Source organism: Copidosoma floridanum, unplaced genomic scaffold, assembly GCF_036245765.1.
Source record: "Copidosoma floridanum isolate Cflo_tuat_1 unplaced genomic scaffold, Cflo_Japanese_pri ptg000007l, whole genome shotgun sequence".
Classification (NCBI taxonomy): domain Eukaryota; kingdom Metazoa; phylum Arthropoda; class Insecta; order Hymenoptera; family Encyrtidae; genus Copidosoma; species Copidosoma floridanum.
In genome coordinates, this window is record NW_028321884.1 from 6662739 (window position 1) to 6723686 (window position 60948).

Consider the following 60948-nt stretch of genomic DNA (forward strand, 5'->3'; position numbering starts at 1 on the left):
ATTAACGCAGGGAAATAATTAACCGTGGCTTCCGTACTTCTTATGTCTGACCATTTGTGGAATTTTCTACTTAAAATAGTATGAAATCTTTTTTTTTATTCCATGTCAAAACAAATTGATTTATACGTATGTATCAATGCTAAAAGAATATATACATATATTTATTAACCAGTCATATTTTCAATAGTACAATTCGTTCATTTGAAAGAGAAAAAAACACTTCAAGCATCACAGAATATAACCCATGGATCTGCAGCTCGAGACACTTGGATTAACGCAGGAAAATAATTAACCGTGGCTTCCGTACTTTCTATGTCTGACTATACGTGGACTTTTCTACTTAAAATAGTATAAAATCTTTTTTTTGTTATTCCATGTCAAAACAAACTTATTTATACGTATGTGTCAATGCTAAAAGACTATATATATACATTTATTAACCAGTAGTATTATCAATAGTACAATTCATTAATTTAAAAGAGAAAAAAAAATATTTTAAGCATTACGGAATAGAACCCATGGATTAACACAGGAAAATAAAATTAGATGCAGCTTCCATACTTCATTTCTGTATTATCCTGTTGGTGACACAACAGCTCGAACATGAGCTATTGGATAAGTGAAATGATAGTAAAATTACAGTCTCTGAGACCCTTAAACCTACATGGATGAAGCTTATTGCGATCTTACGACAAAATATGGTACTATCACTCGGACATGCGATATTACATTTCCATTTCCTCCCGTATGGCAAATGTCTCTCCAACCAAACATCAAAAATACTCAGCCTCCCATCAATCATTTCGTTAGAGCGGCAATATACTCACCTACAGTTGCACTGATCCAATAAAAGCTACGGGCGAGATTCGAAAAAAGCGAGCCGCAGGCATCAGAGGTGGCAGAACTGGATTAGAGCGAGAGATCGATGTGCAAGCCTGCAACGAACGCTAGGCAAGTCTAGGAAAATTTTATAAAATATGTATACGTGCAGAAGGTAGAACTTTTATTTATTTATTTATTTTTTTATTCTCTGGTTTTGTTGAACACAAAACTGTTATGTAATCGTTTTGTAAAATAATTCTTTTTAAACATATTTATTTTTCAAGCCTCAGATTTGAGTAAAGTGCATTTAAATACGAACATCTTACAAATAAATCAAACAATACAGAAAAACCATCAGTTGTGAGATGAACTTTAGAAGAAAAAAAAATTTATTACGGTGAAGATCAATTTTTTCGCAATTTGTTCGAACAACAGTAACACACAGCGAAACTTTCTCACTGAACTTTAGATAAGCTAATTTCATTGAAACTTTTGCTTTCCAAAAATAAGGAACTCGGGTGAAGCTTGGCCTAATATGCTTATTGAAAAAATCATCAACGTGCAAAGTGGGCGAAAAACGCTACGGCATGCACGAGAGCCAACAGCAGCGGTATCGTACTAGGGCGAAAGATCGATGCACGAACGTGCGGGAGGAGTTGGGATTCCTCTTTTTTCCCCTATCTCACGGGTAAATATTTAAGCTCGATCCTTTTCCCATGGCTAGGCTCCCAAAAAACAAAAACGAAGGCTAAAAAACGCCGAAGCATTACATGTACGTGTGTACACATGGACGAAGGATGGAGCGGAAACAATTGCAATGCGCCCGTGGAAACAGTCTAGTACATATACGGCTTTCTCTCACGTTCGCATTGGACTATTACGGCTAGATTTTTGGATTTTTCTTTCTATTTACTCTATTGACCTACGCCACGTATTTATATATATTATCCACTGCAGCGAACCGAACCTGTAATCGCGCTGTTTAAATATTAACCCTACATCGTGCACGTCGTTGGGCAAAAGGATAACTTGGAGCTCTTGCACATGCAATGTGCCGCAGATACGTAGATTTGGTATGGAATGGTAAATTTGTAGACTCCTGTGATTTTTTTTATAGTAACCATCAGGTCTGTTAAAAAAAAAAAAAAAAAAAAAAAACTAAATACCTCGACTCTTCTCACGGGTGATTGATACAACTTGCTCGTGCACCGAGGCTAAGAAGTGGCTTCCTCACTGATTGTCTACGTCAAGTGTGAAAAAAAAAATTTTAATGAGACAAACGGGTTTTTAAAGAAATTTTACAACAAGAGTACTTTAGATTTTTTTTTTTTCATGTTTGCGATGTATAAGTCATATCACAAAAAACTATTGTTTATTTGCTCAATTTTGATTTATAGAAAAATTTCAAGCTCATTCAATCTTGATTTTTCAAGTTTTGTTTTTCGTGAAGTGAATAATTTATTTTTTTACTTCGATAACCATTAAAAACTCAACGTTTTAAGATCAAATCATCATACGAATCACGTACTGCGCACGAATAAACGAATCACGAGTCTATACATCGTCAAATTTGAAAGTTTGAGCACACACGTTGATTTCAAACGGAAAAACCTGCCTTTAGATGGATTCTACATTGCTTGCATTCTACAAAATTTTTCAGCATGCAGGGCTTGTAGGGCCTGCATTATTTTCTGCCGATTTTTCAATTGAGAGCACAGGATTGATTTTTGCACGAAAAATAAGGAGGGATAGATCCTTTGATATGGATTGAATGCCATGCTTGTCTTAACTGGGAAATGTTTCTCTGGCCTGGATAAAAAAGGATATTTACAGAGATAAGCACCTATTTACGATTTCAATGATACTTGTATTTTTTTTTTTCTTTCTTTTTTTTGTTCAAGACTAATGTTGTTTTGGTACGAGTTTGACTTCACGTATATAGCCTTATAATGAGAAAACGCTTTCATCAATTATTGCTGTTTAATGGGAAATGAGCCTATAACTGCCCTCAATTTTTCTCTCACCAGTCTTCGCTTTAAATATTTAGTCTGGTACATGTATCACCGGCTCCAGTTTCGTCTTGCCTGTATAAAATATTGATTATCTTTTTTATCTTTAAACACGAGTAACGATTAATGATTTGTATTTAATAGTTAGAATAATTTATTAGATGGATTCATAAATTTTTCTAGAAAAAGTGCGAAAATAAAATGTGAAACATAATAATTGTGAAGCTGAAAATTCCAAGAGTTAAACCATTTTTTTCACTAAGTAGTATATTCCGTAGCTTCGTGATATAACATTGATTATTGAATCAAATACTGTTTCATAATTTTGACAGATACTTTTTTTCACTGGCTCATCAAGCTTTAACATTTCCAATGCCATGACATCATAACTAAAAACTAGTCCTAATATTATTCAAATACGTTTAAACTAATACCAATATAATCATAGACAATAGACATCGATGGGCTCTTTAATAAAATATTTATTTTCAATTGCCTTTCAGTATATTTTCAAATAAGCTCCCAAATTTCGATTATCATCATTATCATTATGATTATCACATTTGTTTGACTTGAGAAGATAAATAACATACTAGTCCAATTCAAACATCTCCTATATTTGCGAAATTATCCAATTCATCCAAAGGTTTTATCAAACACAGCAAGAGCATTTGCATCAAAAACGAGAGAGAAGAGAAAAAGCCACAGGAGCTACATGTTGTGGCCAGCCATACAGTGGCACACATGTGAAATTTGACATTTTGAGCCACGTCGTGCGTATGTATTATAGTACACATGTGCATGCAGAGTAAGCTTTGTGCATCGCACATACAAACTGGTACAACGTAACGAACCTGAGGTGGAGGCACGTGCATATGCTCACGCAATGAAAAAATCATTCGTCACCCCACGTGTTATCATAATATTCGTCCGTTTGACGGATGGCCGAGTTCACAGCTGGAAAATGTGTTCCACTGGACCAGCGAATATTATTTTGATTTTCAGTCTACAGCCCCACTACGAAGTGCTCAGGTGGTCTGGTAGTGCGTTTACGTCTGGTTTTGGTGATGACGTTCCACAGTCGGTGTGAAAAGTGATCATTTCTGCTCATCAAATGTTTCCTTTTATTATCGTGTATATTATATGTAATATTTACGTACGAAGTAAAACGATTTTTCATTCTTTCAGTAAAAGAGATAAAAGAACGAATTCGGCGTTTTCTCATTGATGTAATGATTGATACTGCTTGAGAAGAGAGCATGCACAATAAAAACCTACGTGTGCAGATAACGACAGGGTGAAAAAAGCGTACGGAGAAGAATAAAAAAGATGTGTACAGACATAACGAAATGGACAACTTGTAAGGAAGAAAAAGTAAGAAAGAAAAAACTTAAATAGCACTGCTGTGGTAAATTATAGGGCTTTATTGAGTGTAGAAAAAAAACTATGATTTGTAAGATATTAAAAATAAGATACTTTTGATTTTTGCTCACAAATCACTGCGTGTAACATTTGTCAATTACCCCCATGCTTGCAAATTTACAAACGTGCCAATGATTTTTTTGGCATGTCAAAGAGCGTGAAATATTCGAGCACGTAAATGAAATCAATTACGAACACAGTGGCCATCGTTTTCGAGTCTATATTAGATAGATAAAAACTACGCCCCTGTCGCACCCCAAGGGGTGTATTAAAATTCTTGAGATAAGGATTTGGACAAGCAGTAAATTTTCCCTTCTGCTTCCACCCAGCCGTAACACACAGCTTTCTCCTTGGTACGTATGTGCAGGTACACGCGACTCTCATGGAGAAGAAAAAAGTTTGCAGCGACTCTAAAGTGTGATCCAGCCGATAACGAAGAATTTAGAGGCTCTCGGGTGATCGTAAAATATTTACGCTTGTGAGCGCACCCGTGACTGCTGCCACATGCGGTACCTCGTGGATTTGCTCTCGTTTTTTCCCACCACCCTACTCCATGCTCCCTCGGTACACTTCCTCTTCCGTCTGCCAACTCTGGCACTCTCCCCTTGTTGTCTACTGGGAAAAGAATAAATAAGACTATTTCTAAGTCTCGGACCGGCAGCAAGTCACGGACTACCGACATCCTGCCTTTCCTTTTTGTTTTTCTTTTTTTCTTTTTTGTTGCCTTTTTCTTTTTTTCAGCCACTTATTTTCTTCTGTCCATCCCAGCGACTTGTTGAGATGGATGGAATTTTTTTTGTTTCGCAACAACAGATTTTTCCGATTAAAAAGTTCGGAAGAGCCCGGAGAGCTGCAAAATTATTAAATTGACGATCTTGGAGTGCTTCAAGCAGCTCCGAACTACTTAGTAAGAAGAGGGTAATGATTTGTCTCTACAGTTCATTTTGCGTTATTAATACTTTGACTGAATCTCTTCTTGACAAGAGAATATTGCCAGGTGCAAGGAAAAATTTGGTGGTTTGATGGAGCTCAATAGAGTACCCAATTCCATCAGACGATGAAAACTGCAGTAATGTATTTAAATAAAGTCATTTTTAAGAGCTTTCCCAAATCATGGCTTGTTTTCCTTTCAGAATTATTTGCTGAATCAGGACTATTGGTGCGCACAGCCACGGACTAATATAAGCACTACGTAGGTGAGTTTTTTTTCGTTACCGGCTAAAGTGGTAGTGTTGGGGATCGAAAATACATTTTTTGCTTACTTTTCTTCTCCAATACTATCCTTTCCGTTGACACAAGTAGATAAAGTGTATTGGTGTGGTGTAGTAACTATAAATAAAGACAATAAGGGGTTAAAGTGTGAAAATTAAATCAAGGATTTTTTGGTAAAGGCTTGAGAGAGAAAATTGTTAATCAAATTCTACCGATTCTACCCATCTTTATCAGATTTCTATCCCCAGTGACTGGATTCGGACACGTTATTTTTGTTCCATTCTCTACCTTTCCCATCTATTGAGGCTCATTTTTTTACCCCTTCTAGACTGTCACGCAAAAAAAGTTTCTCTCTGGGGTTATGATAGTTGCTACCAAGTTTACAATGCTACTGAGAAAAAAATTAATACGTGTGCTTGGATTTTTGTTTTTTTGTTTCGCTGTATTTTTTCCTACCATTGACTTATCCTAAATTCATACGGCACCTGTAGCTTATAAATTGGCATATTTCAGGTGCTCGGGATGAGTAACGATTAAGTAATAACGTATGTTGCGGGTTATTCGTCTGAGCAAATTTTTACTTATTAAAATAAAAAAAGCTCTTTTGCTCTTTTTGAAAATAGATGTTTTAATTTTTATCACGTAAAACTACTAAAACTTTACGATCCGTAGGTGCAACTATTTAGTACATGCAAAGGGCGAGGTAAGTTAAGTAAAATTGAATTAAAAGAAATAGAATATCACAGAAATTTTTTATTAATGCATTTTCTTCACAAGTTACGCTGTTATGGGGTATAAAATAAAAATTACTTACTCATTTATTCGAATAAGAAATAGCTCTGCAAACTGACCTTTTGCCGTGAGTACCTTCAATATGCAGGAAAATTATTAAATATTTTCAGCAGTACAAGACATGTAGGGGAATATTCTGATTCGTGTGTCCATAAATTTTCATGTTTGAGGTGTCACACAAGTATTAAGTACCTCTCGACTTGTAGTGCTTTGTCTCGTTACTTGATGCCTGTAACACGTTACCACCATCGCAGTCAGTGACTGAGTGATATTCTTGGCTCTCGTGTGTCATACATACGTATACGTATACGGGAGCTTGATACAGAGCCATCGAGTTTCCAGGCGTATGCCCCCACATCAACTCAAACGATCATCGACCCACCGATATTCTTGTGCACCTGTACCTACCGTGAGTGCACTTGTCGATCAAGGATTTTTCAATTGAGTTTATTACTTAAAACTTTGTGCTCCCACATTTTAAAGTATATACCTATTAAAGTTCAGGGACCCTTGGCTTCTACGATTAATGCATTAATTAATGCTACGGGATATAAAAACAATGCTCTATCGTAAATAAGTCTCTCAAGTCTTGCCTATTTGTTGTTCCTTTGCTGCACGAATTCATTAAGCAATTTAATTATTGATTTTTACGCTTTAATCGTTTCTGCGAAGATTTTCTACTTGTTTCTGATATGTTTACAAACATGTACATTAAAGTCAAGCAACTATATATGCTACTACTAATGCTGAGACAATTTTTTAATACTGTATAAAATAGACGAAGCTGCAGAGATGAAAGTTTCAACGAAGTGAGCCACGTGGTAATTTTTCATCTCACAGCACCAAATGAGCGTAAATACTTTCCAACAAATGTGGACTCAGACCAACTTATTTCATAAAAAAAGTAAATATTTGAAAAACATGAGAAACAATGATTAAATATTTTACTGATTGCAGCTGTTGTTACATAGATTTATAACACCAAAAAGAGAGTAATCATGCTGTAAAAAAAAAATTACTTACAAAAAATATTTCTTACAAAAAATATTTCTTACAAAAAAGAGAAAACGCCTGTATATATGCAAACGGTACATCAGTAGTCGCCAGTCAGCCAGCTAATTCCATGTTGAGACAACTGTTGGCCATGACTAATTGGTAAAACAATCATTACATTTATAGTACGTAAAATTTACAACCGCGCTCTTAGTTCAGCGATGCACGCGTCGATGCTGCATATTAAGTAAACGTGTATACGTGCGCAGTTAGAGTTGATTTTGCCATTTTTTCTTGCTAGAGCAAATCATCTCCAATTTTTTATATTAGCAGATTATTTATGTAATAAAGCGTTTAAATTATTTTTAGTACAGCAAACTAAGAAATCGAAAATCGAGAGCAATAAATACCTGCTGACCTCACTGATTTACGTTTCTTGGTTAGAAAATGTCTCGGAAAATTATTAAAATTATGGGCTTGCATGAGTTGTCACTATAAAATATCTTGATTTGCGGGAGTCGTCCACTCGAAATTTTCTTTTTTTTTTGCTTTGTTTCCTGGCTCAAATCCGCATGGTTGGTCCGAACGCTCATGTTAACCATTATCCAGTGCATGGACTAGCCAAAAGGGGCTGGCTGGTATGCTTTGGAATGTTAAGCAAATGAAAGAAAAAATTAAAATCGGTTAGCTGTTGTGTGCAACGGTGGCTCGTACAAGTTTTTATGCAAACACGTGTGTTGTAAGAGTTTTAGATGTTTCTTTGGCCAGTAAAAAAATATTTAATGCAATTTTAAGTAGAAAAACCCGGGTATCGTCAGACGAACGTCAGACGAACGTCAGTCCTCACCTGAAAAGATTCATGCAACACAATAATCTCTGTCAATATTAAGCCACGCAATTTTTCCAATAAATCGAATACCTTATAGTGAATCAAACCATCCTGTGAAAAGTTAAATACTTGAGAAATCTAAGATTTTTAAATTTATGTCGTTTGTGAATGAAATAGAAATACTTTAAGAAATATCAGAAAACAGCAGAAATTAAAAAAAAATTCATCCATTTTAGCAATTCTTTTACTGTAATGCAGAGTCAGTACCGAAACACACTCATACATAACAATAAATACAACATTGAAGGCTAGTACGTACTGGAAAACTTGCCGCTCGAGCTATCTCGAGTGCTATTATCATGATTGGATTATATACGCAGAGCAGCATCCCAGAATATCGGGTGTATGTGTTCAGTGCACGTATCCACACGTACAAATATGTGTTTGCGTAGCTGTTGTACTGTGGAACTGGAAATCGTTTTAGATTACGTGGTTCGTTGGCTGTAATCTTATTGAGTAAGTCAAACTCCCTGCACAGCTCTCCAGACTTAATCGATGACGAGCGCTCTCTGTTTCGGTCTAATCTATCCCGTGGATTATGTGAGCCCTGCTGGTACCAGCCTCATTTTTCTCCCTAAATTTAATATCGTAATCCATGGTATCCATGATTCCGTGTATTATCTCCGAGAAATGTGCGAATCGTCGAAGCTGAGTCGAATGTTGTATCGGCGATCTATGGGATCATTGGAATTACTACGTAGGATACCTTAGGTTTCTATGAGTTGAACGAATGAGATGTCTGAAATAAATTCAAGTGATAATGCCGCATCCTACTTCCATTGTTTGTATGATTAATATGTACAATAAACAAACAAACGTCTACAAAGTCTTGTAAGAAATTATTAAGCAAAAGAGTGTATACACTTGTTGGGTGACTGAATTATTTATGAATAAATACAGGTTTTTCGTACAAGTCTATGGAGTTGATCTATAATTTCACCCAAAATGGGACCTTGGCGAGCTTACAAGTAGGCACGATAAAAATATAAGTGGTACTTGTATGTATTTGTAGGCGGTGATGTTTTAATCTGTAGGTAGAGTTTTTTTTCAGTGGTACAACCATGAGGGCTAACTATGAATAAAACATTGCCACGCGTAGTAGCGTGACATCGTAAAGTCATTACCGGCTTGTTTGTGTACTCACATGAGTGTACACATAAGCCATCCTACATACGTACATACACGTATACTATATGTGCGGTTTTCGATTCTGAATAGAAACACATGCACATGGACATACACATAAACATGAGAACCGCAGCTTGGGCTTTAATTACCTCAACGTCTCTGTCCACGTCACGCATCGTGATGCGATAACGAATGCAACGTTCCTGTCAATGTTAGTGCTGCTTCAACACTCAAACATGGGGTGCCATACTCGATTGAGAGCTCCAAATTAAAAATGGTGTTTTGTTCCCTCAAAATGGTACGAAATTTGACTTTTTTATTGAAAATAATTTACGTAACCCTATAAGTTGAACAAAGAGACAATAACAGGTTACATAACGATCGCAGCTCTTTTATCATGGTTTCAAACTCACTATGAAATGTTTTATTGTACAAGACTTGATGTGAATGCTAAGTGCCAATGATGAATCAATAATTTTTTTTTCTTCTTCTCCCTTTTCGTTTCTTTGTTTCTTTTTTGACTTTGCTTTCACTAGCTGTCCTCAATTTCTTTTTTTTCTGTTTTGTTTTCCTCCAATATGTATTATATGAAAGAACGAAGAGGATACCCATTTTTATTTTATTATTATTGATTTTTTTTGTAAGTCGGTCACAGCTATAATATACGTCCATGGATATGCAAATTGACATTATTTTTATTTCATTTACAATTACACTCATCAGCGTTAAATCATATTTATTTAATATACATAATAAGTAATTTCAAATAATCACATGAAAATTATTATAAGTCGTTATTTATTTTATGTATGTGTCTGACTAAATATTGAGTGTTTCTACTAATCCATTTCTAATTTTTTTAATTTCTTATACATTACAACCTTAATTGTAACTATCTTAAGTAAATACGGTGGATAATAAAAGTACCTTTGGATTACGCACACAAAAAAATGAAGAGTTAAAGTGCTAACTTTTCTGTTAATAAATATTATTATTAAATCCACAATTGTACGGAAAATTCTATTCACTTTCTACTCGAACATCATTATGATAAAAAATATTCTAATTCATTCACAAAGAGTTACCAGAGAACTTGTTATTTTTTAAATTAATGATTCATTTCAATTTTGCAACGTCAATGGACAATTTGGAAGAAAAAAGTTTTACAGTTAAACGAAAAAAGTCCAATTTTTAATTTTGATCAAATTACATATCAGCAGAACTCTCTTGTACTTTAACATTTTTTAATTAAGTTTAAATTGATTTATTATTAATGATCGTTTTTGCAGCTTAGCAATGCCTTAGAATATTTAATTTACATGCCCCTTACTTGTTTTTCCATGATGAATTTCATTTTTATTGGAAAAGTTAAATTAACTTTACAAAAACTTTTACCAAAATACGATTTTCCATAAGAGCCTGTTTCAAGACAGAATAATTGATTTGAATTACTTTTTGACATCTAGATAACTTGTAATTCAATGACTTTTTAGTAGTTCTTAGTTTGTAGATGAATTTTATTAACGCGACCTTTTATGTCCTTATCAAAATAAAATTTTTGAAACGTTTTAACAAAGATTTCGTATCTCAAAACGTAAAGTTGTTTATCTCTTCCCAATTCACGCGTAATACATTTAAATACGCATTCCAGCGTAAATGCAAGTTTTTCGAGCTGCGATATTGTCAGGTGGCTGACACTCTATTCTAAAAGTTCACAATGAAAAGTACGAAGGTGGTTTGTGTAGTATAGTACAGCAGCACTTACGCTAATGCGGATCTTGGTCACTATTGTAAAGAAGAAGAAGAAAAAGAAAAAGTAGTGGAAGATTGAGATGGAAATAGGGGAACAGGCCTTATCAACGAGTCCAATCGGTCGCAAAAATAGAGTCTCTGGTTTTCTTCGGTTCCTGCCCTCTGTGTAGTACATTCGTATTTTTATAAACTGTCTTTGCTTCACAGTTGAAAATTGCTGTTACAATATGAAATAACATTTTTTCGGAGGAAAAAAGAAGATAGAAAAAAATAATAGGCATAGTGAATATATTTACTGCTGGAGAAGAGGTTGGTTCATATTTGATGAAAATACAAAAAAAAAATACGCAGTGCATTGTAATTTCAATACTAAATACAAATTGCTTTATGGTATTACAACAGGCAGAAACAGAAAATGAGAATTACTTCTTAGTACTGACTAAGAGTTTGTACTATTTACCAACCATCTTTTTACTCCCTTGCATTTATACACACTAGAGTAACAAGGATGTCAACGCTACTAACTTTCCCTCACTACTGTTCTTTTTCCAGTTGATCTGAATTATAGCTAAACTGGAAATACATTTCCAGTCTGTCCCTCACTTTGATACGATAGAAATAAATAGAAGAAGTAATTCTTTATCCAAGAAAGCGAAAAGGATTGGAGATTCTCTTTTTCATGCAGATAATGATTTTTCGTTTTTTCTGGAGGACACAAGCCTTAATTTACTTCCTTTCTTATTTGCTGACTTTATTTAGTTTCACTTTAATTGACATCTTATTTTTATCGTAAAAATGTACTCTTTCTTTAACATATACTTACTAACTCTTCTTCTTCTCTTTCTCTGCCATTCCCTTTTTCTCTTTTTTCACATTTTAATTCAAATAGTTCTGATTGCGACCAAGAAAAGAGTTATATTGTATGATAGGCTTCTTATATTTTTTAATTTTACCAACAAGTTGCAAAGAGAAATAAAAAAACTTTCTACAACATTTAACAATAAAGCTTTGTCTTTTACTTACCTCTTTTTTCTTTGAGATGTGCACAAAAACAAGCATTAATCTATAGTTGTTTACTTACAGTTGGTCTCTTCGTGTCTTCGTCGATGTGTTTTCCTAATAATAATGTAAAGGCTCGGGGTGGAGTTTAGAAAGCGAATTGTCTGCTGCTTTATCTCCCATTAGGACTCTATTATTTGGATCTCTCGAGATGATTGCGGTGCGGTAGATTTGGCTCGGAAGACCAGCTCTGCCGTGGCGGCATCAGCTCTTATCTAGAGGTTTTAATCTTCGAAGACCGAACTGCAGCTGCAACAATCGGACTTTCTTTATTTTTTCTTATTGCACCTGCAAAGCTGGATTTTTCTCTCACCCAGTGAAACCAAGCAGATTGAGAAATCCTTGTTTAGTTTCTAAGAAACACTTTTATTATGAAATTCATGCTTGTTTTAAAAAGTGGTCGAGAGTTACAACTGATTAATTTGATTTTTCTCTAAAACTGATTTGGGTATACTCTAAGAAAAACGTTGACATGGCACGAAAAAAATTTCATTTTGATTTTTATATTCTTATGTGTGAGCAACTTCTAAAACTATGCATAGAAGGACTAACTTTCCAGTATAATATACAATTTCCACTATTAAATTAGAGTTATCTCAAGTCTGCTAAGTCCAGCCCTCGATTCCTGCCCATACACGATCGATTTCAAACCCAAAATCGAGAGCAGTTTCGGCTCATGGATTACAAAGTGAGAGAGTCCCTATGGCAGCATCAAGCCTTTAGTCGATGAAATATATAATGGCTTCCCAAGACAGTTTACATGTTTGCCTCGTAACACACGTGCATGTATATGTTTGAAGTTTGTGTATCCAATAGCTTGTTACTACAGGATTATGTGGACAATAAATTTCACGTTTTTCGTAGTAAGACTAAAACAATCTGATGCGTGCTCGTTTCTCTAAAGCCTAGTGAGTTTTTGTCACTGCAACTATATGCTTTCAAAGCCACTGCATATGGAAAAACTAATTATTTTACGAGGAAAGCTTTGTTCTTAACTTACACGGAAGCTTCGAAAACTATACAGTACACTAGTCTGAGCCCGCGTATTCAAGTATTCATCAATGCCTGACGAGACATTGATTTTTCTACTGGAAAACACTAAATGTCATGTGTGACTGATCTAAATTGAATTGGTGACTAATGTAGATCATTCTTTGAATATCAATACACTCTGAAAAAGCTGGTGCTGATTGAGAAATTTCAAATATTCACAAGCAGTAAAGGATCCCTTGAACCTCGTCACTAAAACGTAATCGTTCAACGTAAAATAGATTTCCACGATACTCACTTATCTTATAATGTTTATATATTATTTATTCAAAAGTAGCCCATTACATCGTGAGAAAAAAAAACAAATAAGCTGATTACGACGTTATTAGCTCTGAATACTGTATGTACAGGTGTAACGTGTATAATTGTATCCCAAACTGGACTATTCAAAGTATCCAGCTCTTAAAACTCATTAGTCACTTGCACAGCCAAAAATTCATGGACCTGCAGCACACGAAGAATAAAAGCAGCAGTAGCAACAGCACGACGTTGCCATAGCAATAAATAGCATGCCAGTGGTAATACGAGCTTTCGAAATAATTACCGTCGCACAAATGTTTATGATAATTTGAAGTTACAGCAAACACCTTTTCAAGAGGCATAGCAGCTTAATATTTGTGCATGATCATTTGTTCTGCTGTTGTCCGCAACATTTCAACTGAGGATTGAAGCTGCTTGTATTTCATTACACATACCTACTCTCCATATCAAATTTACGTATAGGTACGTTTGTATTCGTATCTGCAACAACTGCATACAACTGCATAAGTACTCTTTCACTTTTCTGGTTTTATTAATCCATAGGGGGACAATATAATGTTAGTCATCAGTGGATGATAATTTTGTACGTGTGTACCGGCACAGGTCCGTAACGACGTATTGTTACAGAGTGAACCATCAGTACACTGCTTCGGGGAAATATCTAAGGGCGTCATATCTCGTTTATTTATACTGTTTTAGATGCCCGTAAATTTTCTTCAATGAAAATGGTACTTTTATTTTTTTCTAACTATGCAAACCATGTTCCTCAAGTATTTCAACGATATACCAGTCACGTAAAAATACGATTAATCATACGTAATATTTCCTGCGTCAAAAAGACAAATGGTACCACCCACAATTGAAAATCGCCTCAGGCCCTCGATACATGTGTATATTCGATGTGGGGGATGGGCTATCCACTTTTGATGCTAAGCAAATCATGATAGAGTCCCGAGTCAAAATTTGATACGATGATCGACTATGACTCTCGTAGATACATCGAATCCGATTCGGGGGCCACAGCATCACTGTAGTCATGTTAATTTGATCCTGGAGTTGTAGAGTCGGTATCATCACCCTTTGGGTGCAAGATGATTGATTAAACGGAGATAATGTGAAAGAAAAAGTATAGAATATCTAGAGATACTCGCCTCCAAATCGCAATCATTATCGCACCCCAAGTTTTTCATCCCACCCTTCTTCCTTTCATTCAGAGAGGGGAGTGAGGTAAGATAAATAATTTTTTCTACAGCATAGTTTTTTTTCTTTAACGACAAAAATTGGGTTATTTACATACAAAACGCCAAGCACACTCTTAGTTTGAGACCATCCGTTTCGATGTATTTTTCTGTGCATGCGCGTGTCACATTGTTCAACATTGAACTATGTGTCGATCCATCAAATTGATAGCTGACAACGTTGTTTGTGTACGCTGTGTCGGAAAAGGACAAGCTTGTTTTGGCTTCACCATGAAAGGATGGATGTATAGTACTCGTATGTACCTGTGGTGGCATTTTTTTCACTCACCGTGCGCTTTCAGTGTTGACTGTGTTTGGTGGCCTGAAGAATATTTCACCCCTGTAAATGAGACCAGACGACGGCCACTACTAAGTTTTTTTTGGAAATTCCTGTTGTTTTTTCTCGTTTCGATGAGAAACGTAGTAAAAAATTGCTATTCCTTTCAACTATTGGTCCATATGACATTGTTAGTGGTGGTTAGTACACATTTAGGTACACATAATATTTAATTAAAAATCAAAAGAGTTGTACACATTTTTTACAGGATGTAAATAGTACTTGTACAGTATTTACCATTATTTATATGTTTATTGATATTGTATTTCCACAATTTCACGTATGATTTTAAAGCTTTGCTTTCAAAGACGATTAATAATGGGCTACTATAATTAATTATTGACAATTACTGAAATACGCTTGTATTTCGTTTCTTACCTTTCCAACGTAATTGTCTGTTGGGATATCCAAACTAAGCTATTTTTACAGAGCAGACATTGAGAAAAGACAGAAGTAACGTCGTATATCTTCATTGTCTATAAATGTGTTGGATATGTTTTTTATTTTTTCATTTTTATCTTTATTCCTCAGAATGGCCAATCCAATGTGATTTTGAATGCTGGGAGGAATTAGGACATGTATTAACAAATAACATAGCTAAGCTGGAAGAACATTATAGCGCTCATGCAAATCTTTAAAGATTATTTGCAAATTGATTAGTGTTGAATGTAACGAGGTAAAGCATGAGAAAGGCAGAAAGAAAGGAGTCAGGAATTGGTGATGATGTAAGCGCATTTCCACGGATGGCCTGAGCGACGATCCACTTTCAAGAATATTTAATTTGCTGACTTTGAGTGCATCAAATGTCGTCCCCGAGTCAAAGCGAAGTCACCTGGGGATTAGAGAAATAGAGGGAGAAAAAAGGGTGGAGCAAAGGTCTCCGAAGGCAGTTCTTTAGGGACTTTACTTTTTAGCGAGGACTTCCAGTAATGTTCCAACAAATGCAATTTAGCGACTCGCCAAGCAAGTACAGCAGAGCCAGCAAGTTCTATCTCTTTTTTTGTCTTTCTTGTTTCGTTACTTTCTCATTTTATACATGATTTGCTGATCTGGTATTTTCCGTGAACTTTTCACGATAAGAAGCAGTGGGACTTCGTGCCATCACCAACGCCTCTACGCCCATCAAGTCATTTCTCGCATTTATGTAAGTAAATTTAAAACTTCTCAACTGAGATTTCGATATTAAATAAGAGAGAAAATCAATGGGTGGTATGCATCAATTCATGCTCATAATTTTTCAAGTCATATTGGCATAGTGAAACATTTTTAAACGAAAAAAATTATGCATTGACGATCTGCAATATAGTAAGACGAAAATATAAAATTGTATTTTTTCTACATACTTCTCTAATCCACAAAAAATCCAAAGAAGAATAAAACGTGGAAGTTTTGCATAAGCAAAAGAAAGTATAGACTAGACTATAAGGACTAAGGTCTATTTCTTTAATGAAATTACAACGAGTGAAAGGCTCCACGCTTTTAAAGCGAGAAAGAGAAAAGCGACGCTGCAGGGGACGGAAATAAAGGGAAGGGCGACCGCCCGAAAGATTCGCGGCACGTTTTACTCGGTGCCAGGATGTTTCGCCAACTTTTTGCACGACCTGCTCCCTCACTTTCCTTCATTTCCTTTTTTTCATCCTTTTGTTATTTTCCCTTTCTCGAGCTTTTCACGTTTACTGTTGGTACTTTTACTGTAGAGATATTTTCTATTTTCTAGCGACCCAAGCAACTTTTTTAATAATGATTTTTTAAACGTAAAAAATTGATTAACTCGTCCGATCTCCTGCATGCAAACGATGCACTTTTATGTTTGTAGGGTATTATGTACCTTCACACTTGGAATTAAATATCAAAGTGTAAATGTAACGAGTCGAGGAAGTTTGAGTCGATATCCTGATATTTTTATTAGTCGTAGAAACACTTGGATATATAGAAAAAGGTTCCTAGTGTAATTTTCAAAATTTCCCTAAAAAATTTTGTAGAAAATGATACCTATCTTTTGAATAGCTGAGAAATATCCTTTAAACATATAATGCAGTTACCAATTAGTGGACTTTTCAGATTTGAACTGACGATAACTTTTCAACGAGTCAAGGCGAACCTCAAAGAGCAGCTTACAAGATATTGTTGGCTTGTCTATTTTCATTCCTTCACTACCGTGCAGTTTTGCTAATGAGTTTGAAGATCGTGAGAGTCTCCCCCTTGTAATCATCCAGCCATTGACGGGAGGAAGAGCTGAGATTTTCTCTCCTACACTGTCACGCGCATCCTTTTTTCTCCTCAGCGCAGTGGGACGACAATTAGATTGGGATCGCCTATCACAGAGACGAGATGAAATTTTGTGGCCATATATGTCCGGTCGGTGGTATACTGTTATCGATTTGTCGTTGGTCACGATTTTTTTACTTTTTTCCCCATCGTTAACTTCGACAAGCATACAATTCATAAAGACACGCACGTTTAAAAAATAAAAGCGAGCTGCACTGCAGGTCATGGTGGAAACAAACGACAAATTTTTTATTGACCGAGAGGATCAATTTCCTGTCGGTTTCAGAAAAATTTTCATTGGATCATACAAGTGGACTTTTTCTTTTCTTTTTTAATAGTTCTAATAAATAATTTAATAATGTGTAATTAATTTCAACAGTGACAGGATAAAATCCTGGATGGGCCAGGCTTGAATAATCATCCAGTCCTCTCTATTGTTGTGCAATGCTGATAACTACTACTATTTCTCTATGTTGTGCTATTGTTTTTTATGTTAAAATATTTACCTACACGTCCAACATACTAACACACAGAAAGATGTATGCTAAAGCTCGTTACCTGCTGCAAATGTTGTGGTAGTCTAAAACCCCTGAGAGCTTGACGTCATAAATTTTCAACCGTGAAGTCTCCCAGACACGTACGCAAACACAGAGAGTTATACTGTACATTTACGGGGGATGCCGGTGCAGTTTACACGTGCATATCTATCTGCAAAACGCAAAGTCCAAGCATATTGTACACGACTGGTGCGAGAGGACGAGAGCTTTCGAGACTAAAGAGACGAGGGGGTGTGAACACATGATTTTCTCTACACTCGTGACCAGATCATAATTTGTGGGGTCTGCATTTGGCAATGACGAGGCGTCATTCTTTTAACTGCATACGTCCTCTTGAGCGGATTTTCATGTGCGCTGGAGATGAATGTTTAGGGAGATGTATCTAATGCCTCATAAATTGGACTTTTTTTATAGAGAAATCTATGGAGAAATTACGATGAGATAGTAATTGAACATGGAAGTTCATCCCAGAAATTGATATATTCACTAAGTCACTTTACTAAAAGAACAGCTACCACATTTAAGAGATGCTTACCTTTGGATGTAATGCACTTAATATTTAGATTTAAAAAAATGTCACTTTGTATATAAAATCAATTAGACTCAATGGAATCGCTAATACTGGTACTGTGTGATTTCGCTTTTCTCCACCTTCTACTTCCCTATTTAGGTACTTGACGCAAGTCATACACACCTGCAGATATTGGAGCAAAAGTGGCTATAGTTATATCAGGATGTGGTTGCATCTTAATCGGAATGAATTTCCTCGGGTACGTATATTATAGGTATACGCGTCACGAGATCTAACTGCTTGTTGTAGTACAACAACAACAACAACAACAACAACAACAACAGCATCCCTCGCCGAACCTCCTCTGCTCAGCTTCATATTCATCGAACTTGTGCATTTCTGCCATCCCCTCCTTCTCTCCCTTTCCGCAACTCTAGCCTCATACTCCCACGCACGAGAGTCCAGAAACAACCACGATAACTTTGGCTTGCTTCTATACTTGGACTGGATGCATCGCGTGTTGAGAGTAAGCCTGACGCTCCATTGTACCACGAGGGAGAAGAGAAAACATGGGGAAGGGGGTGAGGTGCTCGCGAGGAAGTGCACCTACCTATGGTATTATGGTGCAAATCGAGGGCACCGTTTCCATTTCAAAAGAGGGATTATTATTATTAATGAGTCGTTTTAAAGAGCTACGCACTTGTATCTTCCCAGCCTAGCTTACTTATCACCAAATTTGAAGAAAAAATATGTTAAAATTTACAGTTTTCCAGGGATGTTCAAGTCTTGATGGCCGGGGTTCAAATCCCACTCTGGACAAAAATTTCATCAATGAATGAGGTTTTTTTCTGGATGGGATTTGTACTTCAATAAACCTACCGATCTATCTACCGTTTCCCTCTACTGTTATTACACCCAACGTATGGCTAAATACACTTTATAGTGTAAAAATAGCCATGTCTGAGTCCTTAAGGGGCGATGATGAATTTAAAAAAAAAAAAAAAAAAAAAAAACAAAAAGTATTAACATGGATGCTACGCTAACCATGTTGGTCTTCACTCAAAACAAAATAAAAAAGAGCGTTATCAAATATTATTTTTCTTCAGCTTCTACTCAACACCTATTTTTAATTTTGTAATGCGCCCCTGGAAAGTATTTATACGTAGATGCAAACAGAATTGAATGAGTTGTTTAGGTGTGTGTAAAAGACAATTGTATGTCAGAGGATTAGAGTTGTACACGCAAGTTTTTAATTAAATGCGCAAAGTTTTCATATCGAAGTAAGGAGTAGAATTCACGGGGATTTGAGAGTTTGATTCAATTGCCATAATTTTCTATCCACCTACTAATTTCTTCTTCCCTCTAGTTCTCCATCTTTCTCTCGTAACAGGGATGGGAAAAGGGTTTACTCAGTGTAGGTGATTACAAGCCTTTTTGAAGCCTTTGAAATTTTTCATCTATTTCTGTCATTTTCGAAAAGAAGAATCCCACACAGTTTTAGCTGGTAAGACTACAAAGAGAGAGAGAGAAAGAGAGAAATAATATAGGGAAGCTGGTAAATAAAAATTTTTTTTTCACTCCTTTACATACTTACCTAAAATTCTCGAAAGAAATACTCACTACCATAACTGGCCCTTTATTTCTGGGACTGACTTTTCGTGACCCTCATTCTTTTATTTATAAATATAAATATACTTAACAAGCAAGCAGTTCTTAAAAAAACAAATGGTCCCATGAACTGTAAAATAGAAAAATACAAGTTTTTTTATGCTCTCCAGCTGATATAAAACTGTTGTAACGCACGAACGCATTCAGATAAGCCTAAGTGGGTTGTACCGATAGGGCTATCCATAGATTGGTGATATAGTAAATATATATGGCTGCAGTATCTCTTGAGTAAAATCAAACATCCGAATGCATATTTTACTAGCTGTCTCAGTACCCATGACCATACACAGGGTCAGGTAAGCCTCATTACCTGTATATAAAAAATACACTGGCGGTAAACAGCCAAGCCGGAGTGTCCATTGGTCTGACTCTCGGCAAAAATTGGCTCAGATTAATCGGGAGCCGCGGGAGGCTAAAGGGGGCACCGCATACATCCGACGGCTCAAGATGGATGGATGAGTTACAAGGCACGAGTCACGGGGGCTACGTATCTTGGCCAGCTCCAGTGGCAATGCACCACCAGCGCAGTATAGAAAAGCCCCAACCACTTCTGTCTCACTCCTACTCTTTGAGGCGAATGCACGTGGCCCCGTAAATTGCCTGGCATTTAATTATCGCGAGTGGGCTGCACTGAGCTGGTACCCCAAACGCACCTCAGCTACCCTTATATTCCCCGGGTCTTTGCTTCGTGCATGCAAATGCGGGCCCGCGAGGCACCGCTAAATTAGACACCTGTGCTTTCTCTCAGCAACGGATCGCGCTCGAGTGGCGCTTCTGTACGTGCTGGTTGTATCCCTTCGGCTCTCTTGGCCCCCACTTGCGCTGTGCTCGGTTACCTGCACCGCTTGCATGCGACGAGACTTTCCGTCCTCTTGGAGCGACGCTAACTGGCGTGACATACTCTGCACGGCACAGCGACGGGGATGACACGTATGGGCACGTACGCTTACGCGTAGCCGTGGGCCTCTAATTGAAAGTTCCTACCACTGTCCGGGCGGATTTGCCCACTGAGCAAACCTTCAAAAGTGCTGTACTGCCTCTTAGAGCTTTTTTTTCTTCAGCCAAGAGCTTTTCTTTGTCTGTCCCTTGTGCTTATTTTTTGGAAGCAGAGAGCTCCTTGGCGTATAGTCAAAGACCTTGTACTAGCGTGTCTTGTACTTTCTGGCCATTTTGAGGCTTGAGATTATTGTAGGAATCGGTAAGTGCAAAATATTTTTCGTAGTTTAGAACATCTGCATTTATGTAGACACTTGTAAGCTAATTACGCAATTTATTCAAATTAGACCATTTAGAACAATGAAAGGATTGATTACGAAAATAAAATTTCTCAAGAATCGTAAAAATTACCATATTTTACGTAATTGATAATAATTCTATACTTTCATAAATTAACAAAAACACTGTAGATCGAATAAAAGTTTTGGCTGCGTGCTATGCCAATATTCTTTTTCACTAAACGATTGTCTGACTATATTTGACTAATACTACTTGATTCAAAAAATACGTTTTTTTATTAATCGTGTTTTTTTTTTAAGATGTCGATAGTTAAGGCATACATATTATTTTACAAATACACATTTAGATGGTGCATAATCCTACTAGCTATGTCCTTGTCCTACACGAAGATTGAAAAAAAAATAATTCACGCTAATTTTTAAGTGTTGGTCTTTGTCAAACACTCGCCTGACCATAATCAAGATATACTACTGTACGCTAACAAATATGACTTAACATATTATATGTTTTAAAAAGTTGCCCACCCTTCGTTAACGTTTATATATTGACTTCTGGTAAATACGTGGCTGACCATATTCAATTTGTACTACTTGATTACAAGAGATGTGATTTTAAAAAATGTATTCCTGAAAAATATTAACGATTATGCTGCTGCGGATTACTACTTCGAAAGAGCAAGAAATGTAAGACTAAATGATGAGTGTGTGCATAAGACAATAGTACATAGACAATAGTAAAAGCTCTAATCCAATATACTTAGCCAATAAACATTTTCCAAATACAAATTAAATTTATGTATACTCTCGCTTACATTTTAAAAGTTTTATGCTCTGTTCCTTTTTCAGGTACTCTAAAAAAAAAAACGAGATTGAATGCATCGTTGATAAAAAACTCAATTTTAATTATAACACTCGTTCTCACGAACATAAAACAAACAAGAATATATTTTTTCACATTCATTTCCATTCTAACTTATTCCTAATTCCATTTCCACGTATTAAATACGTATGAAGAACGACTGCAAAAGGCTAAAGAGCTTTTTAACAAACGTTAAAAAAATTATTTGGTCAGCTGATACAACCCCACACCCCAGTAGCGCAAGAAGAGAGTAAAAAAAAGTGCGTCCATCAGAAATAAAAGCTTGGCAGAACCACGCATATGTACCCAACGACGTGAATATCTCTCATGCTCCGACTCCAGTCAATCATTTAATGCGATTTTTTCACTCACCCCTCACAATGGCTCTCTACCCACGCAACAGAGAAATCGTACACCATACAGTGTACAGCGTACATTATAATTGCCGTAAATCGTAAAAAGTATTTTGTTACCTTGTTGTTCAGCTAGTTGAAAAATTAAGGATTTCAGTATATTCCTTATCAACCTATCTGTGTATTTCTCTCTTATAAAAAATAAATAAATAAATAAATAAATAAATAATGAAAAGTTTAATCGAGCACACGTAAAAGCATCTTTTTATCCAACTACGCGAGCGCATGCATACGCGTACACTGCACAGGACATAGGGTATTTTCTTCGCGTAGTAACGATTCATAAAAGGTCATGATATTCAATTTTGGTAAGATAATAACCACTAAAGTTTTTGATACCTTTGTTTACGACTTACTTCAGGGTCCTGATCCACTTGAGCTTTTTGTTTTCGATGCCAGTTGTGTGATCGCATTTAAATTAGATAAACAGAGCTCTGGCAGCTGCAGCTGTTTGTAAAATGTGTTGCGTGTTTCTATAATATTTTATGCAAACGGTAACGTATTAGTTTGGAACAGTGACGGGTGATGGATCAGATTCTTTACTGGCCTTTTTTACGGGACAAAAATTGGCCCAGCTTTGTTATCATAATTATATTAGTTGCACTGACGTTGAATAAACAAATTAACGTACGCATTTGTTTGTAAATTTTAAATATAAAACTCATAAAAGTTTGAAACGCCAAGACCCTAGATGCTTCGGTTAAAATGTTTAAAGGTCCACAATTATATTTTCTCGTAATAAGCATATTTGGATTTCGAGAAAACGGATGACTGGCAGTTCAAAGTCATTCAAAAGAGAAAAAAGAGGTGAGTTTGTGATTTTGAATGTCGCTTGGAAATTACTTGAGCAGGAAGACCATCCTGCTTCGAAAAACTTTGGTCAAACTCTGATTATCTGACCAACAGGTATGTATATGCTTCAACTAAAAATTAAATCATCCCTCATCTATATACATTAAATTCTAAGCATGGTATATATAATACGTTCGTTCTAGCCGATGGATAAAAAAAAAATAGTGTCTTCATACATACACCTATCAACGTAAGCCATTACCTTGACTTACCCGTCTGGGATAAATAAAGTAAGAATATCACCTCTTCAGGAAGTAATATCGATAAATAGCTCGATCCAGAGGTTAGCCGTATATTTTTGCGATAAGGTGAGCGTATTACGCTAACGCGCACCTATACATGCACCCTCCCCGTTACGCCATAAAATATGCATCAATACATATTCAAGCGAGCGCCACAACGTCCTGGTCTGGGCTGGCTGCTCCCTGCCCCAATTAGCATTAATCGCCCTTCGAGTCCCCCAGCTCTGCCATCGATCGCGCCATCCTGGAATTCATATTGTATTGGGCTTTAACCACCACGCCGTATTTGCTAAGCCAATGCGACTTATCGGTGCTGGTTGCTCCCGTGCCTGGAAAAATTAACGACTGCTCGAGCTATCTTTAGTTCGACGATTACTTCTCGGCTCGAGCTCGAGCTTTCCTTTTGGTCGTTATAACGGCGTTATCGAGTGCTCTGAAAGAATTTTATTTTGCTTTGCTATTGAGAACGTGTGATACTTGATGTCGACACGGTTTGTTTGAAACCATATTTTTTGGGTGTATTTTAAATTTTTGCTGTGTTAAAACATCCAAGATAGTGAAGCATTTAGATGTAAATAGTTATTGGATCGTTTGGGGAAACGGTTACTGTGAAACATTGACAAGTGTACTGAAATATCATTTTATTTATCGGCTTTCGAATATGTACATTAGGTCTAACGCATAATTTTTAAACTGTAAGAAGAATTTGAGAAACTAAAATTAGAAGATACATCATAAACACCATGTGCAATAACCAGGTTTCAAGTTACATGAACAATTCTTGTGATTCGTGTTGCTTTTCATTCATTCAATTATAATTGTAACAAATTATCGTAAGTATATACTAAAATAAGGTTGGATTGTTTTCGAATTAAATCACGTGATCTTCCTTTCTATCTACATATGAATTATATCTCTCGGTTGTGCTTAAATTTACATACTATGTACATCACACACATACACACTTTGATGCAATCATATCGTCATTTGTCCATCATGTCATTGATTCTTGATTCCACGCAATAACATAAATAAATACATTTTGTATGTACTACGAAATTTTCGATGATTTTGATTACAAAAAGTAAATTCATTGCTCATATGAAAATTGGCAATTTATCTCTACCATATAATTAACCACCATAAGTTACCATCCCTGCATGTGTATATAAAAAGTATAAGACTAATCGTTTTGAATCCAAGCGTTACAGACACAAAAGCCCCTCTCTTGCACTGTCATCACAGCTGCACGCAATAATCGTCAGACTAAAAAATGACACAATTCCGCTTCCTTTCTTTCTCTCGCTGAGGAGGAGAACAAAAAGCCAGCAGCGCTTTCTGCGCCCCTTTCTTGTTCTTCGCCTCGTATTTCTCCTCTGTCTGTCAAAAGCCTCACATACTCACATACAAGTTGCAAAAAACTTTTCGTCTCAATGTGAAACCAACGCGCACTCGGCCTAATTACTCGCAAATAGCGGTCGGTACATGCATATGGCGAGTATTTTCTTCCGTACAATTTTGTATGCTTCGTCATGCGTACCTTCCACCCTTGGTAGCTACTTTCTTTTTCTTTGTCTTCTTTTACTTTCCTCTATTTCAGCGTCGTGTTCACTGCCACACCAAAAGGTACATCATTGTCTTTTGTGGGTTGTCTACCCTATCGCGGCTCATTAGAAAAATAGTTTACATTTTGATAATTATTTTTGTATAGCTTTGACAGAAAAATTGAATGGTGCCTACACGTACAGGGGATGATAACTTAGGTGTAGTAGATATCAAATTTCATTACTTTTCTCATTGTTGATGCATTAAGAGGTATAGAGCAAAACGAATCATGGTCTTCGAAATGCAATTTCGGGAAAAAATATAGACATAATCTATTGCACTCTGTTACGCCACAGATTGAGATACTTTCGAGAGAGCGGTACTATAGGAGTTTAATGTAATTAAAAGGAGATTTTGTGGTTCGGAGATGGTCGGGTGTTTACTAATCACATGTAGGTACCAATTAAAACTTATAATTACTACCGAAGCTTACGCAGCCTTAAACAACGTGGCCTCATAAATTATGCTTCTTCTCCCATGCCTACGTCTTTTGCCTATGCTTGATTTACGAGTTACAACAACAACGACAACGAAAGGGCGGGTGAGCAATTTATGAGGTGGCTTTTTTCAACTTGTAAACTTTCCTCCGTTACCTGTACCCGTGATTAATTTTAGTCAAACTTTAGGCTTTCCTTTCCTTTTTCTCGGCCACAAAAGTGACTTGCGATCGTTAACTCCCACTTCTCTTACAATTGCAGTAGTACATATTAACGTACAAGTCAATAAAAAAGAAGATACTTAAATCGAGTGAATATATAATAGACAATCAGTTTAAAATCAACTTTATCATTCTTAACGAGTTCATAAAAATTTTATTTCGTTTTATTTGGCATTAGTTTGCGTCTCAGATTTTTTGGAACAAATTCGCATTTAATCGTTACCAGAGGAATTTGACTCGTGTCTTACGACTCGTACGTTTAATCCCGTGGCTGGTTTTTATTATAAAAATAACTGAACCAGTAGTAATGTACAATATTTTCGATCGAATGTAAAAAACCAAAGTAATTTGACCTCCAGCCAAGTTGAACGATCTCGTAAACTTGAAAAAAAAAAGTTAAATCAAACACCCAAAGTTAAGATAGGCGACCTCGCTCAATCAATCCAATACCAACAAAACGCGTCAGTCCAACTCGTTACCCAATGCCCTTCCGCTTCGGCATTCTCGCATACCATTCGTTGAATTCCTATCGTGCAGTTACACGTGTCGACTTTTTACGTAATTTTTTTTTTTAATTCTCCCTCTCCATTATTTACCACTAGGGACGTGGTAACGTTAAACATTCAAGCAACAGTAATTTATACAGAACGTTTGGAATCGTATTTACACGGTGGGACGTGGGTGTCAATACACAACGCACGCTACGGGCGAGAGAAACTCTGACATTATTTGCATCACGTCAGTCACCTTCATTCTTTTATTTTTTTTATTTTTTTTTTTATTTTTATCTTTGCCATGCCTAAACCACTCTCTTTCTACTTTTTTACACCTACGGCGTTTGCTCACACGTACACGGTGTAGAGTATACATATTTATACTACGTCACGGACATGTGCCCGTATGTCAACTCTGTTTGCACAATAAATAATAATAGCAATAGGGGTCGGTCGTAGTACACATGTTTGAGAATGGCTCAGTAGCTGTTTTTTCCTTTTTTTTCACTACGCCTCATGTACAGGGACACATGCACACACAGGAAAGGGGATTTGCAAGTATACAACTATTTACACACACACACACATACACACACACACACACACACACACATATATATCTATTCTTTCTCTTTGATCCATTCTGTTTTTAACACTAGGGGAATACAAATTTTTTTTATTTGACTGGGAGTATTAAAAAAAAAATTGTTTAGAGCATATTTATTGATGGAAAGAGGCAAAATTGAATTAGTGCAAATCAATAAGTATTATTATTTTCACTGAATTCATTCGTAGGGTAGCAAACGATGTGTATTTATATCTGACGCCAGTTAAAAACAACACGTTCATAATAATTTATCAGCATACTATTTAGTATGAATTGATCTATACAAGTTTTGTATGAACGGTGCTGCGTTTTTGACATCTATTTACAGCATTTTCATGAATTTTTTTGTGACAGTTGATATGATAATTTACAATATTAACAATTACTTATTTTATTCCTAATTTATAATGCCGTTTGTATTGAGTGTCTATGGTTTACAATAAATAATAGGAAAAAAAAGAACAAAAATCCAATTAACTGTAAAAATAAAAATTAATTAAAGACAGAAAGGTTATCACTAGTAAACCCAATGAAAAAAATCATGCCATAGGGTTCAGAGAAACGACACTTATATGTACAGCCCAGAATAATAACAAAAAAAAAAAAATAAATAAATAAATAAAATAAAAAGTAATGGCAATAGTGGATGTACCCTACAATTCTTTTATCTCACTTTTTTTATTCTCGTTCTCTAATCCTTGCAGAGCAGCACCGAAAGCAGCATCAGCACGAACAGCACCGCCGAGGGCCTCGATAGACTACTTGCCTGGCCTTGAACTGCAACACAAAAACGTTTCGACTGAATAAGCGCTTTTTTGATGTCTTCAAACGTAGAAACGTGTAAATGTACGCAAATGTAACATATGGAGACAAGTTATCAAGTGTAGCTGTACAGGTATTTCTGTGTCATGGAAAGGACAGGTGGAAGGGAGACAGAGACAGAGGAAGCAAGTGGTCCCTGAGTAATGTCGGTATCAAGCAGTGCCACTTGGTCCGGGAAACAGATGAGGGTCTCCTTCTACCCTTTGAGAATCAAAGTAACAAGGGAACAGCGCACCCACCCTCTCTTTCGCTCATTTCCCCACCTACTCCTTTAATCATACTCTCCTACGTCTACTCACTGGAATCGTCATTCGTCAAGCTGCATTTGTCCACGTCTCCTTAGGGTCTGTGCCCAGTTTTTTATTGTTTCTGAACGGAAACAAAACAATCAAGCGAGAAATATTGTTTTGTAACACTTTTGTATTCCTATGGTCATTTTTTGTTATAATGATTACTCTCAGAATAAAAAATACAAAAAGCATACGAATTATAAGAGTTATGAAAATTATAAAAAGTTATGCTTAAGCATAGTAAACTTAATGATTAGCGCAGTATAAAATTAGTATTTTTCCTCCAAAATTATTATGTCTTGGAATCTATTAGAATATTTCATGGTAAAATACATTGTTCTTTATGTGTACTTGTTGTTTGATGTTTTTTCATAGTAATAATAATTTTTTGGCACAAAAAATAAATTTCTCTCCAAAACAAGAATCCATTCTGCTCCTAAGAGATTGGCGAGAGAAAGCGTTCCAAGGAGTGATCAGGCGAAGGAAAAATAACATTTGTATACCATGTTTTGGGGCAAAAAAAATGAAAGAACTCACATGTACAGTGACGTGAGCATTTTTATTTTTTTTTTCATGGCTAGATAATCGAGTGAGTACATTCCAAGTATATTTTTTTATCATCGTTAGTCGTTATGTCGAGAACTTATGCTTACGAGAACTTATTTTTTTCTCTCTTGGAAGGACACTATGTATAAATACTGAAACAAAAATAAAGTATATTAGCGAGAAAAATTATTAAGGAAACACAAGTGTACATTGTGTACTTGAAACACAAAGTAACGCGATACAATAAGTAAACATTAATAAATCACGTAAATCTCGTCCTCGTAATATCCTCACGATTCTGCATGTCAAGAAGATTGTTTTATTATTCTATGCGATAAAATAATAGAGAGGACTACTGTTGCAGCATGTTTTTTTTTTACATATTTAAGTAAACTAACATCAGAGAGGTATGTCCACTTTGCAGTACCTACATCTGTTGTGTATGCGTGGCTAGAAAGAAAGAAAAAAAACTGCTAAGGTATTCCGATAAAATTTACGAGATACGGCCACACGTTGACGAGAGATTATCTGACGATCATCGTGGCAAGTAAATAGCAAATAGGCTGTACGATAAAAGATACATGCAAAACAAGCAGACAAAAGGAGAAAAAGTGGGGAAAAAAGAAAGAGAGAGAGAAAGCGAAGGTGGTGAATCGAGGGAAAAAGTTACGAGCTGAAGAGTGGAATGGAGCAAAATAAAAGGAGAGGGGAGGGGGTGACTTAAGGGGGTTAGAGATGGTAAATGCAAGAGGCGTTCCGCGAACGATTTAGCTTAACGAGAAAATCGAAGGTCTTTAGGGGCAATTTCTTGGAATCGCTCGATGGCTTTTCCGGCTTCCACTAGTCTGACTTTCAACCCTCTCCCTCTCTCTTACTCCTGTTATACGTGCTTGCCTCTCGAAATATCAGCAAAAGCCAGTCCAACCCGAATCATTTCTACCTTCTGCAATGGGCATTGTTTCACTGTGTCTTTTATTCTTTTAATTTTTAGCTCGTACTCGTACGTATACTAAGCTTGTTTGTAATAAATATATCTAGTGCAAATTTAATGCTGAAAGTTACGATTTCCAATTGATAGCGAATAAAAGGAAAGTACCGTGAAAGTTTCAAGGATAATTTTGTCAGTCATCAAAGGTTTTGTATTGAATCCACCTCCGTTAGACTGCTATAAGTGTCCGGACCATTTTCTGACTCGCACTTGAACCGGCTTTTTCCCTCTCCTTTATCCCTCTACTCTTTCATTTTTCCAGAACCGATTAGGATTTATTTTTCCTTATAATACAATCAATAAGTATACTCATATGCAACGACATAGTGATACCCCAATTAATTTGTAAAGATGATAAAGTTCTTCTAAGTAGGTAAAGTATATCGACGCCTCGGACGAAAACAAGTCCAGTTCAGATTTTTCAATGTTATTTTAAATTAGAAAATCTGAAATGGGCTTGTTGTCGTCCGAAGCGTCGATATGAAAGTAACATTTTTTAATTACAATTCAATCCATCGATTTAAGCTTAACTCGTGAATTAAGTGGTAATTAATTAATAACAAGGCAAATAAAGTACAAACAACCCTCCAACATGATGTGAATAATAAAGACAGTCTTGACATGTAACGTGTGTGATACAGTGATACATCGTTAAAGCTAGTATCACTTTTAACCACTAGGTGGCAGAGGCTAAAACAAGAACAATCCACAAGTGAAAAAATCAAGCTCAGTCTATAACAAGCATGATTAATATATGAAGAATTTAGTTATCTTGCTCTACTAGAATCTCTGGCGCGCAAGCGTATCAAGTTCTAGTGGGCAAACGGGATCACTGCTGGTCCCGGACTCCACCCTATGACGTCTTGACTCAGGGGGCAATCCTCCTCGAGATCGGCTGGATGAAAGATCCCGCTGGTCTAAACGAGGGGGGCCAACACCTGAGCTTGCTCATTCGGTGAAGTCGCAAATCAAATCAAAAATAATTCATAGGTTACCCTTCCTCTGCAAATACCCTTGCATTACAAGCTGAGGATACACAAATTTTATAGAGAACGTCATCAATAACGATTGTGACCTGTAGAGAGGGTTGTAGAACTCAGATATCGTTCTCAGCACGTTGAGCTATAGTCGCTAGAATACTACGCGATAAAACTTCCTGGCTAAGCATAAGGTACATCAATTTTAAAACAGTACTGTACGGCCAAAGAGGCATATTAACTTACCACGATGATGACCGTTGCACTATTGTTATGGGCTAGAAAATACCCTCGATGTTCGAACCATACGTGCACTAATAAAGTTGCCTCTTATGCTATAAAAGCTTTGGGATACGACATTCGACAACCAATAGATCAAAGCTTACGGGGGTGAAGGTTGATTATTCCAGGTAACTGTAAACCCACTACACGTATTAGTATGTCGAAAACCAGAAATCATCCGAGCGTAGAGGAGGACACAAGGAGCGTTAGGAGTAGGCCTAGCGTCTCAACAATGGATTGACCGAATGGCTCCGTAGTGGCGTTTCCCACTGGACATTCGGTGCCGCATCGCTGCCACACTATTCCCATACTGTACCTCTGGACCGTTAGTAATCAACCAATTACAGTACAGCTGTACCCTATCTGAGCTTCGTCAATACATGGCAAATGACTCGTGCGAAATGATTCAGGTGCATGTCCTTGCACGCGATGCGCTCTTGTTTTGAATGAGCCCCGTTTGTTGCGTTTGTCCCCATGTACCCCTCCATGGGAATCTCTTTGTGGGGTAAAGCAAATCGATAATACGCAAACAGGTGCATGCACATTTGGCCTTTTTGATGAAGCCATTGGTACGCATACAGCATAGTTATGTATTTTGGTATGATGGCTCTATATTCATCCCACAAATGCCATTGGTTGTCGTAGAGGCTCATTTTGCGCATTTGTCGTTGCACAAACAGTCGATCGTTAGTTCGTAATTTTAAATTTGCGTAATCGTTGCCCGTTACTTTGTTCATCTGCTCATTTGACAGGGACTACAAGCGCTTGATTCTGTTGATGTGAGTTCTTGAACAACATGTAAATGATGAGTAGTAGCGTGCCATGGTATTCTTATGTGAAAAAAAAAGATTTATACAAGTCACTTAGTACCAGTTTCGAAAATACAATAGATATAGTGTTTTGTGTTCGTATTGTAAATAATCACTTAGAAAAAATGAAAAAATGATGATTATTTAAACAGAAACTGTTTACTGTTACTATAATAATATCTTTTATGGTTGTCCCCTTTTAGCTGATTTATTTACTTTACCGTTTATTAGAATTTTTTATTTAATTCCATTCCTTACCATAATTGCATAATTATAATTTTATAAGCTAAAAAATGGCTGCAGAGAAATATTTGAACTTTTGTTTAGCCAATCAGAAATAATGTCTTGTTCATCCTCCGAGGATTAACAGGTAGTACAAGTTACGTGTACAAGATAGTACTATTAGAGGAAACGCTATCACACTAACAAAGTACATTTGAAGACATTGTAAATCCATTTAGTCTTTGGAGTTTTTTTAATTGTCGAACGTCCTACCAAACAATATTTTACTTCTGGGATGATAACTTATATAAACGTGGCAACATAGTTGAACGTATGGTACTCTCACGAATATCGATCTACTTAGTCAACGTGGGGTATGTATGTATGTATGTATGTGTGTGTGTGTGTGTGCTCGTTATTTTACTCGTTAAACCGCTGGACGGAAGTTTACGACGTACGAGCGCAAACTTGTCGTTAATCGACGGCAACTGGCTGGTACTGAACTTTATATAGCTATACCACCTACTGTGGTTGTGTTCTGTACATAGAGGAGAAAAAAAAGAGAGAGAGCACCAGTGGAATCAGCTTGGACCTCTTGTTGATTTCGAGTCCCTAGTCTCATTACACTCACCACGTGCGTTTCTCCCCGAGTACCTGCCTTTGACACTTTATGTATTTTGAAAGTGATTTTCAAAGTCTGTTTTTAATTTTTTATTTTTTTATTTATATCATTCTCGTTCTCTCCTCTTTCTCTTGTCAATCAGGACTTTAGCAAGCAAATAAATAAACGAATAAATAAATGATTATTGCTCATAACTACCAAAAATCTGGGTTTCTCTGACATCCACAAAAGGTATGGTAGCTTGTGGTGACGTACGCACCATCTGCACGCATCTGAACAGAAAATTGAAAAAAATTGCATGCAATTCAATCAAAATAAGATTGAAATGTACGTGATTTTTTTTACTACTGATACCACTCTTACGTGATTTTTATCCTGTCGTGAGTCAAATGCCTTGGTTTGAGCTCCAACCGGAGACTCGAACGCGTACTGTGAAGGCCATGATACGTCGAATGCAACACTTCCGAGGCTGGAGGGACCTGCGAAAGAAAAAGCGGAAATCGCTTTGGAACAACAGCCAACAAAAAGGTTTCAAAGAAAAAAAAGTAATTGTAGAAAGTTCGGTTGAGAGGGAAAACAGTATTACTCTTTTCAATGCATTAAAAAAAAGTCCTTAAATCTAGCAGTAGTCGATAAATCCGAAAAATTTCATGATAATCTCAATAATTCAAGGTAACAAAGAGCAAATTGTATTTTTATCAAGGAAGCTTTTCTTAAGTGATTTCTATTTGTAAGCTTCAATTTTAGCGAATTTATTTAACTGACGAGTATATTCCAATTCGAGCACGAATATATAAACCATAATGTCTGACCATAATATATGAACAACTGTTTCACGAGTGGTGATTAATTTTTCGTGAAATGATCAAAATTAGAAATTTATTTCAGGAATCAATGCTGATGCAAAACTATTTATTCATGAATGAAACGCCAGCCGAGCACATTTTACTTTAGCAAAAATCTTTCACATGATACAAGTATTGGTGAAATGTATTCTCGGAATAATGTAAAATAATAACGTTAAAAAATTCGTAGGGTTAAAAAAGTAAGCATAAAAATCCTGCAAGAGAGAGACAGAAGAGACACGCTAAAATTTACCTCGATTTCGTTGATGAACCACTGCAACCGAGCCGTTGGATACGAGAAGGCGCTGGTGCAGTTCAGCGCCATAATATTACCACTGGCGTATATTTCGTCTTCACCGGTAATCTTTGGACCCTCCCGAGGCGGATCTGCGAACAAAAAAATTTTCACCTCAAGATGTTTCAATGCGCAAAATCACCGCCAGGAAAAGACGTCGGCAATCAGACCACTAGGCTAGTATATCTCTGATGACGACTATTCATGTTCACCATCAACTTGTGCCTTAGCTTCTTTTTTTTCTTTCGGTAGTTTCACTGGAATTTTTTACTTTTATTCTTTGCAAGTATGATAACAGAGCATAAGTTAAATGTAGAATTTCGCTAATCGTGCTGCGCAATGTGGGGTTCATTTAACAGATTTTTCAACGTTTAATAGTTGTTTTTGTTGTCACTCAAATTATTCAGGGTCAATAAAGTGATCTTTTTTTACGGTATTTTTCAAAATAAAATAAGAACGAATACGAGAAAGGGTAACACTTTAAATTCTCGTTACTCGTGATATTTTAGCTTGTGCATGTGCATTTTTAGGAATAAATGGTCTTGTATTTCTACCTTCAAAAAAGTCACGGTTGATTTCTATAAGCAAGTTTCACAAAAGTGACTACGTAATGGCAAAAAAAAATCTACCCAGGAAAATCTTGAATTTTTTTTCTCGTCTTAATTACACCACATGTACGGCACACAAACACGCGAGCTTGCAACGTGAAAGAAACACTTTGGTCTTTACGCGAGTCAGTTGGCTTTTTTTCTGTATTTAATGCCTTGAAAAGACGATTTAATTAGAAAGCATGTACTGAAGAAAAAAAGGTCGTAATTTTCACATAAACGCAAGCTGCTCAAATGCTAAGGAGACGCATTACTTCTTTCAATGTGGTAATTGGAGTGAGTAGTTAAATAACGGCGATACGCATTTTAATTACTTTCCACCGTGCGAGAATTGTGATGGTTCATACCACGTGCACCGAAGCAGGAGCGTGAGTTTTTTTTCTTTATTTTTCTCTGCCATGCCAAATAAAAATTGCTACCTTGTAATAACACTTTAAAAATTGCTCTGCTATCCTACAACTAACTTTTTTCATTTTTAATTAGAGTCGCTATAACTATCGTCTAAAGAACATGTACAACGGAGAGAAAAAAAGTATGGACCAAAGGTCTTAACTTACATTATTTATAAGTACCTGCGCACAAGAAGAAAAATCGAGGATTTATTTTTTGAGCGCTTCTTTTTACTTTTTTTCATAAGTATTTAGTAATTTGAAGATGTTCACTGTGAATAGAGACATATTCAATACTTTTGAGAACGTAGGAAGATCCAGAAAAAAAATTCATCACGATTCGAGATAGAAAAAAAAATTCATCCTCGTTTCAAAGGAATATTGCAGTTTTTATGAGAAAAATCCAAAAGAGCAGGGTAAACACCAAGTGATAGAAATTCACGTCTGCTCAGACGCGCAAAAGCTTAGCATAAGCACGCTTTGATTGGTCCATGGAAGGTGATGCAGACCTCAAAGAGCGTCAAATACTGCTTTTGTTGGTATTTTCATACTTTTCAAAGCCAAGAAGTTTATTAGATGGTAGAGAGTTTTTGCTCTTTCTTTTACTTTTTTTGAGCTGTAACGTTAAAGTTTTTGACGAAAATACATGGTGTTCTGCATCTATCTAGATTAAAGCACATTTTTAAGTTTAAATTTTAGTGGACCTAGTAATAATATGGTCCGAATGGGTTAACGAAGAAGTAAAAAAGATTAATTTTTTCTTATTTCTGTGATACTCTAGACAATTTATCGAACTCAGCGAAAAGTAATAATAAAATAAGAATGTTACTTGTATAGACACCAATTATTACCGACGTACTTAATGATGATGCATAAAATTAATAGATTACATGTTTTTGTAGAATTATGTTTAACTCAAATTCATTTATGGCACAGCTATGGTATTATAGAAATCTTCGTAGGACTTTCCTTTGATAATTGTTACCCAGTATGTCCCCAACATTAAGCTAATCAGATTTATTGAAAATTATTCACGTGCCGTTAATTAGTAGAGCCTACCTATGACCTCCATGTAAGCCATGGCCTTCACGACCTTAAACACAGGACTGTCGGTGTTCACTTCGCACATGTAGTAGCCGGTCGCGTCGATGATCACGCTCTGAAGCTGCAACAACTGGTCGCTTGATTTGTGCGGCTGCAACAGAGAATTAACGGTCGAGTGTTGTTTACTATTGCTGGTCTATAATTTGTTGGTACAAAATACTCGATTAACTGACTGGCTTATGTTTATCCGCTCCTCTGTAGATAAATTATTGATCAAAAGATAACGAATTGTTGATGTGATAGAAATATTTGTTATTTTAATCGCATAATTGCCAACAGTACATTTCCATACATTGTATTGGTTTACAAGCACGAGATCATATTAAGTAGAATCGTGAGAATACTATAAAACGTGATTATATAATATATTGCTTATTAAATTTCTTAAGTACAATGTATTTGTACTCATTAAAAATGTTTTAGAACAAAACTAAATATTTTAGTATTACGAATCCTTGGAGCTGACATTTACGTTACTGTACTCTGCTGGCTTGTTAATGTTATTTAGTATAATAATTAACTGGCTGTACTGTAAGCATAAAATTAAAAAATACTTAAAAATCTAAATTGATCCATCAACGTTCATTAAATTGGCTTTCATAGGTATGTCTGACCAAGCGTTGATAATACTACTTGTAAACATGAAATCATAGTTTTAGCGAATTTGTATTACTATATTACTGATACTAGTGAGACTCTTGGGTAATTTTTATCACGATTCTCGTACGTTTATATATCTCTTTGTTCGAATTATAAATTGTTTTTAATTTCAATAAACCCTGATTGTTTCTTACTAGAAAAAACTTTTAACTTCATTGAAAGTGAGTCAAGATCAAAGCGAAGGTCTCCCAAATTTATAAAATTACACATTAAAACAGTTTATCTTTCAGTGATAAACTAGAAATAGGTGGTGAAAAATCACGTGTAAAAGCTGTTATCTTAGTTATAAATCTACATAAAACTTGAACTATTCCTCCCCAATGCACGGCCACTATTTCCCATACATTAACTCATACGCATATGCGTCGCGGTGTCGTGGGAGCTATACTTTCATTTTTTCACCCCAACTATAAATGCGGAGAAGCAGCTGCGAGCCATTACTTAACATTAACATCACGCAATAAACAACAATACGAAGAGTCTAGGCCCGCCCACTTGGTTGACAGACGGAACGTAGCTGGGCTCTATCGTCAATCTTTTAGCTTGCCGAGACTTAATTCTGTGTGCATGCACGTATACGTGTAAAACACATATACACCTCGCATACTTATACGCTATAGGACACAGTTCTACGTACACATCCACGTATCTTCTCTGTATTCCTATACGTAGGTATCCTCACGAGTGCGGCACCGATGTACGACTTCGTGGGAGGATTCCTTGAAACAGGCCAAGTCGAAACTTGGGTGAATGTTGCATGCCAACGTCTGGGGGGAGTTGGAAGCTGAATTTCCCTGACGTGCATGTATGTGCATTTTCAAATGATACTACTGTGCTCTCAGGTCTCTGTTGTTGTTGTTGTTTTGCAGGGAATGTGAGAAGGGGAGGAATGCGAAAATAGAGTTCGTGCACAAGTTAGAAGTAATCTCGATTCTCTAAGCCTAGACAAGATGTTATTGGCTTTATTGCATCGAAATATCGGTGTCCCATTGATCTGACAATTGTGTTGTTTAATTGCTAGTTTGTTTAATGGCACATACTCGGACTATGAAACGAGAAGATAAGAGAAAAGTATCTAGCGTTTGAATAAAAATTTTTATCACTCGTTTATATTCTCCTTCTTTCCTCGTATTCGAGGTATTCGCATGAAAAGTCAAAGAGGGGACGACTGTATTTGAGAGAAACGGCGGTGGCATCGGAAACATCAAACATGTACTACAGACAGTGTGTGGGGACTCTCAGCATATTGGTGTGTTCACAACGCATTAAAGGACGAATATGTCGAGTGCAACTATGCTTCAAGGGAAAAAGAGGATGCAGCGAGAAATATGAAAAATACCAGCATTCGAATGGATGGAGTCGTGATGCTGGTAATCTATATTTTTTGTCGTGAGATTTTCCCCTCTGGATACTTTGCGTGGTTATTCCTCACTTTTTTTTGCTGCTCATAAATATGCATTTGCAAAATAGCTCTTTGAATTTTCTCTTTTTTTTTCGTAAATGCTGCTGAATTTTATTTACAGGCTCATTTTCACCCGTTTTATAAGTGATATGCTAATACACATGAGATTGGAGATTCGTATACAAAAATTTCTCTTTTCACTAAGTTTTTTTTCTTTCGGTACTTTCGTAAAAGACCTGAGATCTAAAAATAAATTTACCTCTGCGAAATGAAAAAAAATTTCAAAGAACTTTTCAAAAAGGCGCTTGGATTTTAACTGTGCCACATATCACGTACACGAATAGATATGAACTTTCGAAAAATATTTTATGATAAGAATCGTGAACGTTTGTTTCACTGGGCCATACATCTACTATAAATCCATGATTGCAAAAGTTGTTTTTCATTTTTTCGATGCAAAAGTGTTTACATTAAAAACATTAAAAAAAAAATAAATTAAAAAAAATTATAGACAAGGTGTTTCCTTATTCCCATCACGCAACTACCCTTTCAGGTCCTGTCTTTCTTGCAGTATACTGAGGAGCAGGAGAAAAAAAAATTCGCCGTCGTTAATATCGTCGAAAGTAACGACGTTTACGTGCCACGAATCTATGGCTCTAGTGGTGGCTCAATTCCTTTCTCTCTCCCTCTTTCCTTTACCGCAACATCTCATTCCTCTCCTAATATCTTTTTCTTCAAAACGTATTGCTTTTGTCGCCAAATTCGTTGCGATATTGTTCCAAAACAAAGCAATTCTCTTTGCCCTTGGAAAATTTTCTCTATATGTACATCAAGTATGGCTTCTTTTGAGAATCATTTCATTCCATTCTGTAAAATCAAGTGAAGTTTTTTGCAACTCTTATGATACAACTCGTACTTGTACACCATCGTCAAAGAACTAGATAAGTAATCGAAGAACTATCCATCAGTTATTAACTCCCTTCCCGTGGGGAAGTCTCAGTGTCATTGCCTCGTATGATTTTTGCGTGTCCATACCCTGTCTGTATAAAATACGTGCACTCACAGCACTTCACGTCTCATTACACATATTATCCGTATTTAAGGAGATAATAATTGTATAAAGCCATGTCTGCTTCTCTGTGAATAAACCTGAGGGAAAAAAAAAAGATTCATACAATGCAGCTTAGAGAAAGCAGCAGTATAGTGGACTGCTCGAAGCTCTTTTGAAACAAATTTTTCACCCAACTAAAATCATGCAAACGAGCTCTATTTTTCTCATCCTGCAGATTTCATTGTCCGAGAGGACGTTTATTTCCCGTGCGAATATACCATCCATGCGATCATCCTCTCCAAAATGCAACGACTTCCGCTATTTGAGAAATAGTTTTGGGGGATGGACTAGAGGATAATAGAGCTGCCTCAGCCGGGTTATTATGTTCAGCGCTTTATGACGGTGCAGGTGGGCCCTGTGAGATGCTAATGCTATTTTCACGTGAAGAAGTCCATACAGAGGTGTTTGCTTTTCAAAATAGGCATTGAAAGAGCGGAGCACCACTATGAGATCTGAGCGTTTGTTAAAGCTTGAAAATCCTCTCAATGAATACTTTAATTATTCCTAAATGTGGAGATGATAATTAGGAAAGAAAAAGAGGAGATCAGAGGAGATAAGCTAGTGTCACAGCTGGTCTGACTTGACGCTCCCAAGATCCGATGAAGAAGTATACAAGCTGGCTCTTCTTCTGCTACAGTACTACTTTGTTAACAAGTTGCTCATCACCCTTACTTTTTCTATTTCCTCTTGCAAATTGAACGGTTCAACTGATTTGGATCAAAGTCTTCTAATACTAACATTGTTAGCCAAACCAAGAACAAAATAATTTTTATTTTCATTTTGATTTACATTAGTGTGCTTAAAAATTAGAATCTGACTTTAGCACTTATTTGACTTTAGGAGAATTAGCACTTGGTTCATCCGAATCTCGAGGAAAGATGTAAGGAGGAAATTGTGAGAAGAAAAAGAAGGAAAGAAAAACGAGGACTGGAGCTGAAACCTGCACAAATAAATTGAAATATTTTGTACAGAGCTCTCTATTTTTACTTTTGGTCCATCACACTCGTGTTTTTGATCTAATAAAATTTTTTTGTAAAATAAAGGAAAAGGTATGCAAGGAAAAAATAACATAAAAAGCTTGTGGACCATCTTTTTTAAAGGGGTTTTTTCTCTAATATTAATTTTTTTTTCTCTAACGACTTACAGTAAATATTTCTATTATATAGTTGTTACTAGTCATAGCCTTAATTTTTAGTTGTTAGGAAGTAAATAAAATATTTATGTGTCTAAAATTGAATATTGTGATCCGAACTGTACAAAAAAGCCTTATTTATTTCATACGTCTATTTATTAGTTAAAGTAAAATATGAATTACTGTATATTTTTTTAAAAGAGTTGAATTAGAGAACAATAGATCTTTCATGTACATTGGTTATAGTATAAATTATTTTTGAGTAGAAACTGTTAAGTATGCTAGAAATACTTCTAATTTCTTATACACATTCATATGAATGAGTTCGTACAGATTTAGTATTGAGAGAAAGCTACACATTTTCCTTATTCAGATGAAATGTTTAATGGATCCTAGTTATTTGAATGATAAATTGACAGTTGAAATCACTGGAGAACAACCATATTTTCGAAAAAGCACTGTAAGAAAAATTGTATTTTTGGGGCCTGAAAATTGTTGGAAATAAAAATTATTTCGCCCAAGGAAAGCAGCTGTGTAAAAGGACTAGTAAAAAAAGTTTTAAAAAATGTCAAGGGGCAGCATTGTAAGATGCCATTGTGGATAGAAAGAGATGAAAAAAAGGCCAGAAAAATAGGTGCGAGCAAGAAAAGTTCCATCCAATTTTTATCGTGGCGAAAACTATTTCTCCTATCTCTCCAACCACCAAGTTTTATCCAGCGTGTTAAACCACTATTCTTACTACTTTTTTCTGCTTTTTTTTAAATCTTTTTTTCTTTTTATCTAAAAAAAAAAAAGGGAAAGAGAAAAAAGGAATAGGTAGAAAGTAAATCGCACTCCTACTTTCACCGATTCATTGTAAGTTCGTTCATCTTCCGTTTCCTGGCTTTTTTTTACAGCCACAAAAACCAATCTCACGAAGATTTCGCTTAAAAGTTGAGGATACGTTTTTAAAGTGTCACATCCTTGAATAATAAAGTTGGCAAAGTACTCTGCTGATATTGTGAGGACGTAAAAGTTATTTGCAGTGATTATCTGTCGTAGGCGAGTAAACTTGTGACTGAACATTGTCGGAGGAATCATACGATAGTCACTTTGAAAGTTAACAACCTGTTTAGAATTTTAGAAAATTCTGACGTTTAAGTTAAAGGTTATATTTTCTATATTTCTTAGAGTTTGTAAAATCACAAAATATCTCAAAGTATTCAAAAAAATTTCCAACCCTGCGGTAAACTCAGGCCATGCACAGTTTTTCAAGACTAGATGGGATTTCGGCTTCTATTTCTTTTGACACTTTTTATCACAAAAAATTCCGTTTCATTGCTTCTTAATAGAAATCCTACCTTTGACTTGGGTGGCGAAACACATATAGTCTGGGACATGTGTTACTCATTAATTTTACTTTTTAATCTACCATTGTAAAGATATTTGAAAAAAAATTTTTAAGATAACATGGTTTGTGCAAGAAGATTATGTGCGCAATTTTATTTCCAGCAGTACTTTAATCAATAAATACTGTTTTTTTGACAAGTTGATAACAAACGTAAACCAAAAAAATATCAAAACATGCATTACATTGCAACTCAGGCACGGGAGGATAATGCTGGGAATTTTTAGAAAGATAAAATCGAATGGCGACGATGCTCCCCTGAGGCACTCATGGCTCTACAGAACAGAAAATCCTCTAAAAGAGCTTTTCCCGTATCGAGAGAATTTTATTGGTCGCAAGGCTATCTATAGCCAATGATCTGTTCAAACAGATGGCATCGACGTACGCAAGTAGTAAAAGCCCGTGTACGGTCAGACAGCTCAAGAGCCGGTAGGAGATACCCGTTGAGTACCTAATACCCACCCTCCCCCTCTTTCTGGAACTGCTAATGCACTTGCTTCGACGATTTCAGATCTCTTAGTACTTAACTAATATCAGCACTACATTTCTGTACAGTTATTTAATTTCGAACTTTTGATTACGCGCTCCTGAAGAATCCCGCAAACATGCACAGCATGTACGGACACTTTGCAACTCGTTTGATGACATCCATCCATGTTGATAAAAAGGAATAAAAATTTGTTGCTTACGATATCTCTAGGCCTTTACCAATAAGTATCCCCAAGGCTAACACATTTTATTAACACCTAGAATAACAGTCGATGACATCTAACTGAACGTCTCAGAATATTTTTCAGGCATGTGATCTAAAGTACATCCAAAGTAGAGGGCAGGTTTGGAAGAAAAATTACGACTTGATTCTTGAAGCAGAAAAGGAAGATGAGAAAGTACGGGATAAGCTGTAGACATAGTTAGGGGATTACTTGCGCCCGTTAAACGTAAACCTAAGAAAATTTCGGCTTGACACGTCATACACACTTAATACCTGCGCAAAAAACGTACGAGCTTAAAGAGAAAAAAACAAGGAGTTTATTTAAAGGAGAAAAAGAAGTCAAAAAAGGGTCACTTTCAGGGATTTAAGACTATTTTAGATAATGTGTGACGGTTTACTACGTATGTTTATGATACAAATATAATGATTTAGCTAAACTTACGTCAATCGTGACGCCATTCACATTGAATACCAGTTTTTCCTGTTGTTTTTTCAAGAATTTGTAGATGTGCACGTTATCCTTGTACCAGGACACGGAGTACAGCTTATCAGAGCCCAACTCGTACCTGAAATTAAAAAAAAATGATAATAAAACCAAGAACACATTGTATACTTAAGTTATCATCATGACTTAGTGAGATAAGAAGTGTGAATTTGTAAGGTAATTTTTATAGCCGTGCTGCAACATCGAAACATTGATACTGCATGCAGGTAATAAACGTAGTGTCCACCATTAAGCTTACGGTCCAATTTAAAAAATATCGAAAAAAAATGTGAGCATGAAGATTGCAAGAGTACTAGGTTTTTATTCACAGTCCCTTTTTCATTCAGAGCTTGTGTCGTGGCTTTTACTTCCACAAGGAGTACTTCAGAAGTCGATATGATAAAACTACAGTCATTACAATGGCACTGAGAGAAAAGAAGGGCGGGAAAAAGGGCGAGAACCACGAGTAAAAAGTAAAAAAAATTTTCAGTAATTTAAGGTCATTTAATTAGCCAATCACGTTACTGATACGCCATTGATAAATTAATCACTCAACGATGACCTCAAACGCAATACTTGCTCTATATTATTTGAAGTGAAAAAATGTATTATTATATTGTTTAAAGAAGGTAGAGGGTTGTACATTCTTGCAAAAACTAATTCGTGCCTACAAAGAGAAAAGAGAGGAGCAGAATACTCTTCATCCCCCTTTTTGCTCTTGGAAGCTCAAAAATTATTCAAGAGGCAAGAGAACTTGAGTCCTGGCTGCAGCGCTCGTGGCAAAGGCTTTCGAGCCTACCACCTTCGTCACCACAGAGTCAACAGCCGACGTGGCAGCGCTTACCTCGCTTGCCAGAAGCAACTATAATGCCACCCGTCAGTGTTTCCTATTGATCATTTGAGCTTGTCGATATAGTGACAAAGGTCACATTAGCACAATGCACTCATGTTATGACAATACATTTTTCACTTATCAGTAGGGATGACTGTATTCAGAGTGCAAAACACGAATTCTGATGCTTATGTGTATCTCTCATGATGAGGGAGATAGGGGGAGAGAGAGAGAGAGAGAAAGTGCACGATATTATCATGTAGTGACGCATCCCTAGGGGGTGCATTAAACTAAAAGCTGACAAGGGCAAAGAGATTACTGCAGTTGAGTTTTAGGTTTATGAGACGTCGAGTTTCAAGTGAGCAAGAAGGGGGAGTGAGATAGAGTTGGTAGGGAAAAGTGAACGGGGAGTTACCAGCACCTGCCAGCGTCATGGGATTGATTTGCATCTACTGGCTCATTTATTGGAGTCACTTCCTTGGGGGGTTCTTCGAGTGCTCTTATCTCTACAGTCTTTTCCCCTCCTTCTCTGCACTCACTCAATTTTTCTGCAACTACCTGGTTCAGCTGTGATATATGCTTTCTTTTCTTACACTCGGTTCAATGTTAAGTATCTTAACTGATAACATGTTATCAAATTATTGACACGGTTTACGTATAAGGATCATTGAAATATATTGATTTTGGACGTACACTTTTTAATTAATAAGGCACAACAATAGTGAAACAAATCATTTAAAGTGGAACTGTATCAAAATTCTACATTTGTTAGAACTCAAGCCTTTTAAGCTTACTATCAAACATGATGAAAAAAATGAAACATTCTTCAACAGCCCTGTCACTCCGTAATTAGAATAATTTAGTAATGAAGAAAGACAATACTAAGCGTACAGTAAATTGTCAAGCGGCAAAGTTGTACGAAAACTCTAAATTTCCCACCAAAGCAGGGAGACGAGGGTTGGTTGATTACACTGAAAGTAGATCCTGCGCGCGAGCAATTGATCGGGGCGCTTTGAAAGCCCCTCGCTGACATTGCAACTTTCGCTCGTCTCTCGCGAGCAGGCGCGTAGTTATCTACGATCTGCGTCGCGCTGCTGTTGCTGTTGTTATAACTGCGTGTACGCAAATAACGGCAGGGAAAATTTCAAAGGTGGTGCTGCTATATATATATATATATATATATATATGTAGTGGTGTTGCGTGCCCCTCGAGGTAAAGTTCAAGTGCCGAGCACCAGCTCTTGAGCTTCGAGTGAAAGGCGTCAAAGGGACTGGGGAGAAAAATAATGACGTGGAATGGGATATCTTGGCTGTTTGATTTGTGGTCACAAATTTTGGATTTTCATTTGGTAATCGTTAAAAAATTTTTTGTTACAATTAAAACCAACGCAAGAAAGGATACTTCATGGTAGTTATCCGTCATGACTAGCCAAAAAGGACCATGAGAAGGGACTAACTAAAATTTTTTGTAAAACGCAAGATCAGATTGATTTCTTAGTGGAGTTCAATTTAATGTAGTCAAGTCACGTATAGAGAATCTTTAGGAATATTTGAATGCTATTGCCAAGGAGGAGGAGATGTTTCCGAGAGTCAAAATATTGCTGACACGACACGTTCACTGTGCGAAGAGATGGTACGCCCAAGAGGTGGGCAGAGTTTAACTTTTTTCCTCCCTTCCTTTACTTTCCTTGCTCTTTTTCTCTATTTTCCTGTTGGTTCTTTTCCTAAAGCTATATATTGAAGTAAAACTACGCTCAAACTCCTCGTGCTCTCAAAAAATTTATAGTTATCATACAGTCTCTCACACAGTGTACACATTCACATACATGATCAGGAAAAACAACTTGAAGATGTAGAAAAACTTGCTTTTGATAGTTAGAACCTGTTTTGAAAATATCTTTTTAATCTTCTTAAAGGCGTGTCCTTTCCTACCATCCAATCGAATTCAGCGAGTGCACGTATCCTTAGGACGAAGCGGATCAACGGAGCACAAACACCAGGAAATTCAGGTAATCAGTGATGTGGCTCTTCTAACTAAGGCTATATCGTAACTGTACATGTTGAGATCGCTTGTATTGTGTCTCTGCATCCGTCGAGGATCGTACTTTCAGACAAGAGAACGGGAAGTGGGCACTTGGCTGTATTGCGTAAGCGCTTCGAGTTGATGCGGGTCGGGGATTTTGCGAAACAAGCTTTGTCAAAAGACTCGTAAGTCGCGTATTTTGGAGGCTTACTAGTATTTGCAATGGATTCAGTATAAATTTTACTACTCTATTTTGAGAAAATTTTGTTGAAAAGTTGAATTATTTCCATTGATGGGAGACTCCCTGTCAAGAACCTATACTGCACTTTCTCCCTTTTTTATCAACGACTCACCCAACTATTTTTTCTTCTCGCAGATTTTTAATGACTTTCTTTTTCCTTTGACTATTTTCTCAACTTTTCTGTTACACCTTTATATATATATATATATTCTTTTCTTCCTACTTCTCTGCTTTTTTTATTGTAAACTCGTACTCATAGAATCTACGATACGATCCAAAGCTCGATGGAGGTAAGGGGCGATTATGTTTACAACGTACGGCGAAGATAAAAAAAGGCGACAGTAAAAAGAAAGAGATTTCAGTCAAGTCGTAAGCTGCTTGAATTCATGCCCCTGCGGTTTTATTCGAAAATTTAGCCGAGTCACATACCAGTCAGAAGTCCCGTGGGGGTAGGTATCTTGGAAAAATATTGTGTACGTCGATCCATGTACGGTAAAGTGCTTGTGATAGAATCATCAATTGGTTCAAAGACCCATAGTTTTCGTAGATACAGCGAGCAGTTGTTATTTAAATTTTTACGTATAATTGTACTCCTTGATGGAGGAAATAAAATTTTTCGTCTACCGAGGCTGAGGAAAAACTACAACATCCTGAATTTCCTGCGAAATCCTATTCAAAAGAGAAAAATTTTTTTTTTTAAAAGTTAATTTAAACAAGTGTTCCAGTTTCACACTAGACTCAGTTACTACAGCCACAGTGATGGCCAGGTCATCGTTTAAGCGTCACACATTAACGCACCAACCCTCGGGATTATCCCTCTGCTTGGATGAAGAAAACTTTGAAAACAGCAAGAAAAAAAAAAGAAACATTACAACTCAGCAAAGCTCGGCTGCATTATCTTTAATTAACGAGCTGATTACGATAAAAAAAGAAAAATAGGAGTGAGCTGTAGGTGTAAAAAAAATTAATTGAAACACATTTCTACATTGGTAGGGAGTTGCGGATTTCACGCTCTTAATGGCACTATTATCGGATAAATTACTTGAAGAGAAAAGGCTTCTAAAAAATTCTCCATTTATAGATCGTTGATGAAGATTTATGCTGATTTAATTACAAATTCGTGAAGTTAAGTTAAAAATTAAAAAAGTCATCCGTGAATGGCATAATACATCCTTTTCATTTTATTACATTGTCCATCAGGTCTTACTCATAATTATTTAATATCTTTGAGAGGAAAAGATAAAAAGTGAGCAAACACGAATCAAATTTAAGAAATAGTTCAACAAAGAGAGAGAGAGAGAGAGAGAGAACAAGTAAAAGATGTAGAAGTAAGATGGGGGGGGGGGCATAAAAAGAAAGAGAAAACATCAAAAATACTATGTTTAAAGAGATTCGTGAAAGTGTAGGGTGTGTAGAGGCTGTGACAAAGTTTCCAGGCATGTTGTATATGTATGCATGCATTTTGACACAAGTGCCAAAGAGTTGAGGTGGGCAAGTGCCCTCTCACCTGCACTCCAGTCTGGCAGACTCGCCTTTCTTGAGGTACGGTGGAACCTTTACTTCGACCCTCAGCGCCTCCACTGCTGCAACACACAAGAAAGAAAAACATGAGAAAGGCATTTGACAAAAAATAGGAGGGCACAAACACATACTTTCACATACATACCCACATTTTCAATGTGCTATTTTCTTTTGGTTGGAGTCTTATTACTTATGGGACCTATTTTTATTTTAAAAGAGAACCCGTCAATCTGATCTAGATCCTGCCAAATATTTTTTGACGTGTCTATTTCTCCCTTTTATTTGTCGCACATTTTTTGATAATTTTTTGTATGGACACAATTACTGGTTGCTTGAATTTTTTGAAAAACTTTTTTCCCAACAACGGGTGGCAGACACTATAATAACATACACGTTTATGTGTTATTGTTGATGATACTTTACTCTTTTTATACTAACTAATATCATGACAACTGAAAAATGTTAATTACATAACTATCGAAAAACTGTTTCACAAATTAACTATTAGTATTTACATTGTTCAATCAAAAATTATTACTTTATGATCTTCATAAAAAATCATCAAAGTAATAGAACTTAGTCCTTAAAAATTGAATTATTTTTTCTCTTGATACTATATTAGCAAAGATTTCATAAGATAGTAGTGGCGTACTTTGTAACGGAAACAACGTTGTTGTACTGGCTCAACTTTTCTAAAACATGGTTTCATTCTACCAGAGATTGCAAAGAGTATCATCAAAAAGTGCCCATCCAGTAATGTTGATTGACGTTTCGCAAATTAACCATTACCTGTGACTACCCCTTCCCTCCACTTCTTCATCCACGTTTTGTTTCGAGCTCGAGCGCCTCGAGAACTTCCCACGGCTAAAGCTCTTTGTTAGCTGGTCCCGCCCGTCCGAGATAGAATTCCCCACCCCACAACGATATTCTTCAAACTCGGCGTGCTCGACCAACTTGGCCTTTCCTTGGCCCCCATCGATGGAGAGGTCGAAAAATCCTTTATCTTCCCAAAACTAGTCCTGGAACCGATGGGCGGGTGTGCGTAACTAAATCAGCCGAACACGAAAGTTTTAGGAGAAGAAGACGGTGGTGGAAGACGAAGCCAGTGCTGCTGTTCCCAAGTTTTAAGGTTTTCAAGCACTGCTAGACGAGACTACCTGCGTGACTGGACGATTAATTGAGCGGCACAATCAGGTTTCCAGCTGCTACGGCTTCTTTTTTCTCTCTGTCCCCATCTTCTCTGAATGTGGTCTTCCACTCTCTCCAACTACGTGCCTCCAATCTGCTCTTTTTTCTCTTTCCTCCAGCTAAACATTAAGTGCATCTGCTCAAAAAGGGATTATCGAGTAGAAAAAAGTACGTACCATTCATATCCGTGATTCGGTCTAAATAAGCTAGCTGTTAATTTTCTATACTAAAAATTAAAGTTTACTCTGTACACAATATACGTGAAATATCTGATTCTGATACCATTGCACGTGACGTATTGTATTTACCCACTACTGAGTTAACTAACCAATTAGCATTTGAGTATTGGCATACTTGTTTAAGTACAAGCCCTAAAATCTAAAGTTTTTGCATACCGAGAATAAAAATAGCACACTTATCAAACAATTCTTTTTCATACGGTGGAATGATACAAATACTCGCCATTTGCTTAAATGGCAGAGGCTCATTCAACGAATGCTGGTTTTCTTTATTTTTCCCTTTAATTTTGGATTTATTTTAAACAATTCACGTCCTGTATGTCAAATAATAAAGTATACGATTCTACGCTACCAAAAAAAAAGAAGAAAAAAACGAGCGGAAGGTTTGCGCTGTGATTCATGTAAATGTTATCAATGTAATATATATCTGTCCACTGGGACGTAGGTACAAGCGAGGAAGGCAACTATCGCGTTACAACCGAGTATATCAAGCATACCCCGCAGGAGAATGAATAGTCTGAAATTGAATTAAAAAGCAAAACTTTTTAGCTCAGCCCGTGTACCGCCTCGAAAGCCGCCGTTTGCGCGTAAATAAGCAAAAGTTCTCCAGTGAATTCATTCATTCTGCTCTGATATGCCCTCCAGTGAGCAAAAACCCCCCTCCCACCGCATCACCTTTGTATCTCTTTATTTAGCGTGTGTATACATATACGTATTAACGTGGAGGTAGTGAAATTGTATTCCAAAGCGCTGCGTAAATATTCTCAAAGCAGCCGCATTTACTTTTGTTCAGGGATTCCTTTCGTATTGTACTTGCAAATCGCCACCGTATATTTAGCTTCGTAGTAGCATCAAAGTACACTTGATGAAGTTCGGAGCGTTTTAAGGGGGGCAAACTTTGCGGTCTACCAGTACTACTAAATACTATGCATTTATCTGATTTACACTTACTCACACAAAGTACAAACACATCTAGGTGGACACATTATTTTGTGTGTATACCATCACTTGGCCATGCTGGGTAAAATTTATTGTAAATTTATTCGCGACGCGGTGAAACCACTACCTTCTTCTTTCAACGCTACGTTACGTATATTTTCTCTGACAGTAGTATTAAAGTTTCCTATTAGTTCGCGAAAGCTTTTTTTTTTTGCCTTTTTTCCTCTAAAGCATTGATACAAGATACTTTTTTTACGTTGAAACCGGATTTTATTTTTTTCATTCAACTCCTGCAAGTCAAGGTGGACCAAAGAAATTGTGCTCGATCCTTTAGCTTTTAGCTGAAAATTCTTTGCCACTAAGGCAGAATTAAAAATAACGGGAACGAGAGAGAGAAAGTGAGAGAATGCTAATCTCATCGTCATACCCTGCACGCGAGCCAAACAACAACTCGAAACTCAGAACCAACAATACTATCCACCACCTCCAATAAAGTGTGCCTATTTACCTTTCCCCTCCACCACATTCTCTTACAGAGCTTGCTTCGCAACTCGGGTAATTGAATTGTTCGGGGCGAAGTTGCGTCCGATTATTCGCACAAGACAACCCTTCCCCCTACTCGATAAAGAGTGCAAAGAGAACTTGGATGGGAGTACATGCAAGCATCGATTTGGACTTTTTTTACCCACCAGCCTTTTCTATTTTTTCTTTTTCTTTTTATTTTCCTCATTCCGATTCCAGACGCATCGTGCTCTAGTGGGCAAACATGAATTGTCCGACGGAGTAAAGTGTAGTTTTAATAGATATACGTGCGGTGTACCCAGTCGAGTCACGCAATATAAGCCCCCTTGGAACATACGTATATCAAAGGAAGGGAAAAAAAATCGTGTCAGAGGAAGTCGGCGCGAATTTGGAATAGTTAATGTACCCAGATTGCGTTTTACGATTCCAAAGCCTGGTGGTGCGGGCGCACGCTTTAACATTAGGGCTGAAGGTACGGTGGAACCGTATTAGCGATAGCGTACAGAAATTTACATTTTTTTACTCGTGAATTATACGTGGCGAGAACCGACATGGGAGATTGTAGATAGAAAAGGGGTAGTCCAAAACGAAAGCTCAAGAACGACTTGTGTTACATACAGTGGAGAGCTAGACGTTTTTCGATAACGAGCCTTACGTCCAGTGGCTGGTCACTATATATTTAGCAAAAAGTCTGAAGTTGAAACTATACGAGCTCTTATTAGTGTAGATACGTTATAGTTGCATACATTATACATTATTATAGTGAATGATTCTATTTACCAAACAAAACTGGTATTTTTCCTGACTCAATAAAATTAAATTGGATAAAGGTATACCGTATGAGTAGTTTTTCCAATGAAGTTCCAACTACTTGTTCGAGCGAATTTCAAGACGATCGACTTGGCTCGAGCCATAAACAAAAAAGTGTGCAGAGAAGGGGGGGGGGTGTGAAAATGGCTCAAGAAGAGAGAAAGGTTCCCAAAGACACGTACACGTATAGGGCACACAAAGAGTTGGTTGGCGGCCTCGGGCTCCCTGGTCGGTTGTTATGGCAATAAATTCTGAGTCGTGATAAGGGGCCACCTGTTTTCTGTCTTTATGGCCCTCAAAGGTGCTTCCAGTGTGTCACGCGTTTTCCCACCTCCAACTCTTGAACAAAAAGCAAGCTCGAGTCAGGGTGTCCGTAGAAATGTGCACACAGGCTTTCTGGCTGTGAAATATGTGGCGTGACTGTACCCTTACCCCACGTGTTTTATACTCTTGAGACGAACGCACGGGCTTGCAAGACATGCAACGACGAGGCGACGTTTTGATACGAATTTTCAGCATTTACACTATCGTTGATGCTGCTGCTCTTATAAATTCACGTGTACTTTTGCCAAAGGGAGATATGTCGTACTGGACTTTATTACCATTGTAAGATTATCCTCTCGCTTGGTAAATGTATTTTAATTTTTCAAACACCTAAAAAGGAGAGGAAGAGGTAAAATAGCAAGTTACGTAATTTTAGTAATTTGGCATAGAATGTGCGGAGAAATAGTTTGCTTCGATAAGACTTATTTTTCATCGGAATTTCAATTGGTTGCCTTTATCAAATTCTTTTCTGATGGCACGATAGCAATTTTTTACTTTGTATCGACTGTTATTACCGTATTGAGATTGATTCATGAGAGCGCTTTCGAGTATTTCAGGTTTAATGGTGAAAAAATTCCTTCGTTGACCAAACCAATACAATCGAATTTTTTGAGATAAATATTTAATTACTGTAAGTTCCATCGAATATATTGAACGAGACAACAGAAATCTATATAAAAATTTTTGTTTATGTCGAATCACTTTTACATTTTCATCATATGACAGGTGACCCCTTTCTCCATTTAATTTACCACCAGCTTGGTCTTTTTTGTCTCTTGAGCTTGAAAAAAGAATAACAAATTAAGAGCGAAGACAGTTTCATGTCCACTTCTTTTAACATTTAATTGTAAGAGGGATTTGTCAATGTGTCGGTAATATCAGTGGATGTGTCCATTTCCTCTTTTTCTCAGTTATTGTTGTGTCAAGGGTAAGAACAACTGTACCAGCTTCATAAATCTGAGTAAGCAAGGATGAGCACAACCTTTATGACAACGTAAATGCGTAGGCCCTCGTGTGTTGGTGTCTATGTTTTACGGGCAGCTGAATTGCAACCATAAATACAGGCATGATATAGACGATTTTAAATTGCACATGAATAAATTTTATTAGTTGCTAGCACGTGTGATTGCACACTACATATTATGAAGGTGCAGATGTCTCACTTCATGCCCATTTGTTGATCGTCAAGTGTAGTCTATTGAACTTATTAGAGTCCACACTTGTATTAATATAATTATTAGGATTTATATGGTCAAGAAATATGTGTGGGACATGTTTGTTTTTATTCTAATTTTCACATGTACGGTCATGTTTCTGTACCAATGTATAAAACATAAATCGATCTAAAATACTTCAATCCTGTTACCCGGAGAGTTTCACAAACTCTTGAATACCATTTTTTTGCTTCGTTGTCGTTATGTTAATACGACAACGCTTGATGTAATCGGAGCACGTCCACACAAAAATTGTGGGAAGCTCGAGCGAGCAAGAGAAGATCGATTTTCCGGCTGACAAAGCCTACACTTTCTCCAGTTCTCGTTCCGGTATGATATCAAATCAAATATACATATATCTTACTTGTGGTTACAAACAAAAGTTAAGGGTGGCTCCTATTGCTCATTGAATCTCGCGGTATGTACCTACAGGTGCTGGTGAATAATACTCCCTTGTTACCTGTACAATTATAAGAGTTTCAATTTGTGGCTGGCTCGGGGTAACCATTCATTTACTTATTCACTCTTCCAACTACTTGGAGATCACAGGACCAAAATAATTTTCCACACGAAATAATTCAAACTGTGGTATCAATTATTGTATTCAGCAGCTAAGAATAGTGTATCTGTGTATATTCCGTGAAGTCATACAAAGATTTCATCTATAAGAATGCCATTATTCAACACTTGACTCCACTTCATCGGCAAATGGAGTCGAAATTTCATTAGCAAACGAAACGGTAAATATCCATATCAATTTATACATTCGTGGAAAGAGAGGCAGATCAAATAATGGAATTTCGCCGATGGCAGGTAACAACCCCATCCCCCTCTGCTTTCGATCCTCCCATCCTGACTGCGTATCGATTCTATACACTCATACTATTTTTTTCATGGAAACGTGAAATAATCAGTGCTCGATGTTACAAGTAGTTCTTGTGTAGCCATCTGTGAATAATTGAAGGAAAAAAAGGTTTCTTGGTCCCTGTGAAGAAAATGCACCTGCGTCTGGCAAGTAATTCGATGAGTTTCAACAAAGGCAAAGCGCATGCCTAGGAAAGAAGCTCATTCGTAGGATAGACGGACAATAAAGTGAGCCATGTGGAAATAAAAAGGATGAGTATGAAACAATTAGTAGCAACTCGCAGGTGAGGCTGGAGTTAAAATTAAAAGTCAATTAAATTCGATCTAGCAGAGTTATGTTGCCAATGGTATTTAGTTTTCTGATGGACATTGAGTGGTACTAACTTTTTATATAATAGTAACAGATACGCGTTTGCTTAGATTAAAAACCTATCTTGTCTGGCGGTACAAATTAAACGCACAAGTGTTATGGAAGAAGAGGAAATATAAAAACTAAAACTTTAGTCGAAAATTTAAAACTCATGAACTCTATCACAAAATACTTTGATTTGTAGAATATAAAAAACTCAACTGATGAACTTAGGTTGAAGTCAATAAACAAAACAAAAATCAGCGACAAAAATAAGATATAAAACTTGTAAATACTTCCACCTGCTTAAAAATGCACCTGATTCCTAGCTGAAGCTATTCACTCTTTTATCGAAGCTTTGACTCCTTTAAAATGCCTTTTCACCTTTTTAACTCGATTGTGCCCTTTCTCTGACTCCCCCCTCATTTTTTTCTCTTCTCCCCTCTCTGTTTATCAAGCCCTGGCTTGTGCATGCCCGACCGATCTCGCGTGTCCCAGCGAAATTTACTTGCCCTTGATGTGCTTTCTCTTTTGCCCCTCCACGCCTCGATCTCGATAGACTCTATAATTATCCCATTTTATCTTCATCAACCGAGAGTGGTCAGAGCCTGTGTATGTATGTGTGTACGTGCAAGGTAAGTAAATAACCCTCCCTCATACCTATGCCACTTGACTTTTCGACCCTACAGCGAGATCAAGCGGTTAAATTGCTGCTCTGCATTTTCGTCAGTGTATATGTACATGTACCTTAAAGACGCTCTTTATTCTTTTTTCTTCTTTCTAGTATGTCAGACTCGCCTGTTTGTCAAATAGAAGGATTTGTATAGCAGCTGCTACCACTGTTCACCGGAAATGCGTATCGACTTTTCGCTTGCCTCCTTTGTTTCACAATAAGGCTGGATCTCGCTAAAAAATTTAATTTCACTGCCCCCAATGACTCGTTACGATTTCATACTTTTTTTTGACAAGCTTATTTTTTCAACTAGTAGCTTGAATCATCATGTAGTCACATGAACGCTGCATATGCTTTCACTAAAATTTCATATAATTTTTATCTTTTTTCAAAATAGTAGTACAACTCACCGGGTACTTGGATCAACGTTGCATACGAATTTTCTACAATTTTATATCGTTTGATACATGGTTTTGTTAATCAGTAATATGAACTACCGTTGAGCTTATTTTTTAAACGAGTAGCATTACTCGTCATGTAATCAAGTAGACACTGTATACGCATTTGCTGCAATTTCACAATATTTTGAATTTATTTTTTAAACTAGTGATATAACTTGTCGTGTAGTCAGACAAAGCTGCATTCGAGTTTACTAGCTCATACCGTTGTAAACTTATTTTTGAAACTAGTAGTATGGCTCTTCGTTTGGTCAGACAGAGCTTACAAGTTTTCTACTATTTCATTTACAGGTTTTTTTTAATCTGATAGCATGAATCGTCATAAAATCACGTGGATTCTACGTACAAGTTAGCTACTATTGAACATCATGTCGAACTTATCAAACTAGTAGTATGACTCGTTGTACAGTCAGACAGAGCTGCACACAAGTCTGTTACTATTTTATACCGCACAAAGCGTATTTTTTAAACTAGTAGTATGGCTCTTTGTATGGTCAGACAGATTCTGTAAAAAATTTCGCTACTATTTCACACTAATTTTTGCTTATTTCTTAAACTTGTGATATGATTTGCCGTATAATAAAAAACATACTAAATATTGACTCATTTAGATTTTGCACTACTTGGTTAATATTACAGAGACTACCAAAGAAACTTTCTCATTCACAAATCACGCAATGCAATATAATTTAATACCAACAGCTCATGAAAAAAAAAAAAAAAAGACTGTGAGCTTAGTAAGTCAATGTCACCTTCTCGTGTGACCATTAAAGCCCAATAGAATAAGTTATATAATGGATTTAGTAGAAAAAGTTTTTTTTTTTTATTGTTGAAAAAATAAGAAACGTAACATAACGTTTACCAGAGTTGATGAATGTCTCATTAGCGCGATGATATCTTCTATGAAACTAGATATCTTAAAAAATGGTACTGCTGCTTTTACGTATCAAAATAGTAATAAATAAGTATCAAAGCACTAGCAGCGGTAAACACGTCTATAATGTATATAAAGAAAATAATAGTGTAACGGATCACATGCGAGAGACTCGAATGCTACTGCAAAAACAGTCTATTTGCAAGATCTGTTTAGTTAACAATCACTGGACCCTGCTTCTTTTAACAAATTTGTTCATGTATAAGCTCATAGAAGTACTTATAGAACATGATGGTACATATAACTTGATATCTATTTGTTGACTTGCATGTACCCAAGGATGGTTGTACATTAGGTTGTGGCTGTTCCATGTGCTACAGCGTACAATATTATTTGTACCCTCCGATACAAAACAAACGAGTCCCCTGCCTCCAACTCGTATATTTATGTATCTGTGTTAAGCCCATCTTCAAATCTATGAGAATTTGAAGATATGTTTTTCCCGGATACATCAGTTCCCTCTTCATGCGCATACATTATTGTTGGTGTATTTCAAATAAACTCTTACCGATACGAGTGGAAATCTCAGAGTAGTAGTCTGCCTTACGTAAACATACATCCATGCAGCTGCTCCCACACTTTTCATGGAACACAGGAGATTTTGGCCCTTCTTTTTTTTGGCTTTTGCACTCTTCATGTCAAAGACGGCGAATGTTGTCTCCGATATTGCAACCTTTTCAGTCTAAGCTCTTGCAATTTTTTTTTTTTTTTTTTTTTTTTTAACGGTATTGCGTCTTTTACTTGGTGGGCTTTTCATGCACTGAAAATTATTAACGCAGCATGCATATGCAAAGCGATTTTTCAAATTTATGTAAAAATTGCTACAGCAATTCCAAAAGCGCTTTGAGAAACATGCTCTTAATGGAATATCTAATGGTTCGTGTATCTTATATTCAGATGCCATACAACGTTTTGAAAAATGAAAATGTCAAACCATTAATTTATCAATTTCATATTTTAACCGAAAAACGATGAAATAACATTTGCAATGACTAGAATATTCAAAAATATTTACCACGAAATGTAATGGAATTTCAATCAAATTTCCGAGCAATCTTTCAAACAATATTTGCAAAGCTAAAAGAAGAAATAGCAAAAAGGTTACCGTTTCTTATCTCTATATCCTTACACCAGCCTATTTTCGCTACCTTCGAGATCTTCGAGATTTATATTTTTGCTTTTTTCCCAATTCCTCGAATTTAACTGAAAACATACATACATACTTTTACTCTATCTATTCTCTCTCCTTCACCTCATTGTATTTCTTGCGTTTATCTTATCTTCCCCTCTACTTTATTCCACATCTCACATTATATATCTATCTTTCTCACTGTTCTTGCATGGATGTACCAAAGAAAAGTGTTTAGCCTTCAGCAGCTTTGTATAACTTTTCCTTTCTATACTCCAACCATAATAATATATTACTGCCCCGGGGAAACGTCAATTTACGCGAATTATCTTTAGAGCCCGCGAAATGAAACTTCAACCCTTTACCACCATTGGCAATTTTCTTTTCTTATTTCCAGCTTTTGCCCAGCTACTTTCCGCTTTCATGCTTCCTGCCATAGACGTGAGTATCATTGTTTTTCTATATCTTGCGATGCCCAGGGAATTGAAGCTGTGAGACAATATATTTTTCAGCCCATCACTCAGAAACAGACTGCATCTGATTTAGTTCTATTTTTTACGCAATTTATAACAACAAATGAAAATAAAATATATATTTCTTTATTTGTGATCAGAACGAAATTATTAAAATTCATGCTAGCAACAAACTAGATACTCTGGGTCCTCAAAAATTATGCACTTTAAAAAAATTGAGTTTTTTTCAAATCATATACTATCCTCAGAAGATACGCAGCAAGGGAATAACCGTTCTTAAGATGTAAGGGCATTTCAATTTATTTAAAAAAATTTTTTTGATGCTTCCAAATCGGTCAAGTATTAATTTTTTGAATTGATTTTAGTTTTACGAATTGAAAATCATGGAAATATAATCTTCTAAGAAGGATTTTTCAATTTTAAAACCGTAAAAAAAGATCGAATCAAATTCAATTTCTCATAGCTACGCGGAAAATCCTTCATTTGCGGCATCACACTAGTATGCATACTGAAATACTCAGAATGTAGTCTCGGATACTCTCGCTAACGAGAGCACAGTACCTCGGGCCTTAAAAACAAACGAGAAAGAGGAAATAGTCATAAAAAAAGCCTGACGAAGATGAATAGGAGGTGCAGTCTCACCATCATGTCGTAGCAGTAGCAGTAGCAGTAGCGTCGACAGTAGCAGTGACTTGGACAAGGAATTCATGGCTCGAAAATCTATGTTCCTTTGATCATCAGCGTGGCTTTGTGCGTGATTATATGCTGTATTTTTACCTCTCCGCCTTTTACTGCTGATTTCCCTCTGAAGCCTAGCACGCGTTCTCCTCTTCATTATAACAAGCACTGCTCCTGGAATGAAATTAATGCATGATTATGGGCTTTAGAAATTTTAGTAAAGCCCCCAAAGGCTCTAATTTGCGTCGAATCTCTCACCCACTCACTCACACATCATTGTTTTTTTTTCAAATTTTTCATAAGTATAAAAGGCTTTTATTCTGTTTTATAACGATTGTTCAATATTTTTGTGGAAAAACCATGGGCAACTGGAAAATCCAAGAAAATTTTATTGTGCTCAGATTTGCATGGAATGAAAAATTGTGGAATGTATTATTTTTTCATCGCTTTCCCGAGCTCATACATTTCTCAAAAGGAGTAAGAAAGAACGAGCCAAGGAAAAAAATGTACAAATTGGAGATTTTTTTCCATTGTCAAAGACGTTAGTGGCAAATGTGTAAGGCTCTAAGATTTTTGTTGTTCCGTAACAATACTAATTTTTTTTACTGTGGAAGATGGTAGAAAGAAAACATACAAATATTTTTACTTCATCTGAAAGAATGCAAGTATAATGAGAAAAAAATGATACAATACCTGAAACCAATAAACTCTTCTTCGATATCAATACAATATACTCGTTACTAAACACGTACATGTATATACCAGTGTTGTTATCTCTATTGTATTTAAAAAGCAAATCCGCAATTCTGCTGATTTATTCGATCATGTACCGAGATCTTGATCTTTAGGGCAAATTAAAAGTAAACCTTTTCATAGAATTTTTATTTTATTTTTCAACCCAACCACCGATTACTAAATTATGATGATAGCAAAAAATTCAAAGTTTTTATCCTTAAGATTAAGAATGAAAATTCTGTAAACTTAATTGAAATTTGCTAAACCAGGAACGAAAAGTTTTTAAATAAAAATTAAAAAAAAAATCTTTATTAAAAATTGTGGATTAACGTTTTTCCACAGTTATATAAAAAAAAATCCTGTCATTTAAGTGAACTTTTGGAAGACAAGTGCATTGTCCATCCTCTACAAAGTAAATTAATCAACGCACAAAAATTGTACTTGAAAGTGCACGTATGCGTACATCTGTTATGGATTTAATTTCGCATCTTTTGAATCCACGACATAAAAAATCAACGTGAGATTGGATGCTGTACAAAAATTAAACTCTGATGGGCCCTTTTACTAGATTAAATTGGACGTCATGCTTAACATGGGACGAAAAAAATCACAGTAATTTTTTCAAAATAATGTATTCTACTTGCTGTCTCTTTGGACCATTTCAGAACCATTAATTACTTACTATGTGTCACGCTATTGAGTAAAAAGCTCTCTACAAGCACATTGTTGCTTGTATAATGCACCCTATTTTCATGCTCTAAAAATTTCTAGAGAACATTTCAAAAAATAAATTATCCTAAATTAATGGCAATACCTGCTAAATTAGAGATTTACTTCCAAATTATTTTAATTGAAACTAATAAACTTTAACCCATTGATAGCAAAAATAATCTTCGTTATTAAATGCGTATCATTCTTTATATGACAACGTCAGACTTTATCAAGAATATCATCAGCCCATTATATTTACCTGTTGAGCAGCTCCTCTTGTCCCCCTCCATCTTCTTTCTTCGCACTCCTTGTACGTTTCCTTCTCATCAGAATCTATGAAACTTATAACTTTTTACGTGAAAAATTCCATGCACAATCGAGACATCAAACTGTTTTTCGAAGGAAAAAAACATCATCAATCAACCAACAATTGCAACGACTCGCAGCCAAAGACTGGCACATAAGCACAGCACCGGTGAAAATCCAAATACATCGAAATAAGCAATAAACCACAAATGTCAACAAAGACAATCGGTAATCGTGCACTGGGCCATTACTGGCAGCCAGCCAACGTCCACAACAGGGAAACAACAGAATATGACCAGAATAGCCGTTAATACACGTGCGCGTCTCGTGAGGGACAAATGCCGACTAGCGTAAAAGCCGAGTACACACGAGATTCCCGCCTTGGCTGGTTCAGCGGCGACACCTGAGCGCACGCGCGTCGTACCGCACTATGTACAACGCACCTTCTCTCCACTACTCTTTATACTGAATTGGTTTTGCGTTGGCGTTCAAGCGCGCACGACGGAGATACTAACACCATCAGCCACCCCAGCCCACAATAGAGGCTATAGCTTTCAAATTTCTTGGCTGGGGCACGTCCCTGTGACTCTCGCTCTCTCTTATGTACTAAACGCAGACGAGGGATTCTTTGCTCGAGCGCTTCCACATATAGCTGACATGTGAGACTAAATTAATTGTTGAAGGTGTTGAGCCAATGATAATGAAAGTATCACGATTATTTGATATCCTAATTAGCAAAACGCTTACAGTTACATGAAAACAATTATGTGTTTTTCTGTTTATTTATTGATTATGACTAATTGTGTTTACTCTAATAGTTACACTTATTGTCAAAAGCTAATGCCATATAATGTAAACATTCCTAGTTCACACAGGCCAACAGCGTTACATCAAATAACAAGTCTAAAATGGTATTTATGAGAAATATAGAGTAACGTACATAAATTAAAGTCAAATCTACACAATTTGGGCCGAAGCCAGAGTTAGTTGTTTATTCTCTGTTGTGTGGTCTGACTGAACGCGGACTTGCACTACTGCCACTTCTACCTCTTCTGTGGCGTAGCAGAGATAAGTATCGAGGTAACTTTTGTCTTTGATGAATCGAGGGTGTTTTATAGCTACATAGATTCTATTGACGACTCCTCAGCTCATATTTCATTGCTTTT

The 60948-nt window shown here is 36.4% G+C and overlaps 1 protein-coding gene across 1 annotated transcript; it reads right to left on the minus strand.

Moving 5' to 3' along the window:
* Nucleotides 1-27576: 27576 nt before the first annotated feature.
* On the minus strand, nt 27577-60017 carry LOC106641445 (uncharacterized). Its single transcript, XM_014355869.2, has 9 exons — nt 59736-60017; nt 57995-58204; nt 47223-47298; nt 42579-42702; nt 35688-35823; nt 33590-33723; nt 32855-32970; nt 32690-32763; nt 27577-27710 (listed from the first exon to the last, which is right to left on the minus strand). The coding sequence occupies exons 1-9, from the start codon at nt 59764-59766 to the stop codon at nt 27625-27627; spliced, it is 987 nt and encodes a 328-aa protein (XP_014211355.2). The 5' UTR covers nt 59767-60017; the 3' UTR covers nt 27577-27624.
* Between the last annotated feature and the right edge of the window lie 931 nt (nt 60018-60948).

Coding starts and splice junctions, on each gene's coding strand:
- LOC106641445 (XM_014355869.2), bottom strand. CDS start 59,766: ATGGAGGGGGACAAGAGGAGCTGCTCAACAG. Junction 42,703..47,222: donor TCTGCCAGACTGGAGTGCAG/GTGAGAGGGCAC, acceptor TTTTAATTTCAG/GTACGAGTTGGGCTCTGATA. Junction 32,764..32,854: donor CACGACAGGATAAAAATCAC/GTAAGAGTGGTA, acceptor TTTTCTGTTCAG/ATGCGTGCAGATGGTGCGTA.